This window comes from Lactuca virosa, chromosome 2 (genome assembly GCF_052849685.1).
Source record: "Lactuca virosa cultivar CGN04683 chromosome 2, Lactuca_virosa_CGN04683_v6, whole genome shotgun sequence".
NCBI classification, from domain to species: Eukaryota; Viridiplantae; Streptophyta; class Magnoliopsida; order Asterales; family Asteraceae; genus Lactuca; species Lactuca virosa.
In genome coordinates this window covers 45606314-45678402 of record NC_136427.1, presented here as the reverse complement: position 1 = coordinate 45678402, position 72089 = coordinate 45606314, and the positions used below count along the sequence as shown (strand labels likewise).

At 40.6% G+C, this 72089-nt stretch overlaps 1 protein-coding gene across 1 annotated transcript; it reads right to left on the bottom strand.

Annotated features, from left to right (window-relative positions):
- Positions 1 to 47351: 47351 nt before the first annotated feature.
- On the bottom strand, positions 47352 to 49615 carry LOC145159086 (putative F-box protein PP2-B12). Its single transcript, XM_079077984.1, has 3 exons — positions 48953 to 49615; positions 48127 to 48245; positions 47352 to 48039 (listed from the first exon to the last, which is right to left on the bottom strand). The coding sequence occupies exons 1-3, from the start codon at positions 49286 to 49288 to the stop codon at positions 47547 to 47549; spliced, it is 948 nt and encodes a 315-aa protein (XP_078934110.1). The 5' UTR covers positions 49289 to 49615; the 3' UTR covers positions 47352 to 47546.
- Positions 49616 to 72089: the final 22474 nt, after the last annotated feature.

Sequence of the window (72089 nt, the reverse complement as noted above, 5' to 3'; positions counted from 1 at the left end):
CATCTTGTAAACTCCTTTTATTGAAGTCCATGGGCTATGGGCCTATTTGCAAGTCCATCTAGTAAATAGTACTTAATGTGTTAATTGAGTCATTTGGAACACACACAAGAAAAACACTCTAAACCCTCCATCTCTCTCTCAAATCGTCCTCTCTCTCTTTGGGATCAGGAGCAGCCAAGGGGCTGTTGTTTGGAGCTTAATTCTTGTTCATTTCCAGCCTTGATTCGTATTGGTATGAACCTCCTTATCGTTTCTTACAACTTGATTCATAACCTTGTTCTAGTTTTATGATTTCATCTTCACTTCTTCTCCTTCCTATTTGATTTGTAATTGTATGTTATACATCATCTCAAGATCCTATCTTCACCCCATATATGGTGGATGATGGATCTAGGGGATTACATGTGGCAAAAGATCATGGAAACCCTAAAAGGGAGAATGGTGATTTTATGTGCTTTATGTTCATTTTCATGTTGATTATTATTACAATCTTGTGGCAAAATGAAATCCTAATGATACCTAACCCTTTTTAGTACCACCATGATCATGGGGACTAAATTGGGATGATGAACACATCTTAAAATGTGTTTCAAAGGGAGAAGGATGGATAAGCCAAAAAGGAATCACGGGTGGCTACGATTCTGTTTTCCATCAAATCTGTAGTCATTTTGTAAAATTCATATCTTGAGCTCTAGAACTCAAACGGACCCCAAACTAGTTCCAAAAGTTCATAAATTGAGTTGGCTAACTTTCTTAAGCAGGCCAACCTCACTGATAAGGAATTTATCTATGGGAAAGAATGGCATATTTGCTGTTAGGTCGGATCCGGGTCTGTTCTGATATGTTATTTTGTTTTCATCATTTCTGAGGCTTGGAAAAGGATCCAGAGTGATTCCAAGTTTCTATATGTTCCTTATATTATGAATTTAAGATCTGGAGTATATGGGGTGTTATTTCCAATTATAAATTGGTTAGAATGGATCCACACTCCAGATCAGTGGGCAGTCACCAGCTTTTGCTAGTGCTGTGATTATCCACAATGTGAATTTTATATCTGGAGTTTGGGAGATGCTTTTCATTAAATTCCAACTCTGAGACTTTCATTTGTATGTCCTTTACTTCTCTGAATTTTGGTTTGGACGAATTCTACTCACAAGTTGGGTAGAATTGGCCAACATCACTTGACTGTATTGTTGGAGACAGAAGTGATACACCATTTTGTAAAATTCATATTTAATTCATCTTTTGGAGTTAGAAGGAGTTCTTTATAGTTCTGGAATCCTGAACAATCATAGTTTCCTATAAAATTTTGTTAAAGCTATGTTTCTATTTTATATTTTGGAGTAAATCCGTTTTGAACAGCAGGTCTGTTTTAGAGACCTTGCTGAGATTACTCTTTTCTCAACTCATAGCTTCATTACTTCTCCTTTCTAACCTTTAGTCCTTCTTAGGTGAGGTTTTGAAGTTTGCTCAAGCTTGGTAGCATTATTTGATTGTTAGCTATCCTTACTACTCACTCAAGGTGAGTTCTCTCACACCGTTGTATTGATGTTTGCGTTTGCTAGTTAGCTCGTGTGTGATTATTTGAGTTTATTATAAAGGCATGCTATATAACCATTGTTTTAATTCGTACATGTGCACTGTATGTAACTAATTATGGATATGGGGACACCACCAAAGGATACGGATTTACCGGTGCGGTGGGTAGGTTATCACCAACGTAATACTCATCATGAGGTGCGGTGATTAGGGTCAAATGATACGGGATCTTTCCGGTGCGGTTCAAACCTACAAGTCCTTCTTGTATTATAGGCATTGATTCGTTCTTTGCCCTTATCATATAATTATAAATGGAAAATGGATTAGGGTTAGTAAATATGAATGTTAGTACAATGTCTGTGTTTGAATTCACTAACCTTTGTGCTTACGGTTTCCCTTATAACTTTTCAGGTGTTAAGATTAAAGAGGCTAAGGCTTGACATGGAGCACCGGGACATCGCTACTAGTTATTTTTGTTGGGACCTTAGTATTATTATTATTACTTCCGCACTTATTTTATATGATTGTTAAGTTGATGGATTATGTTATGACTATTTCAGTTGTTTTAATTTAATTTAAGATGCGTTTTAAAAGTTTAAAATTTTTGCAAAAATTTGGGTGTCACAATGTATAAACTTCGACTCATATGGCTTGTTCTACTACTTGTTGAATCATACACAAAAGTAGGTTTTATAACATCGAGTTACCAATGCGTTTTCGCGCAATCAATGTACAACCAACTCATAGTAACAACTCATATCTATAGGTTTGAAGAATATAAGATATTATCGTCTCATGATCACTCGTGATAAAATCCATGAAGTGATTCAAATGAGCGCAGGTTGAATCCAATACTCAGAACGTATGAGCACTCATGAGTGTTGTAGCACCACTTTGTCCAACATCTTAGACCTCTACAAGCCAACCCATGACAGTCTTGATTCATATCTACTTCCAACATATGAACTACTGTGGATGGTTTGAATAACTTAGTCATTCAGGAGGAACGACCTAGTTATTCAGGAAGTCAAAACATGCAAAGTGAAACACAAGAATAATCGAATCCAATATGGTCTCAGAACTTATGAATATAAATAAAACACCTTTTATTTATCACTATATTGATTACCCATTATTCATTGTATACTGTTTAAACTATCAACGTTATACTTGAATTAAAACAATAGTTGTCCCATGCTCCAAGCATGTACACTATGTTTTCTAAACACTAGTCATGCCATACACCAAGTATGCACACTATGTTTGTCTAAACATTAGTTATGCCATACATCAAGTATGCACACTAAGTTTTTCTATGATCTTTACTCTGTGAAATAGATCGATTGAACATAATTCCAATGATTCTCATTTCACAATCTCAATTCCTTACCGCAAATGCAAGAATTCCAAATCCTGCCATTTACCAAAATCTGTTAGATTATAAACTTATATGCATTGATCCTCTTGTAATGATTATGCACAGAGTCACAAAGACTTGTCAACGGACATTACAGAGTATTCCAATGGAGATCAACTCCATGGAAATATCCTTCTTGCATTAAGTTTTTCTAATCTTACACAGATTGAATAATTTCCACCTATGGAAACATTTCCATATTCCCATTTTGACTATCACTTCTGAACAAGAGTTGCCTCTTTTCAGAATATGTCAATATGGTCCTTCCAAAATTAACACTATACTTCCAACTGTCCCTGAGCAACCAATCTTTGGTAAACCTTAGATTGTCCTCGACAATTGCTTAATCAAATTAGTCACATCCAATTCTAGACTTTTCCCCTCTTAATGCCCTGAGCATTTGAAAATTTAGAAAGGATGAATATTATAGCACATGTAATCGATCCTATATCTGAAGCATATGGGACACGATTCATGATGTCTCACATAATTCAAGACATGATACTAGACTAGTCCTTTTGCTACAATATTTCTATTTGCCAAGTTCTCATAATTCAAATTATGAAACGGGATGCCGTAATCATAATCGATTTTTAGAACGCAAATAATGGACCCATATATAGAATTTCCTTATGTTGAGCCATTCCAACACAACATTCATATATATCCTTGACTAAATATGATTAAAATCTCAATCTAAGCTTTTAGAATTGAAATGAAGTATAATTTCCTCTCCCTTAATTATAGCAAAACAACTTTTCAACCCCTGCAACTTCACGAATTGAAACTTTTGTTTTCTATAATTAACATTGCTATCTTGAAATACTAGTCATAATTATCATGCTCCCACTAACATGATGATTATTAGCATAACACTTATGCTCCCACTGGCTTTGACATGTACTCAGAAATCAGTTGGACTTCTAGAGATCAATACTTTATTGACTTTCTTACCAAAGTTCAGATTTCTGATACGAGATTGCTTTGATAAGACTTTATCAAAATCATACACCTTATCTTAGATAGCTCACAGGTGTGTCTAAACAATTTCAGAACTATGAAAAGGGATGTCGTAATCATAGTCTCGATTGTTTAGACTTTTTCCATTTCTCATAAGTCCATGTTAGTGTGCCGGTTAACCACGCATGCTCCACTAACGACTTTGAGATTGCAAAGATCACAATTGCTATCTTACTTAAAAACTACTTGGTGGAAGTGTTTCCTCACCATCATTTTCATGAATCGGAGAGAAACCTTATGACCCTTAGATTTTATGGTGTATGTGTTCTTATCCACGTGAATTTGTCAAAACCATAATCACAAGACTGGTTTAGTGACAAATCCAAACTCATATGGATTGAACTTGTGTAATCTTAACTTCTCGCCACCTGGCAGTACAGGGCCTGCCATTGCTTCCAAGTAGTTATGCAAACAATTGAGAACATGTAGAACTCAAATGTATAGCCAACTTTAATGGATTGGGCACAGAAATGTCAACACAATAGGTTATAAACCTCTAGTCGTGTGCTAGTGATGAAATACAGGTTTTTATTCTTGATTAGTTCTTGAAATACCTTCAGAATCTTTTAGACTCCCACTGTCCTCTTGACATATAAAACTATCTTGCTAAATATTCAAGAGATAGTGCGGATTCTTTATCAAGACAAACACTTCACACATTTGGCCTTAGTTGGTCTTTGTTTTATCCAAAACATCACAACTTACCAATATCAAATGTACAAGAGTAGGACACTTTTACTCTTACATTTGACAAGTGTTATAAACCTTTCTTTAAGATATGTCACCCAACTTACAGTCTTGGAGTATGACTCTAAGACTTGTTTTGGAACGAAGTATGACTCATCTTCTTGATTTAACCATTTCAGCGATTCTTGATTCCTCTTCTTAACCGTAGGAATGCACTAAGATTTCCTTAGAGGACTAATTGTGATATGATTTCTAAATCATTAATATGATCACAAAACCTGATACTAAAGTACTCTCCCATCTTTTCAGATTTGAGACACTTTTATCTTTCTGCCTAATTTGATTCTTCTCATTCGTTCTGCCATACATCGAAACTTTTCCAATGCTACAGAATTATACTTAAACTTGTAAGTATAACCATATTTACTAAACTTTAGTAAATCATGACGAATAGTCTTATCGATCTTTTGTGGTGGACTTGACCGGTGCACCAGAATGTGTACTCGATCCCTTAGTCCTTCACTTGACTCACATATACATGTGAACAAGGAATTAATCTTAACTTTGCAAAGATGAAAATTCTCATTCATCATACTATACAACTTGCATGATTTCTAAGTTTCTATCCAACTGAAACCTTGGGTGATGAGAATCTTTCCTTATTTGGTAATTTTAGATACTACCACAAATGGAAGAAACAAATCCATTTTTCAATATTGCTATCAATGGAATCATATAAGCAACAATTTTTTCACAAATGCCATTGTAAGGATACTTAGAATAAATAAAATCAAAAAATACTTTAATTATAAAACTTTGCGGAAAACTTATCCTTACAGTGCAAAAGCATATGAAAAACTTGTTGTTATATATTCCTAAGCAATATATCATAACTCCTGAGCAACGGCACAAAATTCTGATCACTAAACCATGCAATCGAGATTCATCTTCGCGATCAGAATCAACATATGCTTCCTTTAAGTTTCTTCACTTTTCTTTGATTCTTAAAACGTCAACATGTGACCCAGTCACATCATGTAACAAGAATCTCATAATAGAAACTTAACAGAGTTAGATAGTGGACTTTACCTGAAGTAGAGTCAAACTTCTTGACTTGATCAACCTTATGATCTTTCAGGTAAATAGGCAGCTTCGCAATCAATGCCCCTTCCTTTGGCAATAGACACATATGGACCCTTTGGTAGGACTATCTCAGACTTAGTCATTCTCTTTACCATTTGGTCAACCGATTTGACTATGGCCGATCCCTTTCCATTGGGAAGAGAAAGCTTTTACTGGATATCTAATGTTACCATTTTCCAAAATCCATGGAAGTTTGGGAAGTTGATCTTCTAATCAAATTTTCTCTATCATTCCTCAAATCATTTCTGATTCAGCAGCACAAAGCAAATAGATAAGATCATTAAGGGTCATGTCATAGTCTGTTTCATAGTAGTCCCAAAGGAACTAACTATATGACTTAGAAAGTGATTGAACATCCGACTTTCTTAAGACTTTGACACCCAACTCTCCCGGCTTGTCAATATGTGACTTCATCTCCAAGATGTGAGCACACATAGACCTTGCTTGCCAATAGGGCTTGAGTGACCTTGAACTTGTGGGTTAGGGAGAATAATTGGAGGAGGTGGTGGAAGTAAAGTTCCAAGAGATTTGGGAAGACATCTTTTGGGAGATATTCAAGATAGTTGATTTAAAGTCCTTAATATAACACCCAATATGAAATATTAAGGCTAGGACCCAACACAATATTTTTATAACTTGGAAGAGGGATGCCGTAATCCAAGCAATAAAATATTTGAAGGTAGGCGAATGACGATTCACCAATTTCCACCATGAAAACGAAATAATTTAATTAGGTTTTACTTGGATTTGAAACTCCTAGATCTTTTGAGATTCATTGAACTTTTCAATGGCATGTTTCAATCTCGAGTGTGCCCTTCAGGTTTTGTGACTGGGATGCCGAGGATCACAAAACAAGGTGTGAAGTAACCATGCAAATTACTTGGTACTCTTAAATGTTTATCACTCAACCGATGTGTCGGTTAACCACACATGCTCCACCGGCCTATGATAAACTTTAAGAAACCCTTTTCCTACCTTGTTAAATCAAGCTAGTGTGCTGGTTAACCACACGCGCTGCACTAACCGACTTAAGCAAAGTGCAAAGTGTAATTTCATGGGTTAGCACCTTATTCACATTTTCCTAAGTAACTAAGATTGGGTATTAATAAGAATTTTGTTACTTAGTATTTATCATTAATACTTTTAATGAAGGGAGAATTATAGTCCTTGTCCTACCTGTTCGGCTAACGACCCTCCACCAGTCAAGGAAGCGGTGGGTGAGAGTGGACACCCATTAAACTGCCATTTTATAGGTAGTAACTTTATACCCCCCCCCCCCTTATAGACCGACTTCGTGAATGAGGCCTACTAATGGTAAAACGATTTTACTCATATATATATATATATATATATATATATATATATATATATATATATATATATATATATATATATATATTATTAACTTATAATATTATGAAGTATAAGGGTTGAATTTTAACTTTTAAAATTCTAAGGGCTTAACTTGGAAATAAAGTATTCATAAGGGAAAACTTTTCAAATTCCAAAACTTGAGGGCAAGTTTTTGAAACTATTCAATTCCATAACTTATGTGTTTAAAGTAGTTTTAATTAAAAAACTCTTCAAGTTCCATAACTTGAGGACAAGTTATGGAAGACTTTAAACTCTTAAAAGAATATGACTTTTCTTTTGTTCATAACTTATGAAATATTTATGACTTTTATGATTCTTAAATGTGACTTTTCATGTAACTTGAGGACAAGTTACAAAAAACACATTCTAGAATCAACTCTTAGATTAAAATGGATTGAAAACACATAATCAATTAACTTTTCTATTAATCTAAGCAACTCATTTGAACAAAGATAATTCACATCAAACTTTTTCATGTAATTAGCATAACTTTTTAAACTAATACAAAACATGAATCTATTGACAATTATCTTTGAAATAGGATTAGCATGAACATTACCACATCAAAAACAAGTTTATAAGTTCAAAAACAGCTTAGGGTAATGTTCCTAGTCCAATTCCAGCCAAAACAGTCGAAGATATGCTGTCTGGGGGTCCAACTCATCGAGTGCATGAACAAACTCGACGAGTTGGATGCTTTTTGCCTTGGACTCGTCAAGTCCCTTCATGGACTCGGCGAGTCTGCTGTGCAGACAGCACCCAACTTCGATTTTTCAGCAAATTTTGCAAGTATAACAAGAAAACAAGCCTAGGCTCTGATACCACTGTTGGGTTTTAAGCATTCTAACACTCCTAAGTGTACATGCAACCCTAAATACCTTGGATCTATGTTTTCTCTATTATACATGCAAATATGAATATTCCAAGGTATTACCCTATCTAGCATACAATCTTTAATACTTGGGTAATAAAACAAGTTAGAAGACATACCTTTTTATGTAGCATGATTCCTTGATGCTTAAGAGCCTAGTGCCCCAAGTGTGACACCTCAAATGGTTCACACAACATCATCAACACTTGAAATAACCATGAAAAGAAGACACTCATGCTCAAATCGGCTAGCCCTCCTTTATATATCACTAGTGCCAATTTCTTGAGCTAAAGGGGTCCTTATATAGTGTGCACATTAGGGTTACACCATGTAACTCATAACTTTACCCATTCCTTATGCTCCATGGGGTTTAACCTCCATGGAGTATCCATGGATCACCACATGGGTTAAACCCAACATAAGGAATCATGGATCATAAGCCCACATATATAAGAATGAATGGTTTACACAATCAATCCCCATATATTTAATTAGTCTCTTTTTGATCACTAAATTAAGTCCAAATTAATTCTTGATCAATACTAATTAAATAACATGATTTCATATTAATATATTAGAACTTATAATATATTAATATGTCACAAATGTCCTCTTCTCATAAAATGGTCTATCCAAATGTTCCGATGCCATGGAACCCAAATGGACCATGTCGGGTCGGGTCAAGTACATACCAAATATAGTTATGGACTTAGACACTAATCCAACAGTATGTGTATCCTAGATTCTTGGGCATAGTGCTTAGGTATTGCATGTAAGGACCTACCAGATTTTATGGTGTCTTAGTGCTAGTCAGTTTTGCTGCTTGAATGTTGCTTGCTTTGTGCTTTGTAGGACTTATATTGATGTGAGTTAACTATTAAATGATTATGTTAAGTTACATGCAGAAAAGGTTAAATAATTTTAGAATTATTGATTCGGCCCTATCACGCAGGTCTCGTTTGAGTCTAACCGTTGTAGGGTGGCTCTTTTAGTCGAAAGATTATTTAAGTTTTGTTGCACGTAATTGTATTCATGAAGTGGTTATCTGACATTAATAGGGGGTTTTTAGCAGCTGATGGCAGGGTGAGGTGGGGATCCTAGGAGAGCCTAAGAAGTGCTTTAGTGTGGGTGCTACACTTTTTAGTGGGTATTGGGAGTATTATTATGAGTAGGTAACTTAGAGGACTCAGGGTGATTCTTGAGGAAAGTATGGATAGGTGTGGAAGGTAGTATTGGGCCCATACTACAGGAAGAACAGGATCCATACTCGAATCAAGGGAAGTCACGAGGATTCTAAAGAGATGGTTGAGGGTAGATATCATGGTTTGATACCATGATTCGTGGCAGTTTTTCTATATATGTCGATCTTTTGGTTATGGTTGTTCAGGCTGAGGATAGTGTTGGGCATAAAACCCTAATTGTGATTTGATGAACAAGATGCGGAAAATAAGAACAAACACAAATAAAGAAGATATGTCAAATGATCACTCGATTTATTCAAAACATGAGGAATAGATTACACTTTCAGAATAGACTAAAGAATCTAACTCTACATAGGAAACCTCACAATCTGGTGCCTACATTTTGCCTCACTCTTAACCCTAATTATGAATAATACATGACTATTTATAGGGAAAAGACAAGTCTTGGTCTTTTAACCTGCACTTCATCAAGGGGGCCCATTGCCATAATCCATGGAGTACTTTGAAACCCTACAATCTCCCCCTCAAAGTATGGAATGGATGACAAGGCTTCAACTTCTAAAACAAGCATCTAGAAAATAAGAAATGATCTTGCAACGAGGAATATTTGAAGCAATCCATGAATCTTGATTCTTCAATAGTCTTCAAAAACGGGTTCTAGGATATATATATAAACCAAACACTGAAGTAATGTTTTTAAACTTCATTTTCTAATGTAATCCCAAAGATCTTCAATAAAGCCAAACACTCCATAAAAACCCATTTCAGAATTAAGAAACCAAATCACTTCTTGTCTTTGAAGAACTCCCCCTCCAAGTCACAATGATCTTCAAATAAGCTAATGATATAAGCCACCATAAAATATCATGTAACAACCCAAATTTTAAGATTCGTAACGCCACTTGATCGAGAAAACACTAGAAGTCGGAGATATAACAAGTCCTTAGAAGAGCTCGATGAAAAACTACTACTGTAAAGGATACTTCTCTGTAAAAGCTTTAGAAGAGCTTGATGAAGAACTGCTACTGTAAAAGCTACCTTCATAATTTTACCACAAGCTTCATCAAAAATCTTCAAATATGAAAAGTCACAAATCCAATTTCGAATGGACATACCAAATTCTCCCCCGATTTATAATCAAAACGTGATTATAAAGCCTTCAAATGGTCATGAGAATGATCTTGAATGGATAAAAAATTACTATGCTCCCACGCGACAAAATGATTTCAACAATGAAGTTTAAAATCCGAAAGAGTCGAAAAAAATTTAAATTTTTGTGAAAATTGACTTTCCGAACCGCCAAGACTTGATGGAATCCTTAATTTTTCTGTTAACGAAAAAAATATGTGCATTAAAAATCCAAAACTGTTCGCCAGCCCTTAAATTTGCAAGCTTTTCGAAAAACGGGCTGAAACCGTCACATTGCTGAAAGTTAGGGGATTAAAATAATAAATTTGCATCATATTCCCCTTCATTTGTAACAGTTTCTGGAAATGGACCAAAACAGCCAAGACACGCAAAGTACAGGGACCAGAATTGTCAAAACGCTGAAGTTGCAGGAAACAAAAATGAAACTTTACTGTCTTCTTCCCCAATATATCTGTGATAAACGAATGTGACTAGAACGGTGACCCAAAAAATATTTGCAAACCAAAATGATAAATAACGATTCCAATCAACCAACAACCCCGATCAAAGCTTTCGTTCCGAGCGTAGGTCGCGAATCCGAGCACATTCGCAGTTTAATTGCACGTCGATTCACTGCGAATCAAATGAATTAGTCTCGCTACGAATCCTAGTCAACATGTTCTCTACGACTCAACGACATCAACGAGTCCAAACAGAGGTTCGCTGCGAACGTTTGTGAGACGGAGTGCGAGCCCAGGTTCGCAGGAATGATATTCGCCCAATGTTCACCCGGAATGAGTTTCCATTCGCACTTCATTCGATAACAGGTAAGGATATTCACAGCAATTTTGACTTTTCGTTTGACCGGTGTTCATCCCGAGAACATCTGCTCAATCATTACGATTGAGTTTTAATTTTGATTTCATTTGTTCCAAATAACACAGTTCTGATTGCTAATTCGAATTTCATTCATTCTGATTGTATTAAGCTTTGATGATGCGAGATCCATATGGCGATTGCGAACAGGAATGACCAACAATCGATTTGACTGTAATGCGAGACCCATATGGCGATTTGACTGTAACTCCAAAACATCGAATACTTATTCATTAATTACAACATCCCGATTTCAACTGATTTTGAATTTGACTTTTCTAGATTGACCAACCAAATGGAGATACAAGTTGTTCATCCATTCATCATCAGACTACGAGATTATCATACCATGTTCGTATGTTCTTCAACGGTTCATCTCAGGTGTCGAAATTTCCATTTAACAAACACCCAATTGCCACATCCAAAAAAAATCGATTTCCAGATTTTACAATCAATAATCACCATTGATATCTTATTCTTGATGTTTGACACAGCCCACAAAATCAAAGATTCACATAAATTTGTTCTTAAGCAACTCGATTTAAACTGATCACATATCGGTTATTCAACCACAAACTCTATTATCGAGAAGATTAAATCAATTGAAAAGATTGTAATCAAAACTATGAAAAATCCAAACGTAATTTTGAATCGATTAAAATACAGGAATACTCAATCGATATAAGATTGAACGAACAAGGGATTTTAACTTGCGACTAGAATGAACAATTGTTTGTTGGGTCAAACGGTGAACAGAAACTTGTTGGGCTCATTAACAGTAGACCGACTTAAAAAATTTGGGCTTAATCAAGTGAACAAAATCTGGGAAGAAATCGAATAACCTTGAGTTGAACAATTGATCAGATCGGAACAGAACATACCCAGATAAACAGTGATGAACAATAACATAATTCTCCATGAACAGTTGCTTGAACATAATTCTGATTCCAAGACGCCAAAACACCAATAATCTTCAATAACTTATGCAGAAAATCATCAAACCAAGAACCGATACTTCAAAAATCAATAGATCTTCAAAGACCCGCTCTGATACCACTTGTTGGGAATAAAACCCTAATTGTGATTTGATGAACAAGATGCGGAAAATAAGAATAAACACAAATAAAGAAGATATGTCGAATGATCACTCGATTTATTCAAAACATGAGGAATAGATTACACTTTCTGAATAGACTAAAGAATCTAACTCTACATAAGAAACCTCACAATCTGGCGCCTACATTTTGCCTCACTCTTAACCCTAATTATGAATAATACATGACTATTTATAGGGAAAAGACAAGTCTTGGGCTTTTAACCTACACTTCATCAAGGGGGCCCATTGCCATAATCCATAGAGTACTTTGAAACCCTACAATCTCCCCCTCAAAGTATGGAATGGATGACAAGGCTTCAACTTCCAAAATAAGCATCTAGCAAATAAGAAATGATCTTGCAAAGAGGAATATTTGAAGCAATCCACGAATCTTGATTCTTCAATAGTCTTCAAAAACGAGTTCTAGGATATATATATAAACCAAGCACTGAAGTAATGCTTTTAAACTTCATTTTCTAATGTAATCCCAAAGATCTTCAATAAAGCCAAACCCGTCATAAAAATCCATTTCAGAATTAAGAAACCAAATCACTTCTTGTCTTTGAAGAACTCCCCCTCCAAGTCACAATGATCTTCAAATAAGCTAATGATATAAGCCACCAAAAAATATCATGTAACAACCCAAATTTTAAGATTCGTAACGCCACTTGATCGAGCAAACACTAGAAGTCGGAGATATAACAAGTCCTTAGAAGAGCTCGATGAAAAACTACTACTGTAAAGGATACTTCTCTGTAAAAGCTTTAGAAGAGCTTGATGAAGAACTGCTACTGTAAAAGCTACCTTCATAATTCTACCACAAGCTTTATAAAAAATCTTCAAATTTGAAAAGTCACAAATCCAATTTCGAATGGACATACCAAATTTTCCCCCGATTTATAATCAAAACGTGATTATAAAGCCTTCAAATGGTCATGAGAATGATCTTGAATGGATAAAAAATTACTATGCTCCCACGCGACAAAATGATATAAACAATGAAGTTTAAAATCCGAAAGAGTCGAAAAAATTTGACATTTTTGTGAAAATCGACTTTCCGAACCGCTAAGACTTGATGGAGTCCTTAATTTTTCTATTCACGAAAAAAATATGCGCATTAAAAAATCCAAAACTGTTCGCCAGCCCTTAAATTTGCAAGCTTTTCGAAAAATGGGCTGAAACCGTCACATTGCTGAATGTTAGGGGATTAAAATAATAAATCTGCATCATATTCCCCTTCATTTGTAACAGTTTCTGGAAATGGACCAAAACAACCAAGTCATGCAAAGTACAGGGACCAGAATTGTCAAAACGCTGAAGTTGCAGGGTCCAAAAATGAAACTTTACTGTCTTCTTCCCCAATATATCCGTGATAAACGAATGTGACTGGAACGGTGACCCAAAAAATATTCACAAACAAAAATGATAAATACTGATTCCAATCACCCAATAACGCTGATCTAAGCTTTCGTTCCGAGCGTAGGTTGCAAATCCGAGCACATTCGCAGTTCAATTGCACGTCGATTCACTGCGAATCAAATGAATTAGTCTCGCTGCGAATCCCACTCAACATGTTCTCTACGAATCAGCGACATCCACGAGTCCAAACAGAGGTTCGCTGCGAACGTTCGTGAGACGGAGTACGAGCCCAGGTTCGAAGGAATGATATTCGCCTAATGTTCACCCCGAATGAGTTCCCATTCGCACTTCATTCGATAGCAGGTAAGGATATTCACAGCAATTTTGACTTTTCGTTTGACCGGTGTTCATCCCGAGAACATCTGCTCAATCATTACGATTGAGTTTTAATTTTGATTTCATTTGTTCCAAATAACACAGTTCTGATTGCTAATTCGAATTTCATTCATTCTGATTGTATTAAGCTTTGATGATGCGAGACCCATATGGCGATTGCGAACAGGAATGACCAACAATCGATTTGACTGTAATGCGAGACCCATATGGCGATTTGACTGTAACTCCAAAACATCGAATACTTATTCATTAATTACAACATCCCGATTTCAACTGATTTTGAATTTGACTTTTCTAGATTGACCAACCAAATTGAGATACAAGTTGTTCATCCACTCATCATCAGACTACGAGATTATCATACCATGTTCATATGTTCTTCAACGGTTCATCTCAAGTGTCGAAATTTCCATTTAACAAACACCCAATTGCCACATCCAAAAAAAAATCGATTTCCAGATTTTACAATCAATAATCACCATTGATATCTTATTCTTGATGTTTGACACAGCCCACAAAATCAAAGATTCACATAAATTTGTTCTTAAGCAACTCGATTTAAACTGATCACATATCGGTTATTCAACCACAAACTCTATTATCGAGAAGATTAAATCAATTGAAAAGATTGTAATCAAAACTATGAAAAATCCAAACGTAATTTTGAATCGATTAAAATACAGGAATACTCAATCGATATAAGATTGAACGAACAAGGGATTTTGACTTGCGACTAGAATGAACAATTGTTTGTTGGGTCAAACGATGAACAGACACTTGTTGGGCTCATTAACAGTAGATCGACTTAAAAAAATTGGGCTTAATCAAGTGAACAAAATCTGGGAAGAAATCGAATAACCTTGAATTGAACAATTGATCAGATCGGAACAGAACATACCCAGATAAACAATGATGAACAATAACATAATTCTCCATGAACAGTTGCTTGAACATAATTCTGATTCCCGACGCCAAAACACCAATAATCTTCAATAACTTGTGCAGAAAATCATCAAACCAAGAACCGATACTTCAAAAATCAATAGATCTTCAAAGACCCGCTCTGATACCACTTGTTGGGAATAAAACCCTAATTGTGATTTGATGAACAAGATGCGGAAAATAAGAACAAACACAAATAAAGAAGATATGTCGAATGATCACTCGATTTATTCAAAACATGAGGAATAGATTACACTTTTAGAATAGATTAAAGAATCTAACTCTACATAAGAAACCTCAAAATTTGGCGCCTACATTTTGCCTCACTCTTAACCCTAATTATGAATAATACATGACTATTTATAGGGAAAAGACAAGTCTTGGGCTTTTAATCTACACTTCATCAAGGGGGCTCATTGCCATAATCCATGGAGTACATTGAAACCCTACAGATAGGTCTGGTGATTGGTTAGGCCTTAGTGGCCATGTCAGTTTAGGTTTGAATAGTGCAAACCTAGGTGAGTTAGTTGATTTTGAGGTCTCGATGGCCTTGCTTGAGGTAGTGTCAATTAAGTCGCAGGACTAAAGAAAGAAGCGATTGTTATGATTGGCTCGAGGATTGCAGCCGGCGGCTGAGTGATTGGCAGATGGATTGGAATATAACTATCTACAGTGAGGATTATGTTCTTTCAGCTTTCTGTGTTCGGAGGAAAGAGAGAGCAGACATGTGATTTTCAGAGTTGGGATGTGGACCCAGCTTGGGGCTAGATAGTTTCCGTTTTTGGAAGAAAGTGTGGTAGTATGGGAATGCACAAGAGGTTCCTTGTGGTATGGTTTCCTTGAGATGAGATCAAGGGTATGCTTTCTTTGAATATAGTTAGGTTAGGTGATAGTTGATGGTTTCAGGTGATTATGGAAGTGAATCTGGAGCAACAACTTTTGTTGTCGCTGATGTAACGCGACTATGAGAGTGATGCCTCTTGTATATATATATGAATGATCCTCGCAACGAATTGACGGTTGGGGATTTGTGGACGAGGTAAGTGGTAATCCATTTGTTTCTAGATATAGAATCAGTTCTATGAATGGAATGTCATAATTATTGCTTGTGCAAAGGCATGGGATTCTTGATGTTAGAGGTGGTTATTATTGGAAGTTGACGAGGTGTCCATCTTAGATTCAGAATCTCTTTGAGTTGCATGGTATTTATCTAGAAGATCATCTTGTATTCTGCTATACATCCCAAGAGTCAAGGATGGTATGTACCTGGTTGAGCCGGTTTGAGATATGGTTTGTTTGCAACGCCAGTTAGTGGTAGTTCGAACCCTAAGTGGGGGAGAACTAGGTATTCTGCTTGAAGGATCATCGATATGTTCGAGTTTATGGTGTCGGAAGAATGGTTCTTAGGGATATGCAGTTCGGGTCTGCGAGGCTTTGGTTCAATGATATGGTCCAGTCTGCGGTGTAGAGCAAGTTGCAATCAGATGTATGTTATCAGGAAATGCAGAAGTCGTTTCGTGGCAGGAAGTTGTTGGTCAAGGAGCTCATTGTAGCCAGTGGTTCCTTGTGGGATGTCGATGAATAGATCAAGTGGTGCTAGGTTTGCTCAGGTTGAGTATCGTTGTTGAGGGATTTGTCATCTCGTTGTATAGATTGTTATTTATAGTCTAGGTTGGGCAGTTATTGATCGGTAAATCAGCTTCAGAGTTGGGTATGTTTAGCTCCAAGTGAGTTTTGGTTCAGTGGTGTATTGGATCATTGGATTAGTTATCAATGCATCCTCGATCGTTGGTTATTTCGTTCATCACCAATAGCAAAGATTCTTCGGAAGTTTTGAGCTGTATCAGTTGAAGTTTAATGGATGCATCAAGCTATCGTCAAGTTCTGTACGTCGTGTTTTTTTTGGTTTCTGGGTATGGGTAATCTTAATTGTTGGTTATGGGAGTATTTTTCATATCGGGCTCGGGTTTGGCAGCTGTCCCTGGTTATTGGGAGTTCAGGCGTCATAGTGGTTTTGTTTAGTTCTTCAAGTGTGGCTTTGGATCTTTGCAAAATCGAATTTTAGCATGTCGGGTGGACAGGGTTTTAGCAACATTTTGGATAACTTTGGATTTTTTAACGAGCTGGTTATGTATCAGTGGAATCTATTTACTTTCAATCAAGGTGTGAGATCTTGTCTCAGTCATTCATGGGGATGTTTCTGTTAACGATTGAGGTTTGTTATTTTGTTAGTTCTACTGGTACTTCACCGTTTGATTAAGGTTATGAGAAAAAAAATAATGCAGTAGATCCAAGGTTGGTATGGTTCATTCTATGGTTGTATGTAACCATGTTTTCGTCTAATTTTTTGTTGGTAGTAGCATAATTCGTGATAGAAATTGTGTGTTATAGAAGGGTACTTGTGTTGTGTTGATTAATATCGAGAGGGAGGTTGATCGGTTTTCTGCAATTCCGTGGGTTGATGGTTAAATATCCTTGGCACTGATCATAAGTGATGTAATGACGGAAAGAACGGCCTAGTACCGTAATCTTATCGTTTTAAGTGGTTAGAAGGTGTCATGATGTATCGTGAACCAATGGATATGTGATTAATATAGGTGGGACTTGGTAGTCATTTGATTGGGAGTCTTAATTGTGAATCAGAGTCTCTTGGTGAATATTTGCAGTATGAACCTCGTTTGCTTGCCGATTGATTATTAGGGTTTTGTTACGAGTGTGGTGTATTGGTTCTGAAATCTTGAGTCATGAAGTTCTTTGTAAATTCATCGAGAGATTTGTTATGTGGACGTGCACCTAAGCTGATAAGGGATTTGGATGCAACATGGGAATCTTGGATGAACCATCATTATGCTCGTGGGAGCTATGAGTTGGTGATGACCTGTCAGTAATTCAAGTGTATATTTAAGGTTTTGGGCGCAACTTCCGGATTTGGGATTTTTTGAAATTCACGATCGGTATGTTTTTAGTATCCTTTCTGCATTTTGGTGGAGTTCCTAGTCATGGACTAGGGATAGGTACGACGAATGGATGATTATTAGACTTAGGGTATGGTTTCTGAAGTTTAGACTGATCGGTTCCCAGTTCCGGGAAGTATATTGATGGAATTGGTTTGTGGTTGTAGTTTTGAGAGTTCCGGTTTGAGTGGTTCTCATTGGAGGTTGGGTCTTACAAATAGGGAGAGAAAGATAGTTGTTGCGGTTAAGCATTTTTAAGTTTTGGGTTGTTTATTGGCAGGTGTGGGTTTCCGCGTGGTGCCTCGAGTTTTATTTATAAATTCATTGATTTCGAAGTTGTTAGAGGAAGCTTACGGAATGTGTTGACGTTGTTTTAGAGATCCTAACCAAGACGGATTTCGAGGACGAAATCCAATTGAAGTGAGAGAGAGTTGTAACATCCTATTTTGAGAAGTTTCATATTTCGAGATTGTGGACAATAAATGGATCAAGTAAAGGTCTTGGGCTTCAAGGGAATGGGGTTTAGATCTTATTGGATGATGACAATGTTGGATAAGTGATTAAAGCCTTAATTTGTGTCTTGGAGTGAAAGGGTAAAATGGGAAAAGTGATGTTTTAGACTTCTTTCTTGAATTATAGTTTTTAATTTGACATGTGTTAAGCCAAATTTTTAGGGTTTTCAAGGTATTTAAAGGTAAGGATCCTTGTTTTAGGGTATTTTCTTAGCCTCCATCCTACCTAGAACCTCTTGGGAGAAATCCTAGCCTCCATTTTAAAGATTTGAGCCTTCCCTCTCATCTCTCATCCATTTTTGGATTTTTTGGTGGTTTTGGAGCAAGTTTTTCATGCAAGATTGATCCTTGAAGCTTGGAAATTGGAGATCTCAACTTTCATCTACCTTCTAGACCTTTGTAAGTTATAAAGTTCCAAGCTTTATTGCATATTCATCTTGGATCTAAGTGTATTTGGTGTTTTGGTCCATTTTAATGGGTTTTGAGTGAGAGTTGGGAATAAAGTTTGCAACTTTATTACTCTCCAAGGCCCCAACAGCATTGTATGTTTCAGATCTAGACTCCAACACCCTTTTGATCAGTTTAGAATGTTTTCTTGGACCTCCTGGACTAGGAAAGTTTTGATCTTTTTCCTTCCGTTTCAGCCATGCAAGATATCTTGGTCATTTAGGTTATTTTTGGGTATTAAAGTTTAGATCTTGAAAGCTTGAGACATTATTATGTATAAAGTTGGACACTTTATCCATCTATACATCATGTTGATTCAAATCTGAAGGTTGGAGACTTAGACTTAATGGATTGAGTTGAGAAAGATGCATTTTTTGGTCCCTTTGAGACTTAAAGTCTAGATCTTTGTAACACCCGGATTTCCAGGTATATTATTTTAATTATTTACTTTGTGAATCATTGACCTACTTGACGAGTTGGTGTTATAACTCGTCGAGTAGAAGCGGGGTGGCCACGTGAGTTTAATGAACTACTCGACGAGTCCAAGAGTAGACTCGCCGAGTAGGCGCTGTGGGTGGAAACCCTAAATCCTCGGGCCTGTGCCCTATTTAAGGAACCTTATGGCCCTCATTTGCGGCTGCCAGTGCAGAGAGAGAAACCCTAGTGAGCTTGAGTGTGTGGTCTGAAGAGAATGGCTATTTTAATCCTTGTTGGTGTGGTTTTTGCAAAGAAGAAGGAGATTCCAGCAAAAGAAGGTCAAGGGGGTTGCTATTCTGTGATTTCAAGCAAGGAAACTCCATTTTTTAGGTATTAAATCGAACCCTTTTCTATTTTGGTGAAGAACCCTTGAATCTAGGGTTTTCTCTATCCTTTATTGGCTTGGATATGATGCTTGATGTCCCTTTGAGTGTTAAACTCTAGATCTGGACCTTGAGAGGTCCAGAGAGCCCCAACCTCCCTGCTTCATGCTACTTCCTTAGAGATATGAGCCTAGGTTGCCATTTTAGAGGCTATTTCACCAAAAGAAGCATATTGAACGTTGCATGAGTGTAAAGGTCGGACCTTTACATGATTATTGAGTATGGTAAGGTCAGATCTATAGGTTAGAGAAGCAGATCTGACCTCAGAAGGTCATTTGAGTGTTGCCATGGAAGGAACTCGCCGAGTCCATAAGGCGACTCGACGAGTCGAGTCGGGTTGCCCCGCGATTCATGACCGGTAGTAACCCGTCGAGTGAAAGGTTAACTCGACGAGTCGAGTGAGGACCTATGAGGATTCGGAAGACGCCTGGACTCGCCGAGTCACACGAGTGCACTCGACGAGTCTGGTCAAAGTTTGACTGTTGACTTAAGTTGACTTCAGTTGACCATAGGGTTCTGGTCAAGCTGGTTCTAGAGAGAGACCTGGGAGGGGTAGAATGGTCTTCTACCCACTCCTTAGAAATGAGGACAAGAGAAAGTATTAATTAGAAATGTTATTGTGTTGATAGGAAGAGGCTAGGTCGGGTTATCGAGCACGTGAGGTTATCCGACATCGTACGAGGTGAGTCTTCTCACTATACTTTACCTAGAGTGGTAATATGTGTGACCGGAAGGTCTTATGTGTTATGAGGAGTATGTGATGTATGCTCTTATTTAATGTGTATGTGTTATGTTATGTTATGAGTAGTATGTTATGGACCGGAAGGTCATTATTATATGGACCGGAAGGTCATTATGGGTAGGACAGGAAGGTCTACCAGGATTGTGAGACGGAAGTCCCCTGAGACACATGGACCGGAAGGTCTTGTAGAGCTATAGCCTTGAGTGGCGTATGTGGTATTTTGGGGAACTCACTAAGCATTTTTGCTTACAGTGTTTGTGTGATGTGTTTCAGGTACCAGTGAGGATCGCGGGAAGGCGCCGGCATGATCTGTACACACTGATGGGATTTATGTATTAGAGATCTTGGGATTTGTTTTATTGTGATGACATGTGATACAATGGATTCTTAGGATATCTTATGAATGAAATTATGTTTTAAAAATGAAAAATTGTTTTGAAAAATTACGTTGTTACAAGTTGGTATCAGAGCCTTGGTTTGAGGGATTCGGATGCACCTCCGGGTGTATCTGAACTCAAACTGAGGATTTGAGAAAGTTTTTCACAAAAGAAACAATTTTTTTCTAAAAAGTAAAAGAATTTAAGAAAAACGGAAAGAAACAGTGTGTACGATCAGTCAGCGCCCGAATGGTGATTTCCCAAAATACCCTTACATTATGTGTTCTGATATATGATATGATATGTTATGTATGCTAGAGAAGGCTAGGTATTCATGTTAGGACTAGAGTGGCCTGATTTGTGATGCCTTAGCCTAGGAGATTACTTCTGCTATGAGATGCTTGAGAGTGAGTAGGTAGCAGTGAGGAGATTACGAGGGGCCTACCGAAGGGTAGCCTGTGCTTAGTGAAAAGTAAAGTACTTGTGATCTGGGATCCTAGGAGGAAGACTTGGGATGAATACTGATGCGGTGTGGACGGTAGTTGTGACAATCCGAAATTTCTAGCTTGTATAAACATTCAAATTTATCAGAGTTAGTCTTGTTTGTTAACTTTTAGCCCTATTTGGAGTCTATTCGAGTATTCTAAACTTAGTACATCAAAGGAATCAGTGTTAGGATGAATTGGTTGAAGTTCTAATTATGAAACAAACCGAAAACCTCCTCAAAAAGGAGTTTTCGGTCAAGATCTTTGGGTTTTCGGTCAAGGTGACCGAAAACTCCCTTATACATATATATTTCATGATCATTTTGATCATTCTTTCCTTTACAAGTCAAGAAAACTTCCATTCTCTCTCAAGTATCATCGAGTTCTTAATTCCAATCTTCAAAATTGTAAGAATTCCTTTCATCTAATTTGTTGATACAAAGCTTTATCTAGTACAACCCTTTGATTTCATCCATGAAATCATCTCTTTCGGGTTAGATCTTCAAGAACACCAAGAACACACACTAGTGTTTTGGGCCGAAAACACCCTTCTTTGCTTCCATATTGTAAGTATCTATCTCATATACTTGTTATCTAGTAAGGATACTTGATTTAGGGCCTTGAAAACATCCATTTCTCAAGAACAATAGGTGTTTTCGGTCAAGTGCATCTCCCTTGACCGAAAACCCTAAAGAAAGGTGCCTTTAAAACCCTAAACTCACATAAAGGCTTTGGATGAAACTTAGAACCCCTATACATACTTGAAAGCCCTTGAAAATCACCTTATGCACCAAATATCATGAGTTTTCGGTCTTAACCTCATGGACCGAAAACCCTAAAAACCGAGAACCATTTGGACCGAGAACCATTTGGACCGAAAATACCATTAGGACCGAAAGCTCCTAGGAACATACGACTTAGACCAAGAGCTCCATTTGGTAACCATACACTCATTTTATGTAATCATTTATGATAGTAACACTTCTATAAGAGTGTTTTCTAGTCTATGAGAGTGTTACCCTTCATAACTAGTTGTATAAGCACTAATTGCATGCATATATGTGTCTTTATATGCTAAATAGGATCCGTGTGTGCTCAAGTCTTCACTTGACACTTAGCATCCTTTTTCCGATCTTACATTCGCATCACTCATTTCAGGTGAGTTCATACCTCCTTAATCAACCTTTTAAATGATTTTAAATGCTTTTACGGGGGGAATACAAGTTGAATTATTATAGTTATTATATCAATCACATGTGATTAATAACTACCAACAAGTGGATTTTCTTACTTTTCAATCTGTGTTATCAAACAAACTACTTCAAATCGTTTTACAAACTCTTTTACATGTTAAATACTTTCTATTCAAACTCTATTAAACTTATACTTTGTCAAATGCATATCTATATAAATATAGTTATATAAGTAGGATTGAAAGGACTTAGGACTGATAGCTCGCCTTGCTTCCTGTTCCTTGTTTGGTTGTGGACTTAGGGTATCGGTTATTTGTTCGAAGGTCGTTTGAATCCTAGTTATATATTATGTATATGTATATAGATATAAAAGTTACTTCTTTCATTTCAATACCTTTGGGTAGCAAAGGTATATAAACATGTTCATACATACAAACAACATTACTAGTAACTATAATAGGTATAGTTTAGGAAGTTACTAATACTATTACTAGAACAATGAAACATACAATGAGTCAGTTCATACATGAGTCAACACATATTATAACGAGAAACAAACGATAACATACAAAGAGAACATACATACATACTAGACAGAGAGGGAGAACATACAATACAGCTAGTACATACTATATGCAAGAGAACATACTATTATGAGAAACAGAGAGAACATACATACATACTAGACAGAGAGAGAACATACAATACATATACAAGAACATTACAACAGTTATCTGAGCCACGTAACGGGGCATGGCATCACCTGTCATGGCTCGTTTTGTATCCAGAGTCTCCTATAAGGAGAGCGTTGAATTTGTGTATAGATCTATACTGGATTGACTATCCTACACCTTGTTGTTCGCTACAGTGGGACTTGCAAGTCTACGGGTGCCAAATGTCATTTCTTCTGACGTCTTTCATCGTCGTGTTTTTAGTCGGTAGTATGGTACAGGCATATCACATGTTACTTTAAATAACAATTGGTTTAAGGTAATTAGTACAGCAGTAGTTACTTAATACAACACTATAGTACTTTATTATTTCCCCATTGCATTCACTTTGTGACCTTCACACAATGAACAATAATGTAAAAGCTATATTTTTGGTTAATGATAGTCATATTTGGGAAAATACACACTTTTACAAGAAACAAACATACATTTCATTTGATGCCTTGGTAGAAGGTTACGTTTAGTAGAAAATATAGGATTTTCTAGGAGATACAAACATTTACAAACGTTTACAAACATTTACATACAAACATTTACAAACTTATACATCAAGTACATACAAACACTTTCATACAAACAATGACACTAAAATACTTATGAACTCGCCAGCTTTAAAGCTGATCAACTCTTTCAAGATAACTTGTATTCTCAGGTCATCAGTAGACAGGTACCGATGCCAGGTTTTGAGAAGATGGAGCTTGTTCAAGACTCATCTCTTATTTTTGATTTACATTTTTGGTGTCTTATAAACTTCACAGAACACTCTTGTATGAAATTATATTATTAATGCAATGGATGATGTTGTTGCTTGTTTACTACTATGCATTGTTGTGATACTGTACATGACGTCCTCCACCCCCAAACGATTCCGCCGTTCCGGTTTTGGGGTGTGACAGATTGGTATCAGAGCATTGTTTATAGTGAATCGAGTATATCAACCCATAAAAGATATACAAACTATAAACCCAACGGGATTAAAATACTCTGACCAAGAGTTTATACTTTCAAATAATAAAATGTTTAACTAAGTATACATACCTGCATTCATACTAAAATCAGTGTCACTAGGACAGAACAAAAGTATTACGATTGTTGGGCAACACAATTAGACTGAGAGACATATAGTCAACCCTGGGAATGATATAGCCTGATCAACTATATTTTTCCGAGGAGTGACTAGCATGTGCCTAAGAGTGGTTGTGAGGTTGCAACAAGTCTAAAAACTTACCAACACTACTACAATGAAAACATTAGAACAGAACATAAACTTAAAATGCTATAGGAGTATTTTGTATTACTATAATTTACTTATGTGCAAACTAAAAAGGTCTTTATCAGTAGGTCAATGGTTGCTAAGTGGATACGCTAAGGTTATATGTAACTGGGATGTCATAGACTTAGAATCTGTAATCTTTGCTTTACTCCATGTTCCTTGTTTGGTTGTGGGTTTCGAGTTAGGGTCACTTATTCGAAGGTCTATCCTGTTTTGATTACATATAACTAGTATGCACTAAACAAGTATTTAAGTAACTGATAAAGATTATCTTATAATTATCTAATTAGTACGTCTATTTAATTATTTCTTATACCCCCTTTTCTCGCGTAGATATCATGGCTGGATTCCATCTTCCCGGAGATCCATACTTCCCAAACGAAGGCAATGCAGGATGGCTTGAAGAAGAGCCAGAAGATGATTATCCAATCCCTTTGGATGATCACCTCGCTGAAGGCTTTTCTGATGGGTCTGACTCCGAACCTGAAGTCAACAACCTACCCCCAGTAGCTCTGAACCCGAACCCTCGTCCAGCATTTCAAGGACTCACACCTCTGTGGGCAACAAACTTGAACAGATGGAGTCAGGAGCAGAGTCAACCCATACCCTACAATGGGGACCGAAGCTTCTACAATCTAAATGAGGGAGGTTCAGCTGACCGAGTCCTACCCATCATGGTCCGTAGGATTGCTCGGAACACCGAGCAAGGTCGAGCAGCCATCGACCGAGTTGTGGAAATTGACGCCAACTCTAGAGTTAACACAGTCCGCATACGTCAGCTGGAGTCTGCTCAAGAAAGAACTCAGAACCAGAATGTAGCCCTGCAGAGAGAACTTACTGAAACCCAAGCTGAAGTCAGGGAACTTCGAGCTCGTCAGGCAATGTCTGAAAGGCGCATGAGAGACATGGAGCGCCGTCTGTCAGAGTCAAGGACTTATTCGAGTGGTTCTCATCGTAGATAGAGCCTACTCAACCTTCTCTTTTGGATATAACTTAGTTATGTAAAACTCTAGTCTAGTTTCCTATCTTTGTTAAAACTTGGACCTGTTAGGTCTTGATTAGGTCGTAGTTCTGTCAAAATTTTCCCACCTTGGTTGATGTAAGGCCTACTTCTAGGTCATTTTTCCCGAACTTGTTACATCTGTAATTCCAGTATTATTGACAGATACCTAATCTCATGGAAATTATTATCCAAATGCTATCATCTATTAGTACTAGATCTACACTCAATCATACTATTCAATTGTGTTGTTGGGCTACGAAGAGTTAGTCCGTGAGTCACTCTCATCAATTTCTCTATTCTTACCAGTATCTTCATCTTTGTAAACTTTTAGTTAAAAGATGCCTCCGCGCCGATCAACGAGACGCAATCCTCCGATAACTTCAACACCACCTACTCCTCAAATTGATACGGCAGCTCTAAATGCTGCAGTAGCTGCGGCTGTGGCAACAACCATGGCTCAATATCATTTTTCAAGTGCCACCGGAGGGGGGACTCATGTTCATTCTACTCACGGTGAAGCCCCTGTGCGCTTGAGAGAGTGCTCCTACAAGGACTTCACCAACTGCAAGCCACTGTCCTTTAAAGGGACTAGCGGAGTCATTGCCCTCTCGCAATGGTTCGAAAAGACAGAGTCGATCTTCGAGATCTGCTAATGCCCGGAAGGAAGCAAAGTCAAATTTGCTGCATGCACCTTCGAGGAAAAAGCCCTGACATGGTGGAATAGCCATGTCAAGTCACTATCTCTAATAGTGGCAAATGTCATGGGCTGGGAAGCTCTGAGGGAGCTAATGATTGAAGAATACTGCCCGGGGGGCGAAATCCAGAAACTAGAGCAAGAACTGTGGAGCCTAACCATGAAGGGCTCCGACATAGTCTCCTACACCGCCATATTCTACGAGCTGGTGGCCCTCTGTCCCAACATGGTTCACACAGAGGGAAAGAAAATAGAGAGGTAAATCTGGGGGCTGGTGCCTCCATTTCAGGGGAATGTTTTAGCTTCAAACCCCACTTCATTCGATAGTGCCAAGAGGTTGGCACAGAGGCTCATTGACCATGGGGTCCGTACCCCATCAGCAACAACAACCCTAGCCATCTCAGAACCCTCCAAAACCGCTGATTCCAAGCAGAAGTTCTGGGATGACAAGAAGAAGAAGAAGGCTGCCAAAAAGCAGCAGGTCGTGGCAGTACATGCTGCGATAGCACCTGCCGCTGCTGCTCCGGTCAAGCAGTACGCTAGAAGTTTGCCCAAGTGCAACAGATGCAACTTCCACCACACAGGAGCCTGCCGGGAAATGCAGTGCTCTAACTGTAACAGGAAGGGGCACACTGCCCGTTTCTGCAAAGCCCCGGCGAGGCCAATCAACCAAGTCCCCGGCGCTGGCGTGAGCCAAGCTTGCTACAGTTGTGGCGAGGTGGGCCATTACAAGAGGAACTGCCTGAAGGCAGGGAACGTCGGCGGAGTGGGAAGAGTTTTGGCTATAGGCCACGAGGAAGCGGTTGCCGACCCCACAGTGGTCACTGGTACGTTTCTCCTCGATAACTCATATGCATGCATTCTGTTTGATAGTGGAGCGGAGAGGAGTTTCGTGAACCGGAAATTTGCTCATTTACTTAAACAAAAATCACGAGCACTTAAAGAACCGTTCACTGTAGAAATGGCTAACGGAAAGACAGAGAGTACTAACTGTATATACATAGGTTGTACTCTAACCCTAGATAGCCACTCATTTTCAATCTACCTCATGCCGGTCTCAATTAAAAGTTTCGACGTCCTTATCGGAATGGATTGGTTGAGTCTTCATCGTGCCGGTCTCAATTAAAACCTTCGCCTCATCTTGTGAAAGGAAGGCCGCGCATTCCTTGCTCATGTTGTCGATGTGAGTCAAGAAGCGAAATCTATTAAGGACATTCCAGTAGTACGTGATTTTCCCGACATCTTTCCAGACGAACTCCCAGGATTACCTCCACAACGTCAAGTCGAGTTCAGAATCGACTTAGTTCCAGGGGCTACCCCAGTAGCCAAATCGCCCTATCGTCTAGCACCTGCAGAGATGCAAGAACTGTCCTGTCAACTTAACGAATTGCTCAGCAAGGGCTTTATAAGACCAAGCTTCTCACCCTGGGGAGCTCCAGTCTTGTTCGTCAAGAAGCAAGACGGATCGTTTCGTATGTGCATCGACTACAGGGAGCTCAACAAACTAACCATCAAAAATCATTATCCTCTGCCTCGCATAGACGATTTATTTGACCAACTTCAAGGGGCGAACTTCTTTTCAAAAATCGACTTAAGATCCGGGTATCACCAACTACGAGTGCTAGGGGAGGATGTTCCAAAGACAGCCTTCCGAACTCGTTATGGGCACTACGAATTCGTAGTGATGCCGTTCGGATTGACCAATGCGCCCGCAGTATTCATGGATTTAATGAATAGGGTGTGTCGTCCTTACTTGGATCAGTTCGTCATCGTCTTCATCGATGACATACTTATCTACTCTCGTAGTAAGGAGGAGCATAGTCAACATCTGCGACAGGTCTTAGAAATGCTGCGTTCGGAGAAGCTCTATGCGAAGTTCTCGAAATGCGAATTTTGGATCCGAAGAGTCGAATTCTAAGGGCACGTGGTTAGCAAAGAGGGAATACACATGGACCCTTCCAAAATCAAAGCCATTGAGAATTGGTCAGCACCGAAGACGCCTACAGAAATTCGTCAATTTCTAGGCCTCGCTGGCTACTATCGCAGGTTCATACAGAACTTCTCCCGAATTGCGAAACCCCTTACCACTCTGACCCAGAATGGCATAGCCTTTGACTGGGAAGAGAAGCGGGAGAGAGCGTTTCAAACGCTCAAGCGAGCCTTGTGCACCGCACCAATACTATCCCTCCCCGAAGGGATAGAAGACTTCGTTGTCTATTGCGATGCGTCAAAACAAGGGCTCGGCTGTGTTCTGATGCAGCGAGGTAAGCTCATCGCCTATGCCTCGATACAGCTGAAGACACACGAGGTCAACTACACCACTCACGATCTGGAGCTAGGAGCAGTTGTGTTTGCTCTGAAGATCTGGAGACACTACCTATACGGTACGAAGAGCACGATCTTTAAAGACCACAAAAGCCTACAACATATATTCGACCAGAAGGAGCTCAACATGAGACAACGATGGTGGGTCGAGTTACTCAGTGATTACGAATGTGAAATTCGTTATCATCCCGGCAAGGCCAACGTAGTAGCTGACGCCCTAAGTCGGAAAGAATACTCTGGTCGTAGAGTCAAATCATTGAATATGACTATCCATTCACACTTGTCCACGCAAATTAAGGAGGCTCAGCTCGACGCTTTGAAACCTGAAAATGTGGCGAGTGAATCCCTGAGAAGGATGGATAGGAACTTGGAAGTCAAGGGTGGCGGAGCTTTTTATCTCATGGATCGGATCTGGACACCGAAACACGGTGGTTTCAGAGACTTGGTCATGACCGAAGCGCACAACACGAAATATTCCATCCACCCAGGTTCAGATAAGATGTATTTGGATCTTAAAAAGCTATACTGGTGGCCTAACATGAAAGCAGAGATTGCTACCTTCGTGAGTAAATGCCTTACTTGCGCCAAGGTTAAGGTCGAATACCAGAAACCCTCAGGATTACTACAACAACCGGAGGTACCTGAATGGAAGTGGGAGCGGATCACAATGGACTTCATAACCAAGTTACCCAAGACAACGGGTGGCCTCGATACCATTTGGGTAATCGTAGACAGGTTAACCAAGTCCACATACTTCCTGCCGATCAAAGAAACAGACAAGATGGAGAAGCTAACAAGAACTTACATCCGGGAGATTGTACGATTGCACGGTGTTCCCATATCCATTATCTCTGATAGAGATAGTAGATTCACTTCGAGGTTCTGGAAGTCGCTACAAAGTTCCCTAGGAACTAGGCTAGACATGAGTACAGCCTACCATCCACAGACCGACGAACAAAGTGAGAGGACTATCCAAACCTTGGAGGATATGTTTCGAGCCTGTGTGATCGACTTTGGAAAGGCATGGGATACTCATTTGCCCCTTGTCAAGTTTTCCTACAATAATAGTTATCACACAAGCATAAAGGCGGCTCCATTTGAAGCCCTCTATGGCCGAAAGTGCAGATCCCCTCTGTGCTGGGCTGAAGTGGGTGACACACAGTTAGCTAAAGGACGAGTTCCTGAAAGTGCTCTCACGGGTCCGGAAATCATTCGAGAAACGACAGAGAAGATCGTTCAGATTCGTGAGCAATTAAAAGCCTCTAGAGACCGACAGAAAAGCTACACTGACAAAAGAAGGAAACCGTTGGAATTCCAGGTGGGAGACCGTGTTCTATTGAAAGTCTCACCCTGAAAGGGCTTGATACGCTTCAGAAAGCGTGGAAAGCTAAATCCAAGATACATAGGGCCTTTCGAGATTCTCGCTAGAATCGGCCCTGTAGCTTACAAACTCAATCTACCTCGCGAACTCAATAACGTACATTCTACTTTCCACGTCTCGAACTTGAAAAAGTGTCTGTCCGACGAGACTCTTGTAATTCCACTCGACGAGATCGAGATCAACGAGAGCCTCAACTTCGTGGAAGAACCAGTAGATATCATGGACCGAGAAGTCAAGCAAATGAAACAAAGCCGTGTCCCGATAGTGAAGGTTCGCTGGAACGCCAAGCGAGGACCTGAATTCACTTGGGAGCGAGAGGATCAGATGAAACTGAAATATCCTCATCTTTTTTCTTAGTTATTTGTAACTACTTATTTTCTTAAACTCTAATTTCGGGACGAAATTCCTTCTAACGGGGGGATGATGTGACAATCCAAAATTTCTAGCTTGTATAAACATTCAAATTTATCAGAGTTAGTCTTGTTTGTTAACTTTTAGCCCTATTTGGAGTCTATTCAAGTATTCTAAACTTAGTACATCAAAGGAATCAGTGTTAGGATGAATTGGTTGAAGTTCTAATCATGAAACAAACCGAAAACCTCCTCAAAAAGGAGTTTTCGGTCAAGATCTTTGGGTTTTCGGTCAAGGTGACCGAAAACTCCCTTATACATATATATTTCATGATCATGTTGATCATTCTTTCCTTTACAAGTCAAGAAAACTTCCATTCTCTCTCAAGTATCATCGAGTTCTTCATTCCAATCTTCAAAATTGTAAGAATTCCTTTCATCTAATTTGTTGATACAAAGCTTTATCTAGTACAACCCTTTGATTTCATCCATGAAATCATCTCTTTCGGGTTAGATCTTCAAGAACACCAAGAACACACACTAGTGTTTTGGGCCGAAAACACCCTTCTTTGCTTCCATATTGTAAGTATCTAACTCCTATACTTGTTATCTAGTAAGGATACTTGATTTAGGGCCTTGAAAACATCCATTTCTCAAGAACAATAGGTGTTTTCGGTCAAGTGCATCTCCCTTGACCGAAAACCCTAAAGAAAGGTGCCTTTAAAACCCTAAACTCACATAAAGGCTTTGGATGAAACTTAGAACCCCTATACATACTTGAAAGCCCTTGAAAATCACCTTATGCACCAAATATCATGAGTTTTCGGTCTTAACCTCATGGACCGAAAACCCTAAAAACCGAGAACCATTTGGACCGAGAACCATTTGGACCGAAAATACCATTATGACCGAAAGCTCCTAGGAACATACGACTTAGACCAAGAGCTCCATTTGGTAACCATACACTCATTTTATGTAATCATTTATGATAGTAACACTTCTATAAGAGTGTTTTCTAGTCTATGAGAGTGTTACCCTTCATAACTAGTTGTATAAGCACTAATTGCATGCATATATGTGTCTTTAAATAACAATTGGTTTAAGGTAATTAGTACAGTAGTAGTTACTTAATACAACACTACAGTACTTTATTATTTCCCCATTGCATTCACTTTGTGACCTTCACACAATGAACAGTAATGTAAAAGCTATGTTTTTGGTTAATGATAGTCATATTTGGGAAAATACACACTTTTACAAGAAACAAACATACATTTCATTTGATGCCTTGGTAGAAGGCTACGTTTAGTATAAAATATAGGATTTTCTAGGAGATACAAACATTTACAAACGTTTACAAACATTTACAAACATTTAGAAACATATACAAACATTTACAAACTTATACATCAAGTACACACAAACACTTTCATACAAACAATGACACTAAAATACTTATGAACTCGTCAGCTTTAAAGCTGATCAACTCTTTCAAAATAACTTGTATTCTCAGGTCATCAGTAGACAGGTACCGATGCCAGGTTTTGAGAAGATGGAGCTCGTTCAAGACTCATCTCTTATTTTTTATTTACATTTTTGGTGTCTTATAAACTTCGCAGAACACTCTTGTATGAAATTCTATTATCAATGCAATGGATGATGTTGTTGCTTGTTTACTACTATGCATTGTTGTGATACTGTACATGACGACCTCCACCCCCGAACGATTCCGCCGTTCCGGTTTTGGGGTGTGACAGTAGTATAGGGCCCGTACTACTGAAAAAACACCGGATCAGTGCGCAGTCCAAGTAAGAATCCTTAGGGTACTAAGGAACAAGTAGGGATGGGTTATCGAGTGCGTGCATACTCGAGCGAGTCTCTGATATTTTTATGTTGTATTTCAGAGACATCATGGTTGGGACACGCCACAGAGTAGAGGCCAACGACGTGAGTGACGAGGAGCTTCGTCAGATGATCCACGATGAGGTGGATGCGGCTACCCGCGCAGAGATACCATAGATGTTTGGGTCTATCAAGACCACCCTGATTGAGACGTTTGACGAGAGATACACAGCGGTTACTGAGGCTGCAGCTACTGCAGTTGTTGCTGCTGCTAGACCTCAGGGGGGTGACTCGTTGCTGTTTCGGGAGTTCAGCAACACGAAGCCACCACAGTTTGATGGGATGCAGGATCCGATTGCTGCGATGAGATGGATTTCTGACATTGAGGGATGCTTCTACACCTGCTCGTGTCCGGAGCATCTGAGAGTACGGTTCGCGCTGAACCAGCTTCGCTTGGGGGCGAAGGACTGGTGGAAGTTTGTGTCGGCGGATTTCACCCCTGCTGAGCTTACTACGGTGACCTGGGAGAGGTTCACCACTATGTTTCGTGATGAGTACGTTCCCCTGGTGGAAAGGGAACGACTGGCCTAGGAGTTCTTGTCCCTCAAGCAGGGTACTGATTCTGTTACTGTGATCACCAGGAAGTTTCACGAGAGGGCGATGTTTTGCCCTGAGCATGTGTCTACCGAGCAGGCACGCATGAGCCGGTATCTGAGCATACAGAGGAGAGACATTCACGAGTTCGTGGCGAACTCGACGTACCAGACATTTGCCGAGCTTCAGGAAAATGCCCGGAAGAGGGAGATTGAGCTAGAGACTCAGGCCAGGGAGGAGGCCGAGTCTCAGAGGAGTGACAGGCGACCGGTACAGGTACAGCCGGCAGCCAAGCGGGCTAAGCCCGCTGATACGAGATCTGGAGGCCAAAAGGGCCGCACTTGTGGGAAGTGCGGCAAGGAACATGATGGAGTGTGTCGGGCGGGTGCTTGCTACAAATGTGGCAAGGAGGGGCATATAGCCAAGGACTGCCCCAAGGGATTTATGGTTTGCTTTCATTGCAACCAGACGGGTCACCGGAGGGCCGAGTGCCCACAACTGTCACAGGGATCAGCGCAGGGATCTGCCCCTGCTACTGCACGAGCTACTGAGGGTCGGCCAGTGAAGGCCGAGGCACCGAAGGCTCACAGGAGAGCCTTCCAGTTGACAGCGGAAGAGGTCCGCGCAGCGCCCGATGTCGTGGCTGGTATGTATTCATTCATTTATTTATGCTGAGTTGAGATATTGTGCTTATATTGTGATATGCGTAGGTACTTTTCTTTTGAGTTATGTACCTGCTTTGGTGTTATTTGACTCGGGTGCGAGTCGATCATTTGTGTCATTAGCATTTAGTCAGCACATCAGTATTCGACGAGAGGCATTGAATCGACCTCTACGAGTTTCCATAGCTGACGAGCGAGCGGTGTATGCTACTGACGTGATTCGAGGATGTGTACTCGAGATCTTCGGTGTTGAGTTCCCGATAGATCTAGTCCCGATTGCGATGGGGGACATTTGCGTTATAGTGTGTATGGATTGGTTGAGCCGATTTGGGGCGGTTATAGACTGCGACCGGCAGACGGTGACGATACGAGACCCTAGTGGGGGAGTGCTAACTATATATGGCAAGGGTACCCGATGTGGGTCAGCATTTTGTTCGGCTGCCAGAGCAAGACAGAGTCTACAGCAGGGCTGTAGCGGGTTTGTAGCTTATGTGATGGATATACGGGTGGCAGTGGAGAGATCGAGTTCGATTGATGATGTTCCGATAGTGCGTGAGTTCCCGGATGTTTTTCCCGAGGAGTTGCCGGGTGTGCCTCCCGAGAGGCAGGTGGAGTTCCGTATCGATTTGGTTCCGGGGGCAGCGCCTATCGCCAAGGCGCCTTATCCCCTTGCGCCGCCAGAGATGCAGGAGTTATCCTCGCAGCTTCAGGAGCTGTTGGGGAAGGGGTTTATTCGACCGAGTAGCTCGCCGTGGGGAGCGCCGATCCTTTTTGTCAAGAAAAAGGATGGTTCACACCGGATGTGCATTGATTACTGGGGAAGGGGTTTATTCGACCGAGTTGACAGTCAAGAACCGTTACCCCTTACCAAGGATCGATGATCTGTTCGATCAGTTACAGGGAGCGTCTTGGTTCTCCAAGATAGATTTGAGGTCTGGGTATCACCAGATGAGAGTGCGAGATGAGGATATCCAGAAGACGGCGTTCAGGACTCGTTATGGGCATTACGAGTTCGTGGTGATGCCTTTTAGGCTCACCAATGCACCGGCAACGTTTATGGATCTCATGAACAGGGTGTGCAGGCCGATGTTAGATCGATCGGTGATCGTGTTCATCGACGATATTCTGGTGTATTCGAGATCCCGAGAACAGCATGAGGAGTATTTAAGGGAGATCCTCGGGGTTTCGAGATCGGAGAGGCTTTACGCCAAATTCTCCAAATGTGATTTCTGGTTACGAGAGGTCCAGTTCTTGGGGCATCTCGTTAATCAGAATGGGATATTGGTCGATCCGGCCAAGATTAAGGCAGTGATGAGTTGGGAGGTGCCGAGATCCCCCACCGAGATCAAGAGTTTTCTGGGGTTGGCTGGCTACTATCGAAGATTTATCAAGGATTTCTCCAAGATTGTCATGTCACTCACTAGGTTGACCCGGAAGGGCGTTGCTTTTACGTAGGGGCCAAAGCAGCAGACCTCGTTTGAGACTCTTCGCCAGAAGCTGTGCGAAGCCCCGGTGTTAGCCCTTCCAGAGGGAATGGAGGATTTCGTGGTGTATTGTGACGCAGCGATATCGGGGTTGGGTGCGGTGCTTATGCAGAGAGGGCACGTGATAGCATACGCATCGAGGCAGCTGAAGCCTCACGAGGTGAGGTATCCCACCCACGATTTGGAGTTGGGGGCTGTGGTGTTTGCCCTCAATATATGGCGTCACTATTTGTATGGGGTTCGGTGTATCATACACACGGACCATAAGAGTTTGAAGTACTTGATGGATCAGCCCAACCTCAACATGCGCCAGAGGAGATGGTTGGATGTGGTAAAGGATTATGACTGCGAGATCCTGTACCACCCGGGCAAGGCTAACGTTGTAGCCGATGCCCTGAGCCGTAGGGCGAAGAGTACTCCGATACGAGATATTTGTATGAGGATGACGGTGATGACTCCGGTGTTGGATGCCATCCGAGAGGCCCAGGAAGAGGCTGTGAGACTGGAGAACCGCAAGAGAGAGCGGGTGATTGGGTAGGTATCTAAGTTTGTTACCGATAGTCGAGGGCTTATGACCTTTCAGGGTAGGATATGGGTGCCGTTAACGGGCGGGGTACGTACCATCCTGATGGAGGAGGCGCACAGATCGAGGTTCTCGATCCATCCCGGGGCCACTAAGATGTATTTGGACCTGAAGAGAGAGTATTGGTGGCACTGTATGAAGAGGGATGTGGCGTAGTTTGTTGAGAGGTGCTTGACCTGTCGCATGGTTAAGGCCGAGCACCAACGTCCGCATGGCAAGTTGCAGCCACTCGAGGTTCCCCAGTGGAAGTGGGAGCAGATTTCCATGGATTTTATCACCAAATTGCCGAGGACCGTGAGGGGTGTCGATGCAATTTGGGTGATCGTTGACCGGCTGACGAAGAGCACCCACTTCCTTGCTATTAGTGACAGCTCTTCCGCAGAGAGGCTGGCAGAGATGTATGTGAGAGAGGTGGTATCGCGGTATGGAGTACCGATCTCGATTGTGTCAGATCGAGATGTACGTTTCACTTCTAAATTCTGGAAGAAATTCCATGAGGAGTTGGGCACGAGGTTGCATTTCAGCACCGCTTACCACCCACAGACGGACGGACAGAGTGAGCGGACGATTCAGACGCTCGAGGACATGCTTCGAGCATGTGTGTTGGACTTCGGAGGGAGTTGGGACACGTACTTACCATTGGCTGAGTTTTCCTATAACAACAGCCACCATTCGAGTATTGTTATGCCTCCCTTCGAGTTGTTGTATGGGAGGAGGTGTCGGACTCCCATCTGCTGGGGAGAGGTAGGGCAGCGAGTGATGGGTAGCACTGACATAGTGCTTCAGACGACTGAGCAGATACAGCAGGTCAGACAAAGGTTGCTGACAGCTTAGAGTCACCAGAAAAGTTATGCGGATAAGCGACGATCCGAGCTCGAGTTTCAGGTTGGTGACTTTGTACTCCTGAAGGTGTCTCCATGGAAAGGAGTGATCCGATTCAGGAAGAGGGGCAAGCTGGGGCCCCGGTACATTGGCCCTTTTTGGGTGACCGCGAGGGTCGGACCTTTACGTGATTATTGAGTATGGTAAGGTCAGATCTATACGTTAGAGAAGCAGATCTGACCTCAGAAGGTCATTTGAGTGTTGCCATGGAAGGAACTCGCCGAGTCCATAAGGGGACTCGAAGATTCGAGTCGGGTTGCCCCGCGATTCATGACCGGTAGTAACCCGTCGAGTGAAAGGTTAACTTGACGAGTCGAGTGAGGACCTATGAGGATTCGGAAGATGCCTGGACTCGCCGAGTCACACGAGTGCACTCGACGAGTCTGGTCAAAGTTTGACCGTTGACTTAAGTTGACTTCAGTTGACCATAGGGTTCTGGTCAAGCTGGTTCTAGAGAGAGACCTGGGAGGGGTAGAATGGTCTTCTACCCACTCCTTAGAAATGAGGACAAGAAAAAGTATTAATTAGAAATGTTATTGTGCTGATAGGAAGAGGCTAGGTCGGGTTATCGAGCACGAGAGGTTATCCGACATCGTACGAGGTGAGTCTTCTCACTATACTTTACCTAGAGTGGTAATATGTGTGACCTGAAGGTCTTATGTGCTATAAGGAATATGTGATGTATGCTGTTATTTAATGTGTATGTGCTATGTTATGTTATGAGTAGTATTTTATGGACCGGAAGGTCATTATGATATGGACCGGAAGGTCATTATGGGTAGGACCGGAAGGTCTACCAGGATTGTGAGACGGAAGTCCCCTGAGACACATGGACCGGAAGGTCTTGTAGAGCTATAGCCTTGAGTGGCGTATGTGGTATTTTGGGGAACTCACTAAGCATTTATGCTTATAGTGTTTGCGTGATGTGTTTCAGGTACCAGTGAGGATCGTGGGAAGGCGTCGGCATGATCTGTACACACTGATGGGATTTATGTATTAAAGATCTTGGGATTTGTTTTATTGTGATGACATGTGATACAATGGATTCTTAGGATATCTTATGAATGAAATTATGTTTTAAAAATGAAAAATTGTTTTGAAAAATTACGTTGTTACAAGTTGGTATCAGAACCTTGGTTTGAGGGATTCGGATGCACCTCCGGGTGTATCTGAACTCAAACTGAGGATTTGAGAAAGTTTTTCACAAAAGAAACAATTTTTTCTAAAAAGTAAAAGAATTTGATAAAAACGGAAAGAAGCAGTGTGTACGATCAGTCAGCGCCCGAACGGTGATTTCCCAAAATACCCTTACATTATGTGTTATGATATATGATATGATATGTTATGTATGCTAGAGAAGGCTAGGTATTCATGTTAGGACTAGAGTGGCCTGATTTGTGATGCCTTAGCCTAGGAGATTACTGCTGCTATGAGATGCTTGAGAGTGAGTAAGTAGCAGTGAGGAGCTTACAAGGGGCCTACCGAAGGGTAGCCTGTGCTTAGCGAAAATAAGAGTACTTGTGATCTGGGATCCTAGGAGGAGGACTTGGGGTGAATACTGATGCGGTGTGGACGGTAGTATAGGGCCCGTACTATTGAAAACACCGGATCAGTGCGCAGTCCAAGTAAGAATCCTTAGGGTACTAAGGAACAAGTAGGGATGGGTTATCGAGTGCGTGCATACTCGAGCGAATCTCTGATATTTTTATGTTGTATTTCAGAGACATCATGGTTGGGACACGCCACAGAGCAGAGGCCAGCGGCGTGAGTGACGAGGAGCTTCGTCAGATGATCCACGATGAGGTGGTTGCGGCTATCCGCGTAGAGATACCAGAGATGTTTGGGTCTATCAAGACCACCCTGATTGAGACGTTTGATGAGAGATACGCAGCGGTTACTGAGGCTGCAGCCGCTGCAGCTACTGCAGCTGTTGCTGCTGCTAGACCTCAGGGGGGTGACTCGTTTCTGTTCCGGGAGTTCAGCAACACGAAGCCACCAGAGTTTGATGGGATGCAGGATCTGATTGCTGCGATGAGATGGATTTCTGACATTGAGGGATGCTTCTACACCTGCTCGTGTCCGGAGCATCTGAGAGTACGGTTCGCGCTGAACCAGCTTCGCTTGGGGGCGAAGGACTGGTGGAAGTTTGTGTCGGCGGATTTCACCCCTGCTGAGCTTACTGTGGTGACCTGGGAGAGGTTCACCACTATGTTTCGTGATGAGTACGTTCCCCCGGTGGAAAGGGAACGACTGGCCCAGTAGTTCTTGTCCCATAAGCAGGGTACTGATTCTGTTACTGTGATCACCAGGAAGTTTCATGAGAGGGCGATGTTTTGCCCTGAGCATGTGTCTACCGAGCAGGCACGCATGAGCCGGTATCTGAGCATACTGAGGAGAGACATTCGCGAGTTCGTGGCGAACTCGACGTACCGGACATTTGCCGAGCTACAGGCAAATGCCCGGAAGAGGGAGATTGAGCTAGAGACTCAGGCCAGGGAGGAGGCCGAGTCTCAGAGGAGTGACAGGCGACCGGTACAGGTACAGCCGGCAGCCAAGCGGGCTAAGCCCGCTGATACGAGATTTGGAGGCCAGAAGGGCGGCACTTGTGGGAAGTGCGGCAATGAACATGATGGAGTGTGTCGGGCGGGTGCTTGCTACAAATGTGGCAAGGAGGGGCATATAGCCAAGGACTGCCCCAAGGGATTTATGGTTTGCTTTCATTGCAACCAGACGGGTCACCGGAGGGCCGAGTGCCTACAACTGTCACAGGGATCAGCACAGGGATCTGCCCCTGATACTGCACGAGCTACTGAGGGTCGGCCAGTGAAGGCCGAGGCACCGAACGCTCGCGGGAGAGCCTTCCAGTTGACAGGGGAAGAGGTCCGTGCAGCGCCCGATGTCGTGACTGGTATGTATTCATTCATTTATTTATGCTGAGTTGAGATATTGTGCTTATATTGTGATATACGTAGGTACTTTTCTTGTGAGTTCTGTACCTGCTTTGGTGTTATTTGACTCGGGTGCGAGTCGATCATTTGTGTCATTAGCATTTAGTCAGCACATCAGTATTCGACGAGAGGCGTTGAGTCGACCTCTACGAGTTTCCATAGCTGACGAGCGAGCAGTGTATGCTACTGACGTGATTCGAGGATGTGTACTCGAGATCTTCGGTGTTGAGTTCCCGATAGATCTGGTCCCGATTGCGATGGGGGACGTTTGCGTTATAGTGGGTATGGATTGGTTGAGCCGATTTTGGGCGGTTATAGACTGCGAGCGGTAGACGGTGACAATACGAGACCCTAGTGGGGGAGTGCTGACTGTATATAGCGAGGGTACCCGATGTGGGTCAGCATTTTGTTCGGCTGCCAGAGCAAGACAGAGTCCACAGCAGGGCTGCAGCGAGTTTGTAGCTTATGTGATAGATACACGGGTGGCAGTGGAGAGATCGAGTTCGATTGATGATGTTCCGATAGTGCGTGAGTTCCCGGATGTTTTTCCCGAGGAGTTTCCGGGTGTGCCTCTCGAGAGGCAGGTGGAGTTCCATATCGATTTGGTTCCGGGGGCAGCGCCTATCGCCAAGGCGCCTTATCGCCTTGCGCCGCCAGAGATGCAGGAGTTATCCTCGCAGCTTCAGGAGCTGCTGGGGAAGGGGTTTATTCGACCGAGTAGCTCGCCGTGGGGAGCGCCGATCCTTTTTGTCAATAAAAAGGATGGTTCACATCGGATGTGCATTGATTACCAGGAGCTGAACAAGTTGACGGTCAAGAACCGTTACCCCTTACCAAGGATCGATGATCTGTTCGATCAGTTACAGGGAGCGTCTTGGTTCTCCAAGATAGATTTGAGGTCTGGGTATCACCAGATGAGAGTGCGAGATGAGGATATCCAGAAGACGGCGTTCAGGACTCGTTATGGGCATTACGAGTTCGTGGTGATGCCTTTTGGGCTCACCAATGCACCGGCAACGTTCATGGATCTCATGAACAGGGTGTGTAGGCCGATGTTAGATCGATCGGTGATCGTGTTCGTCGACGATATTCTGGTGTATTCGAGATCCCAAGAACAACATGAGGAGCATTTGAGGGAGATCCTCGGGGTTTCGAGAGCGGAGAGTCTTTACGCCAAATTCTCCAAATGTGATTTATGGTTACGAGAGGTCCAGTTCTTGGGGCATCTCGTTAATTAGAATGGGATATTGGTCGATCCGGCCAAGATTGAGGCAGTGATGAGTTGGGAGGTGCCGAGATCCCCCACTGAGATCAGGAGTTTTCAGGGGTTGGTCGGCTACTATCAGAGATTTATCAAGGATTTCTCCAAGATTGTCGTGCCACTCACTAGGTTGACCCGGAAGGGCGTTGCTTTTACGTGGGGGCCAGAGCAGCAGACCTCGTTTGAGACTCTTCGCCAGAAGCTGTGCGAAGCCCCGGTGTTAGCCCTTCCAGAGGGAATGGAGGATTTCGTGGTGTATTGTGACGCAGCGATATCGGGGTTGGGTGCGGTGCTTATGCAGAGAGGGCACGTGATAGCATACGCATCGAGGTAGCTGAAGCCTCACGAGGTGAGGTATCCCACCCATGATTTGGAGTTGGGGGCCGTGGTGTTCGCCCTCAAGATATGGCGTCACTATTTGTATAGGGTTCGGTGTATTATATACACGGACCACAAGAGTTTGAAGTACTTGATGGATCAGACCAACCTGAACATGCGCCAGAGGAGATGGTTGGATGTGGTAAAGGATTATGACTGCGAGATCCTGTACCACCCGGTCAAGGCTAACGTTGTAGCCGATACCCTGAGCCGTAGGGCGGAGAGTGATCCGATACGATATATTTGTATGTGGATGACGGTGATGACTCCGGTGTTGGATGCCATCCGAGAGGCCCAGGCAGAGGCTGTGAGACTGGAGAACCGCAAGAGAGAGCGGGTGATTGGGCAGGTATCTGAGTTTGTTACCGATAGCCGAGGGCTTATGACCTTTCAGGGTCGGATATGGGTGCCGTTTACGGGCGGGGCACGTACCATCCTGATGGAGGAGGCGTACAGATCGAGGTTCTCGATCCATCCCGGGGCCACTAAGATGTATTTGGAACTGAAGAGAGAGTATTGGTAGCCCTGTATGAAGAGGGATGTGGTGTGGTTTGTTGAGAGGTGCTTGACCTGTCGCATGGTTAAGGCCGAGCACCAACGTCCGCATGGCAAGTTGCAGCCACTCGAGGTTCTCCAGTGGAAGTGGGATCAGATTTCCATGGATTTTATCACCAAATTACCGAGGACCGCGAGGGGTGTCGATGCAATTTGGGTGATCGTTGACCGGCTGCCGAAGAGCGCCCACTTCCTTGCTATTAGTGAGAGCTCTTCCGCAGAGAGGCTGGCAGAGATGTATGTGAGAGAGATGGTATCGCGGCATGGAGTACCGAACTCGATTGTGTCAGATCGAGATGTACGTTTCACTTCCAGATTCTGGAAGAAATTCGATGAGGAGTTGGGCACGAGGTTGCATTTTAGCACCGCTTACCACCCACAGACGGACGGACAGAGTGAGCGGACGATTCAGACGCTCGAGGACATGCTTTGAGCATGTGTGTTGGTCTTCGGAGGGAATTGGGACACGTACTTACCATTGGCTGAGTTTTCCTATAACAACAGCCACCATTCGAGTATTGTTATGCCTCCCTTCGAGTTGTTGTATGGGAGGAGGTGTCGGACTCCCATCTGCTGGGGAGAGGTAGGGCAGCGAGTGCTGGGGAGGTGTCGGACTCCCATCTGCTGGGGAGAGGAGGTGTCGGACTCCCATCTGCTGGGGCCCCGGTACATTGGCCCTTTTAGGGTGACCGCGAGGGTGGGCAGGGTAGCGTATCGTTTAGAGCTACCTGCGGAGTTGAGCCAGATACATGATACCTTCTACGTGTCTCAGTTGAGGAAGTGTATAGCCGACGAGTCGGCGGTAGTACCACTAGAAGATATTCAGGTGGATGCAAGCCTGAATTATGTTGAGAAGCCGATCGCGATCTTGGATCGGAGGATCAAGGTTCTGAGGAACAAGGAGGTGTCCCTGGTTCAGGTCCAGTGGCAACATCGGAAAGGGTCCGAGCTGACTTGGGAGCCGGAGTTGGAGATGCGGGAACAACATCCAGAGCTATTTGCAGAACGAGACTTCGAGGGCGAAGTCTGATTCTAGTGGGGGAGAATTGTAACACCCGGATTTCCAGGTATATTATTTTAATTATTTATTTTGTGAATCATTGACCTACTCGAAGAGTTGGTGCTATAACTCGTCGAGTAGAAGCGGGGTGGCCACGTGAGTTTAATGAACTACTCGACGAGTCCAAGAGTAGACTCGTCGAGTAGGCGCTGTGGGTGGAAACCCTAAATCCTCGGGCCTGTGCCCTATTTAAGGAACCTTATGGCCCTCATTTGCGGCTGCCAGTCCAGAGAGAGAAACCCTAGTGATCTTGAGTGTGTGGTGTGAAGAGAAGGGCTATTTTAATCCTTGTTGGTGTGGTTTTTGCAAAGAAGAAGGAGATTCCAGAAAAAGAAGGTCATGGGGGTTGCTATTCTGTGATTTCAAGCAAGGAAACTCCATCTTTGAGGTATTAAATCGAACCCTTTTCCGTTTTGGTGAAGAACCCTTGAATCTAGGGTTTTCTCTATCCTTTATTGGCTTGGATATGATGCTTGATGTCCCTTTGAGTGTTAAACTCTAGATCTGGACCTTGAGAGGTCCAGAGAGCCCCAACCTCCCTGCTTTATGCTACTTCCTTAGAGATATGAGCCTAGGTTGCCATTTTAGAGGCTATTTCACCAAAAGAAGCATATTGAACGTTGCATGAGTGTAAAGGTCGGACCTTTACGTGATTATTGAGTAGGGTAAGGTCAGATCTATAGGTTAGAGAAGCAGATCTGACCTCAGAAGGTCATTTGAGTGTTGCCATGGAAGGAACTCGCCGCGTCCATAAGGGGACTCGACGAGTCGAGTCGGGTTACCCCGCGATTCATGACCGGTAGTAACCCGTCGAGTGAAAGGTTAACTCGACGAGTCGAGTGAGGACCTATGAGGATTCGGAAGATGCCTGGAGTCGCCGAGTCACACGAGTGCACTCGACGAGTCTGGTCAAAGTTTGACCGTTGACTTAAGTTGACTTCAGTTGACCATAGGGTTCTGGCAAGCTGGTTCTAGAGAGAGACCTGGGAGGGGTAGAATGGTCTTCTACCCACTCCTTAGAAATGAGGACAAGAGAAAGAATTAATTAGAAATGTTATTGTGTTGATGGGAAGAGGCTAGGTCGGGTTATCGAGCACGAGAGGTTATCCGACATCGTACGAGGTGAGTCTTCTCACTATACTTTACCTAGAGTGGTAATATGTGTGACCGGAAGGTCTTATGTGCTATGAGGAGTATGTGATGTATGCTGTTATTTAATGTGTATGTGCTATGTTATGTTATGAGTAGTATGTTATGGACCGGAAGGTCATTATGATATGGACCGGAAGGTCATTATGATATGGACCGGAAGGTCATTATGGGTAGGACCGGAAGGTCTACCAGGATTATGGGACGGAAGTCCCCTGAGACACATGGACCGGAAGGTCTTGTAGAGCTATAGCCTTGAGTGGCGTATGTGGTATTTTGGGGAACTCACTAAGCATTTATGCTTACCGTGTTTGTGTGATGTGTTTCAGGTACCAGTGAGGATTGCGGGAAGGCGCCGGCATGATCTGTACACATTGATGGGATTTATGTATTAGAGATCTTGGGATTTGTTTTATTGTGATGACATGTGATACAATGGATTCTTAGGATATCTTATGAATGAAATTATGTTTTAAAAATGAAAAATTGTTTTGAAAAATTACGTTGTTACAATCTTGGTGCTTTGGACCTTCCTAATGGATAAAGTTAGAAACTTTATCCATTAAGACCATGGAAAGGATCATATTCTGAGCTTTGGAACTCTTGAAATCGAAAGAAAATGGATTAAGCTAGTTTAAGTTATTCAGACTAGTCCTCAAGGCGTGGCCTTAGGCTGCCACGACTTGTCGACTGGGAATCAGCGACTATTTTGGCATTTACTGCCCAAGAAGGCCAAGGAAGGCCACAACATGGAAAGTTGTTGTTGGCAATTATGACCATAGCTTTGACCGTTGACTTCTTGAACAGTTTGACTTTTCGTCAAACTTGGGTAGAAATGAATATTTTGCTAAGGGATGGTCTTGGCTTGGTTTTAGGAAGCTTGGGTTGACTGTGTTGTTGTTGAGGTAGCTGTGGAGCTTCTGTTGAGTTGTTCCGATGAGTTTTCCTCACTATAATTGTGGGTGGGTCGAAGGCACCAATGTTGGTCTAGTTGATTGTATATTCTGGTTTAGAATGTTGCTATGTTGTAGTGACCTATTAAGATCTGCATGATTATTTGCTTGTTGTTATGTGTTTTATCTGTTATACATGTCGATATAGTGTGGTTGGGTTGAGACTGTACTTCTTTGTGCTTCCATTCAACAAACTCGGGCAATCCAACCGAAAGGTTATGGGCCAGTGGCAACCCAACCGGGAGGTTGTGGGCCAGAAGGGGGAAATCCAACCAGGAGGTTGTGGACTAGGGGCAATTCAACCGAGAGGTTGTGGACCCAGCATGCAATATGTATAGCAATCCAACTGGAAGGTTGTTGGCCAGGGGTAATTTAATAATTTAACCAGGAGGTTATGGACCTAGCATGTATTATTTGTATATGTTTCTACTATGTGGTATTTGGGGGAACTCACTAAGAGTTGTTTTATAGTTTATGTTTTATGTTTCAGGTATTTCAGATGATCGAGGAAAAGCAAAGGCGTGAGCGTACACATCATTCGGTGACATGTTTTGGAGATATTATGATTCATTGATTTTGGAACATTTGTATTTGGTCTTGGGTTTTATGATACGGGTTGATTGAAAACAATGATTTATCTTTAATTAAAATGAAAAAATGTTATTGGGATTTTGAGATGTTACATGGAGGTTGATGTGAAATCCATTCTATAACTCTGTAACATACAACTCTCTTTGTAGTCCACACCTACTCTTTAAGTACTTGGAAGGCTACTTGAAACCATGCACAACTTAAACTTATTTGTTGATACCACCTTTGTAACATATCTAATGTATTCTTCCTATCGATTGTTTTCTTTAAATTAAAATTACCCTCACTTATTATTTCTCGATTATTATGCTCCTGCGATACCTTATTGGATGTGTTTAGTCCTACTGTGAAACATTGGATTATTATACAAGTGAACTGTTTGGTTATCACTATACAATACATAATCTTCTTGTTGAATCCCAAGTTTTGATAGGAAGTTTTTCAACCGTATAAGTTCATTGCTTGCTTCTACAATATGCTTATGTGGTTAAAATGGAAACAATATTTCATAACATGGACATCCAATTGATTTTTGTAACTCCGATTGTGAACACATAACCGATTATGCTCTTTCCCAAATCCATACACCCCACCCACAAAAAAAAGTCAACATTAGCAAAACTTTTCAAGACTAGCCATTTTCTTTTGAATCATAAGATAGCCTCGAAAGTACCTTTCAAGTAGTGTAATAACAAGTTGACATATTCCTAATGCTCTCTCCCAGGATTAGACACAAGCCGACTCACAACTCCTACTGCATGAGTAATATCTGGTCTAGTGCACACCATAACATACATCAAGCTACCAACCGCAAGGGACAGCTCCCCCTTGACCCACGTCCGCTCTTTCGGTGAGTTGGACAACAGTTTTGGTCTGCCTAGCGGCTATAGGATCGAATGGTGAATTAGTCTCCACGACCTTCAATTTCTTTTGTGGATAGCATTTTTTTTTTCACATAGTCTTCCCAAGATCTACTAGTTACATTCTAAATTTTGTACTCCATACATCAAAAGCCAAAGGCATACATTATTATTGTTCATTCTAAACTTTTTTGAAAGTGAATTTTGTGTTTTGACTTTCGACCACCATCGACATCTTTAGTTGATTATGTTAACGCATTAAATTAATAAGATTATAATTCTAAACTCAACCCATAAATATCTGAATTGGATGTGCTTGACGGATTTAGTCAAATTGGGACAAAAAATTTATTAGCTCTTGACGTTAAAAAAGCATAAACAGAACATTAAACTAGAATTCTACAAAGTTTTTACCTTGTTTTTGATAATGAAGACGTAAAAGATTTTTACACCTTTTCCTACCTCATTATCTTTTCCATGATAAGTCCATAATAAGAGTGCATTGTATTGACAAATCAATAATCATAAGACAATAAATCAACATGATCCTTCACCATGCAAGTCCTTATCTTGATCATCACTTTATTTATATGAAATTGTATTAAATTTAACATGGTTATTCACCATGTAAGTCCTTAATCATCACTCTATTTTTATATTAAATTGTATTAAATTCGTTTGGATTATCAAAAATAGCATCACTTCTAAACACTCCATCCCATTCGCCGTTTCCATAAGTTTCAACACCAATGATGCAAAATCTATAAAAAGTAGTTTTAATGAATATAAGAAAACACACCATAGTCAAAACCATAGATGCAACCGAGAGAAGAGTTAATATTTTCACAAATCAATTTCGGCATCATTGGTTAACGGTTAATTGGAATGAATATTTAGGATTTTAATGTATAGACGGATGTTAATGCATACACATGAAATGGCTAAAGAGACAAATCAAAATAATTATTTTATATGGACTTGGCTATTTCAGAGACATATAAAACAAGAGAGTTGTTTCAAAAACAAAAAGACAATATATTAAAGATATATAACCCAAATCTATTAAAACAAATATAGCACACGGATGATTTGGTAATTTGCTCAAAATTCTAAATATGATTTGGCTACAAATGAAACCGATGGAAAAGAAAACTGATTGAAAAGCAACGGTAAATCGTAAAATCAAAGGTTTTATTCTGACATGTCCTATCAAATCCAGTGTTACATCCAATCTGGTCCAATCGAAGTAACACTAATTTTTCTCAAGATTTAGACTTTCATGCACTAATATATGTTACAACTTGTTTACAAGTACAAAACCATAAACACCACACATACAATCCATATAAGAAAACCTAAAAATCAACCTAACACACCTTTGGCCTAATCTCAATCCCTTGAATCACAAGCCCACCTTTCCAATTCCCTCCTTTCACTTCCATCATACTCATATCCAACTCCCCTTCTTCCCCTATCTCATTAAAATACTCCCCCAACTCAATCTCCAACCACCCATCTCGCCTCATTTTCGGCCCGTTCAAACGGGCCGACCCGGAAATCAGAGTCTGACTTCCTAGCCGTATCAAACGGCCAAAAATCCCCAATCGGCTTCCGGGGCCCACGTTATTCTCGCATCTGTGCGAGGCCTCGGGGTCGAGATATACTGTCTTCTTTTCGGTCTCGACCCCGTGGATTCCAGTGGAAACTTCCGCAGGTTGGGAGTCGAAACCGTAAGCTTTCGAGGTCGATTTGTAAACAAGGTAAGATGCATATTTAGTGTTGGTTGATAAAACGGAAGTGTCGACTTTTCCGTTGACTTCGAGCCAACATACGCTTACTAATTCGGCAACTTCCGTGAACCTGTGGTTTTGGGGTAGAATTGTAATTAGGTTGCTTTTGGGGGACTGAAAATGAAAATGTGAAAGGAAAAATAAATGAGAATATAACCTTGAATCGGGTATGGAGATCCATCTCCAATACCGTGGAGTGTTCCCCCATATGATTGAGAGGTCTCGTGCCGCTAACATGTAGCATTTTTTCCCGGTTTGTTTATCCAATGAGAAGCTCTGTTCATGGCAAAAATTAAAACGTATTTTATTGATATGTTAATTGTAGCATCCGATTATTATTATTATTTTTTTTAATTTCAATAACATGGTACTTTGAATGTGTTACCAATTATAGAAATATCATCCGCATACAAAATAATTTTCATGGTGTAATTGGACTAGAGTTTTCTGAGTATAATGTGTCCCTAATACAAAAAAAAAAAAAAAAAAAAAAAAAAAAAAAAAAAAAAAAAAAAAAAAAAAATCTTGTTCAAAAAAATAATAAAAATATCCATCATTTAATAATATTTTGAAGATGCTTGATGAGAGGCTATATAAAGAACACCATAAACCCATCCAAATGTAAACCCCACCATAAGTGAGACAAACACACACAGGAAACAAGCACATGCAAACACATAGGGCAAAAAGTTGTGGCTAAAAATGATTGAATCTATCACTGTCTCTTTGTATTTGACTTTTAGAAGTCAAACAAATTTAGATTCTATCAAAAAGTTAGTAAAATTAGTAAATGTTTTCCTTTATCATGGAACAGAAAGGGATAATCGAATCAAACAGTTCATTAAGAAAGAATTAAAACCAAAAATATGAATTTTTATGACATAAAATAATCAAAAGTCGGTGGATCATTACGAATTCCCAAGTTCTAGTAAAGATTTAATATAAAAATAAGTAAAATTATAAAGAAAGGGTAAAGATTTAACCTTGTTGCCACCATCGATGATGACTGGATGATCGCAGAGACGAAGATACATCTCCTTCTTCGAACCACGCCTAACCGAACCGCCGCCGTCTTCCGCCTCCGCCAATATCTTCCGGTAATCCGGCGGCAGAAACTTCTCCCACACGGCGTCCCATTCCGCCGCCGATCGGAAAATAGAACACACCAAAGACAATCTACAAACATCTCTAGGGGTCGTGAGTGCCAACGCGTTTGCGACGAACCCCTCAGGCAACGATTCAAAGAAATTGCCGACAAAACCGCCATGGATTTCGCTTCGGTGCTTATCTTTTTCCATCTTTAAAAACCCACCTCTCATTTTCGCCCCCAAATCAAGAAATTGACGGGTTTTCGTCGACAAAGATTGTGTGTGTACTAAATAGAAAGGTAGAAAGATTGTAAGATAGCTTAGCGATTAAGTTCTTTTTTTTTCGCTATTAACCAAAAGCGTGTGTGTGGAAAAGAGAAAGAAGCAAAGGGGCTTTATGTTTTTGATGTTGGAGATCCGCAAGTGAAAGGTGTCGATAGATGAGAAGGAGAGAGAGAAAAGCGGCTGAGAGGGAATGAAGATGAGGTGGATGGTTTTCTTTCACTATTTGTAGTGACGTGGAGAACATGTGGACATGCCAAAAATGCTTTAAGAAACCGAAGAGGTGTTTGGAATGCGTTTTTTTATATAATTGTTGTTGTTAGGTGTGTGAAGGACTGAAGGTAAGAAAAATATAGATGTTTTTTCTTTAAAAAAAAAAGAACATAGAACTTTATATAGCCTAAAAGAGATAGAAAGTGAAGTTTAAAGTATTTCTTCAAGACTAAGTTTTTATTTTACTAAGGACCTCAAGTTCCAAGTGCCAACATGACAACATAAGACTTCTAAGATTATTTATTTTAATTTTTTTTAATATTTGAAACTCATACGTGTTCACCTGATAAAGTAATAAAATCAACAAAAAAAAATTGTTTTTTTATCGAGTCGCATTGTTAATAATACTATCCAAAACAAATATACTATTAACTATAATACCAAAAATCAAACATAGTTAAAAAGGTAATAGTAAACGTCCTACAATTATTGACTGTACCTTAGACATATTTTTAAAATAATCTATAACTACATAGTTGATAATATTGTCTAAAACATCTTTATTAATATATGACACTAGACAATCATTTATAAGGTAATCAATCATCTTATTGCACAAATCATTCTTTATCAATTTCATCGTTGAAAATATTCGTTGCATGGTTGATGTTGCGACAGGTAAAGCTAATGCTAATTTTAGTAGAAGATATATCAATGGATATATGGTATGCTTGTTTGTTTCATCGAACATCTTTTTCAAGTTTCCAAATTGCCTTCAAGTTATAAACATCTTGTTTCCACATACATACACAATATAATTTTGCAGATTTGTTGTGTTCTAAGGTCATGTTTTGAGAACTTGTTAGGATAAATTTAGCCATTATGGGTAGTTCCTGCACATTAAGTGCTTGAAAAAGACGTACTTGAACACAAAGAAGCTATCGAAACAAGTAATGTCATGTTTACTTCATTAAAGTGATGGTTGAGCTCTTGAGATTGCATATCTATGACCGTAACAAATACATTAACATTGTAGTGGAGCAAACAGTTAATCTGTGAGTTAAACATAAATACTTGTTAATAGTTAATTGGGAAAGTTGTGAAACTAAATAGACTTTTTAGTTGCTAACCTTTGAATCTTTGCGACGACTTATTCCATCGTAATTGGAGCTTTCATACTCTAAATCTCAATATCACATTTTTCATAGAATAAAGTAACCTCGTTTAGAAGTTCCCCCAACTTTCATTCCTAATTTATCTTTAAATGACTTCACTTGATGCATGACATTAACAATATTTTTGTCTCTCTTTTCTAACGTGGTGTTCAAATCATTTGTAATCCCTAAGATATCAAACATCAAGCGTATGTAAAATATAAAATGAAATCTTTTAACGAATTTAAAAGTCGATGTGCTTCAGCTCTTCGAGTACTTCACAAATTGAAGAATATATTATATGGATATTTACGAGTAAACCATAATGCAAACCCCAACGAGTATCACCAGGTTGTTTGATACCAACTTATTGATTTAAACATGTACTACTTTGGATGTTACCTAAAATTAAAGTGAATAACATACAAAAATTAGTGAAAAAAACATGTAAATTAGCTTAAAACAAATATATAGAATAAAAGAAACCTGCAACTAATGCTTCCACCCCTTATGTTGATTTTTTCTCTCTTAACTTTTTTTTGGTGCTTATAAGGAGATCCAATCATGTTTAACAAACGAGAAATCAACTCAAAAAAATCATTAATGTCAAAGTGGTTCATTGCAACAAACACAAGTGCTAACTGTAACTAATGAGCAAAACAATGAATAAAATATGTAGATTCCACTTCTTTCATAATCAAGGTCTTCAAGCCATTAAATGCACCTCTCATGTTATTAGCTTCATCATAACCTTGCCCTCGAATCTTATGTGGAATGAATCCACATTTTGACAAAAATGAATAAATTTTCTTTGTAAATAACAATGTTGAAGTGCGACTAACATGTTTTATGTTAATGAATCTCTCCATAACAACCCCTTGAGCATTCACGAACCGCAAAACCAATGCCAATTTCTCTTTACAAGACACGTCATGAGACTCGTCTACTAAAATAGCAAAAAGATAATCTCCAATATCTTTCATGATAAATTTAATAGTGTCCTTTGCCACCGTATGTGCTATGTCTTTTTGAATAGAGATATTTTTGGTTTTGCAAAATTTTTGGAGCATTCTACAAAACAACGCGACCAACTTTATTATTTCGTTCATCATTGAATTGAAAGAAGTTCAACAAAGTTACATTTATTAATTGAGTCTTCGCTTACATCATGACCCCGGAAAGGTAATCCTTTTCGCAATAAGAATCTAACACAATCAATAGAAGCATTTAATCTGATACGATGATCATTTTTCATCAAATCGCATTGCTTATCAAAAGCGGTGGCTATGGACTTTTCTAGTTCATCAAATATGATATTTTTGGACTGCCATATTATATGGAGTTCCATCATTACGAGGATTAAAACTCAATAATTTATTCCAAATATTAAATCCATTTTTTACAAAATAATCAGAACCACCTTGGTTTTTAATCTCCAATTAAGAGCTTAATGGCTTAAGCTTTTATGTCCATACTTCAGATCCATGGCTAAAATACTCTTAGGAGTCATAAGGTCTCTAACTTTATGAGTTAGCATGACTAATAAGTATTTAACTCAAGGTCTTATTCCATTAAGACCTTCTTAATGATGCATGAAACAAAACTAACTATTTGGAACCCATTTTATGACTTAAGACCCCTCTTAGGTTATGAAAGGACAAGTTAAAGGTCAAGAACATGCCATGTTCAAGATTATAACCTTTTGGGACCAAACAACTCCATAAAGACATCCAAAACGTGATCTATATGCTAGAGGGATAAAGTTGAAAACTTTATACCTTAGGAAGGTTGCAAATGATGTAGAAATCCCAGATCCAAGTGTTTCTCTCCTTCAAGATGAGTTTGGCTTCCTTCCTTGTTCTTCTAAGGCACTAAAATACACACTCTAAGCTTGAAAAGGCTCCTCAAGGTGACACTAGGGTTGCAAGGATGTATGAGAGGGATGGAGGCAGATAAGGTGGATGAAATGAGGCCATAAGAGTGCTTAAATACGAGTCATGCCCTAAAAATTAGGGTTTCCATATCTGGCAAGTAAGCCCCGCGTACACTGATGTATGCACCACGTACTAGGGCGCGCCCTAGTACGCTCAACGTACACCATGTATGCATGGCGTACTCCCGAGTCCAAATTTACAAAAATGCCAGTAGGGCTCCTTTTTCACACTTTTTCAACTTAGGGACCAAAATGCAACATAATTAAATTATAGGGTTGAAATTAGAAGTACCTTATCATCGGGATGTTACAAATACATCCACCAAGATGGTGGCAGATTGTGGCAGGAGGTGGCAGCCACCACCTCACGGTGGTGGTGGTGGGTTTTCTTCGGTTTTCCGGCCAAGCAATATTCATACGACATCAAACCATTAAAACACACACATACACATGCGAAATTACACACAAAAACAACCACCCACGTGGTGGAAGGCGGTGGTCGGAGAGCGATAGGGCGACAGCCGCATGGCGGCGACGGTAGCGGTCGAATGACTGTGGCGTTTCAGAAGTAATGGAGAAGATAGGGGTTGCAACAGAAACCACACACACACACATGAAACATGAATACCACACAGCTACCCACTCACGGTGGCATGCGACAGTTGGAAAATGATGGCAATTGGGACATCCGTTCGGAGCGGCGGTGGCGGGACCCGATGAAACAACAGATAAAGCAAAGAGGTGGAAGAGGAACGTGTTGCACCATTACTGGGAAGATGCAACAGCAGCGACAAGTCTCGATCTTCCGACTTCCCATTGATACGATGTCTAAGCGTCGAGCTTCGTCGTTATCGGCAGCGGGAGCAGCGACGGTGCTGCTCGGTGGTTCACGACAACGACATAGGTGATCGTGGCGGCTGGAGATGTTGAGTGATAAGGGTGGTGGTTAGAGAACAATTATGAGGTTAGGGTTTATGTGTGTAACTGAGTAGCAAGAGGGTGGAGGGGAACAGGTTTAAGTCTTGTCTCCAACTTCAAACTAAGCCCCTTTCTTAAACTTTCAGTCCCTCCTTCACAATTAATTTTCAAATCAAATCCACTAATTACCAAACAACCCCTGCTCCACGAAATTTTTTACATTTCAAGTCCAATTGTTACAAAATGGACCCTAAATTCTACAAACTATAACATATAACTCCTTATGGCTAACACTCTGATAAATTATTACCGATTTAGGGCTAAAATAAAATAAAATAAAAATATAAAATACATCTCGGGGTTTTAGGGTTTATTTATTTATTTATGTAATTTAATTTTATTCATTTTAAACGGGATGTTACATTATCTTCCCCAATTTTTCTCTCGACCGTCTCCGGTCACCTTCAAAGGCAATTTATTTTTCCTCTTTTCCATCCATTTTCTCTTTTTCTTATTATGGGCAACAAGGAAACTCGCTTCCGTGCCAGCATTACTGTCCTTTCCGAGAATGACTTCATTGATCAGGGGATCCTGACCTATGATGAGGTCTATTCCTTTGACGACCAAGACATGTAGTCTCTCAAATCCGATGGAGCTTTTCCTTCTAATGTAATGTTCAGGTCTTTTGAGGCTTCTATTCAGCCCGATTTCGTTTCTTCTCCCTAGGTATGCTTCCATGAGTATCCCTTTTCTTTGGGTCTCAAATATCTTTTTCTTAGGCATTGATTCTGATTTCTTCCAAGCCACTAACATTTCTTATATTCAAGCTATGCCCGTTATCTGGAGGATTTTATCATGGATTGATTGAGTGAATCGTTCTTATAACCTAGACGTAGGTCTTGCCGAGTTGGCTTATGTTTATGATCTTTCTACCTTTGCGAATTCTCGCTTTTTGCTGAAAGTTAAAACCAATAAATCTGCTCTTATCTTGAAATCAAAACACAATGATGGAGCCTGGAAAGAAAAATACATTTTTGTGAGGCGTGAGTCCATTGCTGGTAGGGATCGCTTTCCCAAAGCTTGGGTAAAAAAGGATAGGATTTATTTGTTGATCTTGAGGATCCAAGGATTTACTTTTCTTAATTTGTTTACTTTGATGCAAGTTTCAAGCTTGGAGAAGCTTTTTCCGTTGCTAAGGACACCAAGGATAAGATCACAAGTTTCCTTGCTTTAACTGCAGACATCAAATAATTCAAGTTTGAGTACCCTAACATTCAAGAAGGTTCATATACAATGTCACACCCCCAAACCGGAACGGCGGAAAATGTTCGGGGGCGGAGGACGTCATGCTCAGTATCATAACCATAGTGAAGAAAGTAAACACAACCATCATAAATATAATTTAAAAGGATACATTGTTGCAAAAATACATGTTTCCAAATAAATTACATATGATGCCAAAATAGTTCAAAAGAAATTTGTGCCTTAGCGTCTTGCCTTCAAAAATCTTGTGGTTACCTGTATTACTGAATACCTGAGAATACAAGTTGTTTTTGAAAGAGTATCAGCATTAAAGCTGGTGAGTTCATAAGCAATTTATGAATGGAAAATGGATGTTGTTCCTTAAAGTTTGTTACAAGTTTGTTTCTAGAAAATCCAATATTTTCTAAAAGGTTTGTTGTAGTCTTAACTGAACCAAAACTTAGTATATGTAAGTAAATCGTCATACTTATGTGTGGTTTTATATTTAAATAAAACTCCTTTTTTGTGAAATTCTTAAATCCCCGTGAACTGTGTGATTTGTTAATACCCCATGTGAGTTGTTATAACCATGCTAAAACTCGAAGGCCTCGTACTCGACGTTCTTCATGTGTCGAAATGTTATGACATTTGTCACCCTAGACCTGCCGGTCTAGCTGTTGCAAGCAGCTTAGGTGCGGGTTTGTCAGACCCAATATAGATCTATACACAACTATCACGCTCTCCCTCCAAGAGATTCTGATTATAACTACATGACTTTTCTGTGGTACTTAAGAGTACCCCGAAGGTGAATGTCTCACAAATTTATTCATTAACAAGTTCATGTAGTTTGTAATGAAATACCCGTTTTGTAAGTCGGTTGTATTATTGTTTCTTTGTTAAACGAGGTGTTCAAACTATACCTATTATAGTTTATTAGGAGTATGTAATGATTTAGTGAAACCTTGATATGTATGAGTTTGTATTTCAACAAAAATGACATTGAAAATACTAAGTGTAAATCTTACACACCTTGCTCAACATGTTACAAGGTGTGAATAACTCTTAAACATGTTTTTGACAGTTTTACCCTTAACTGTCCCTGTTTTAGAATATATATATATATATATATATATATATATATATATATATATATATATATATATATAGAAAAATCATCGTAAGTCAACAACTGAATAAGTAAACTCGGAGAGTTTGGAAAAAGAGTCTACCGTATTCATAAATTTTCCTATAATTTTTGGTGGTCTCAATACAGTGTGAAAATGTTCATCTTCACAACCTGGTCCGATTTTTGTTGCTGCAGTGATAGGCAGTTTTGTAAAAATCACCATAAATTGTAGAAACGTCGTATGGAGATGTGCAAGTAGTCATTTTAAATGTATAAACCTGAACTATTTGCATGTTAAACTGTTTTGAAAAATATTAAGTTTAAGTTGGGTAAAACAGTTCGTGAACAGGTCACAAGTTTTCTGTTGTAAGCTGTCAAGTTAAGTTTCAAATATGTTTTGGTGTTTTAACTTGTATTCCCCCCCCCCCTGAAAACTAAAGAAAACTGGAAAATGTAGGGGTATGAACTCACCTTGAGTGATTTCTTGAAGAGTGGAAGGTTGAAGACGAGGAGTATCAAGTCAAGAACACTTGATGAACACGTGAATTGTCGGATGATCCTAAGAACGATTTTCGGTGTTAAAATGTGTGTAGATGATTCAAGGATGTTATGAAAACATGGAATAACACTTGAGTTTAGATGAAATACTTACCAAAAAGTGAAGTAATAGCTCAAGAACTTCTTCAAAAAGTGGCTGGAAATAGAGAGAAAAAGAAGCTTTCTTGAGGGGTAAGAGAAGTGTATGTGTTTGATGGTGAAGGAAATGATCAAGGCAAACCAAGAAATCCTCCAGGGATTTCTTTATATAGGATGTTGCTAGAGCAATTTGCAAGATTGATAGGATGTTTTCCTTGGTTTGTGTGATGTGGATTGGGTTGGCAATTGAGGAGGTGACACATGGAAGGCAAGTGGGCACACTTGACCCACTTGATATTCTAAGCTATTTTCTTTATTGTAAAATAATGATTTATAATTAATAAATCCTTGAGAAATAAATAAAATATGAGTTTAGGGAGTTTAAAATGATAAAAATATGAATTTGGTGAAAAATCCCCGTAAAAAACGGGCTTAAAAGACGAAAGTAGTCAAAAATCGGACATAAGGAGCGATCCTGCGAGGGGTTCGGTTCTTTGGTGTTGAGGACCGAAAGTGGGGAGAAGGAACCGAAGGGGGGTTCGGGCCCGAAGGTGACAGGGAAGCGAAATGGACCGAGGGCTCGTTCATTTCAGGTGTTCTTGAGGTTCGTTTCGAGAGTGCTGACTTCAGTCCTGAAGGCTAAGTTCGATTCTCAAACCGACCTTCGGTCCTAAAAGGGGTGAGTTCGGTTCCCTAGGGTTCGGTCCCTAAGGGTTCGGTTCCTAGGGGTTTCGGCCTATTTAGCTGTTTTTTAATATAACTTCCCGTTTTGAGTGATTTTTGGCCAAGTTAAGGGTCGGGATGACCCGGATGACTATAAAAAGTTGAGAGAAATTTGGGAGAGATTTAATTTTTGCCATTATTGTTGTATAATCTCATAATGCAAGGTTCGTGAACCCCGTTATGCTTCGTTTATGATTGTTTTAAGTCACCAAAAGGTTCCATAGACGTGTTTTGATGCATTTAACTGATGGGTTTTAGGTAAAACAAATAAACTAGAAACAATTCCTAAGTTCACATGCAACCTACTTTGGATCTATGTTTTAACTATTGAACATACAACTTTGAATTGCAAAACAAGAACCCTAGAGGAGAGAGGCTAATTTCGAAATTAACAAACTAGGGTTTAGGGTTTACATACCTTTCAATTGTTATAGCAAACAATTGATATTCCCTTGATCTTGATCTTGATCTTCTTGGAAGCTTTAGCACCACAAGTGTAATGCCTCTAATGGAATCACACCCAATGACTAGCAAGAAGGAAAGTAGAAGAAGAGAGAGGGGAGGGAGTATGCAAAATCTCGGCCTTAGGGTTTCTTCAAAAGAAAGAGTGACCAAAAACATGAACCAGGAGGCTCCTTATATAGCTGAGGGATCTAGGGTTTAAGGGAAACCCTAGTTATCCTTTGCTTAGGGCCTAAGCAAACCCAAGGGCCTTATCCAAGCCCCTATGGAAGAAATTATTAGGGTTTCCCCTAAAGATTTCGTCCACCCTCTTCCAAGGGGGTTCTAGAGCCTTCCACTCAACTATTAGATAATTGCAAACTAGTCCCTGCACCTTATAATTAATTCTTTTAACCCCAAAATCAATTCTGATTAATTTCTGGCTAACAATTAATTAAACATAATGATTTATTATTAATATATTAATCTTTTAACATATTAATAAATCATTTATATTAATTCATTAATCTTATAAATTAATATCTCTCCTTTCATAATTTCCTTGTCCAGTTGCTAGGTTGAGGGCAACCCAAAAGGACTGTGCTGCTATCAATTCAAGTACATACCAATTATAGTTATGGGCTTAGACACCTAATCCAACAGTCTCCCACTTGGATAAGTCTGTAACTATAATTGCTAGTATGCCTTCTAAATTTGACCAGCAAATTGTAGCTTCCAAAAAGCTGCTGCCGAACTCTGACCCAGTCAGTTACGTGTCCTAAGATAAGTGATGATATAACCCTTCGTTCTGCTTGATATCCCCAGACAAAAGACATGGAATGTAATCAATCTGTTTGTCCAGAATCTATGTTTCCCGATTCCTGATTTGTGATGATGTAGGACTTCTAATCGAACACATCAATTTAGTCCTGGCTGGGCCCAGCACATAAGTCAACACCAAATCATCGAGGGGCCCACAGATATCGCTTTTCCTGTTAGGGAAAAAGGAACGAATAAACGTTGACTCATATGCTTGTATCTTTTACTCATCAAATTATGCATGACAATACGTTTTATAACACCAAGTTACTGATGCGTTTTCGTATCACCAATGCACAACCGACTTGTAAATTACAACTCATATATCTTCGTTTCAAGATTATAAGATATTATCGTCTCAGTATTACTCGTGATGAATTCCATGAAGTAATACTCTGAGCGAGGGTTTATCCAATACTCAAATCTCAATTTCTGAGTACTCATGAACGTTGCAGCAATTCTATTGCCATGTCTATCCTTAGACAATCTGCAATCCAATTCATGACAGTCTTAATTCACTACTTACTTCCAAGAGTACGAGCGACTGTGGAGTTTGAATAATCTCATTATTCAGGAAGTAAAACATACAAAATATGAAACACAATAATAAACAATTGACAAAAGGTAGTAGCCAAACTTATAAATAATACTTTATTATTTAATCACCAAAAGTCAATTACATTTACTTTGTTACAAGTTTCAAAAACTAATCTAACTACTAAAACTAATATCATCTTTCAGTCCTATGCTCCGAGCATGCTGAATATGCTTAGCCCTACTCAGACCCTTTGTGAGGGGATCTGCTGGGTTATCTTCAGATGACACCCTCTTTACTATAAAATGGCCTTCTTCAACTCTATGTCTAATGAAATGGTACTTTCTGTCGATATGTCTGGTCTTACCATGATCTCTCGGTTCCTTTGTCAAGGCAACCGCTCCTTCATTATCGCAGAACAGTTCCATAGGCTCCTGGATGGTTGGAACAACTCCGAGATCCCGGATGAAGTTCCTCAACCAAGCTGCTTCTTTCGACGCTTCACTTGCTGCTATGTACTCTGATTCACAAGTAGAATCAGCCACCGTATTTTGCTTGGAACTCTTCCAAGTAACTGCTCCTCCATTCAGTAAAAACACCCAGCCCGAATGAGAACGGAAGTTATCTCTATCCGTCTGAAAGCTGGCATCACTGTAACCATCTACTCTCAAAGTGTCACTGCCACCAAGCACAAGGACCCAGTCCTTTGTCCTTCGCAAATACTTGAGTATATTCTTAACTGCTATCCAATGAGCTCTTCCTGGGTTTCCCTGATAGCGACTGATCATGCTCAAAGCAAATGCCACATCAGGGCGAGTACATGTCATAGCGTACATGATCGATCCGACAGCGGAAGCATAAGGTACACGACTCATGTCATCTATTTCAACATCTGTACTCGGGCATTGAGTCTTACTCAATTTGGTATTGCTCTGGATAGGTAGCTCTCCCTTCTTGGAATTTTCCATACTAAACCTCTTTAGTACCTTATCCAAGTATGTGCTCTGACTAAGTCCAATTAGTCTCTTCTTTCTATCTCTCAATATTCTAATCCCAAGAATATAGGCAGCTTCTCCAAGGTCTTTCATGGCAAAACACTTTCCAAGCCAAGACTTAACTTCTTTCAAGGTTGGAACGTCGTTACCAATGAGTAATATGTCATCGACATACAACACCAGAAAAGTTACTATACTCCCACTAGCCTTGATATACACACAGAACTCATCTTCACTTCTAGAGAAACCAAATTCTTTGACTTTCTCATGGAAGCAAAGATTCCAACTGCGAGATGCTTGTTTCAATCCATAAATGGATTTCTCAAGCTTGCACACTCTATTGGGGAACTTTGCATCAACAAAACCCTCTGGCTGACTTATGTAAACATCTTCAGCCAACTTCCCATTAAGGAAAGCAGTTTTGACATCCATCTGCCAGATTTCATAATCATGAAAGGCAGCTATGGCGAGCAATATCCTAATAGATTTAATCTTAGCCACTGGCGAGAAGGTCTCATCATAGTCAACCCCTGGGGTTTGAGTGAAACCTTTTGCAACCAGTCGAGCCTTGAATGTGTGCACATTTCCATCCATGTCTGTCTTCTTCTTGAAGATCCATTTGCACCCAACTGTCTTACGACCTGGTGCACTATCAACCAAATTCCAAACTTGGTTGTCATACATGGACTTAATCTCGCTGTCCATTGCCTCTTTCCACTTGGAAGCCTCTGGGCCTGCCATTGCTTCCTTATAAGTGACTGGTTCATCTAAGTTTACCAGTGTTCTGTCACTTATGAATGTGTCACCATCTGAAGTAATATGAAAACCATATAACTCAGGTGGCACACTCACCCTAGTGGATCTTCTAAGAGGTAATGAGTTATCGATTGGTTCAACAGGAACTGTTTCCTCTGGTTGAGTGCTAGTGTCATCTAAGGTTCCTTCATTGGCTGACTCTTGAATTTCTTCAAGGTCAATAGTGCTCCCACTGTCCTCTTTGAATATGAGCTCTCTTTCAAGAAAGACTCCTCTTCGTGCTACAAAGACCACGTTCTCACTAGGCCTATAGAACAAATATCCAAAAGACTGCTTTGGGTAACCAATGAAAACACATTTCTCACTTCTAGCTGCTAGCTTGTCGTGAGTCTCTCGTCTTACGAAAGCTTCACAACCCCAGACTTTAATGTGTGCTAACGAGGGAACTTTCCCTGTCCACATTTCGTGAGGTGTTTTGGCAACCTTCTTTGTAGGGACAAGATTGAGGATGTGGGCGGCCGTCTCTAAGGCATACCCCCAGAAGTGAATGGGAAGCGAAGCCCGACTCATCATAGAACGAACCATGTCTAACAAGGTTCGATTACGCCTCTCAGCTACACCATTTAACTATGGTGTCCTAGGAGGAGTCAATTGTGAGACTATCCCACATTCTTTCAGATAGTCGTTAAACTCGATACTAAGATACTCCCCGCCTCTATCGGATCTAAGTATCTTTATCTTTCTGCCTAATTGATTTTCGACTTCATGCTTAAACTCTTTGAACTTTTCAAAAGTTTATGACTTATGCTTGATCAAGTAGATATATCCATATCTGCTATAATCGTCAGTGAAAGTCACATAGAATCGATTAGCATCTCTTGTAGTTGATCTGAAGGGCCCACACACATCCGTGTGTATGAGATCCAATAGACCTTCACCTCTTTCACAAGACCCTGTGAATGGTGATTTTGTCATCTTTCCCAAAAGACAAGATTCACACATATCATCTGACTTTAGGTCAAATGATTCCAACACTCCATCCTTTTGGAGTTGGGCTATGCGTTTCTTGTTAATGTGTCCAAGACGACAATGCCACAAGCATGCCTTGTCTACACTATTAGACAAGTCAATATTAAGTACACTATTTCCTAGGCTATCAACACAAGTCACTGTTTCATACACACCATTACAAGGCAAAGCTTCAAACATAAAAACACCATTCTTATAAACAGAAATTGAACCATTCAAATCATTAAAAGAATATGTAAAACCTTGTCTGAACAATGCATGAAATGAAATAATGTTTCTCGTCATCTCAGACGAATAGCAACAATTTATTAAATCTAATCTAACATCATTACTAAGCAGAAGCTGATAAACTCCGATCTTGGTTACTGGTGAAGACTTTCTGTTTCCCATGATCAGATTTATCCTTCCTCGCTCTATCTCCTCACTTTCCTTTAGACCCTGCAAATCAGAACAGATATGAAAACCACATCCTGTATCAAGGACCCATGAACGAGAAGATAATGAGTTATTAGCAGAAATAGTGTAAATACCCGCCGAAGATGGCTTCACTTTGCCATCCTTGATATCTTGCAGATATTGTGGGCAAGATCTCTTCCAATGCCCCTTTTGGTTGCAGTAAAAGCAAACTGCCTCTTTTGGATCAGAAACATGGGGAGTGGAACCATTGGGCTTAGCCTTTGGGCCATTACTAGATGACCCAGCTTGAGCCTTGCTCTTCCAGTTTTGCTTGGGAGGACCTTTCCTCTTTTTCCCCTTTCCCTGTCCAATAGCCAAAACAGGGGCACTCGTAGGTGTGGAGGGTATACTTTTACCCTTCATCCCTGCCTCAGCTGTCTGCAACAAGTTGTGCAATTGGGCCAAGGTCTGCTCAGTATTGTTCAAATGGTAAGTTAGAATAAACTGACCATAACATTCAGGAAGTGAGTTCAAGACCATGTCAATGGCCAATTCCTCATCAAAGTGAATATTGAGCTTGAACAAACGCTCTATGTAGCGTTGCATTCTTTGCACATGTGACACAACCGACTCCCCATCTTTCATCTTGCAAGCCATGAGTGACTTGACTACTTTGAACTTTTCTTGACGAGCTCGCTTATGGTACTTTTCCATAAGGTCCTTGTTCATCTCGAAAGGCCAGTAGTCCTCATAGTACCTCTGCAATTCTGGGGACATAGTTGCCACCATGATGCATGCCACTTTGGTAGCATCATCGTAATGTTTCTTGTAGGCAGCAATATCTTCAGGAGTAGCTTCATTCTCATCAAGCTCTTTGAGCTCCTTTTCAAGAACATATTCTTTGTTCTCGAAACGAAGAGCCATCTTGATGTTGTACATCCAATCGTTATAGTTTGAGCCATCCATAACGACTTTGGAGCAGATATTGAGCAAATAGAAGTTTTGGTTGGAGGAGGACGAAGCAGAAGTGTTTCCAGGAGTAGACATCTGAAAAAAAAGTTTTAGTTAGATTTCAAGATACCTTAATAAAATAACCCAAAGATATAATATCAAGGTTAGGATCCAACTATGAAGATTCACAACTCAGAAATGGGATGCCGAGATCCAAGTGCAAATTTCATAAAGGTAGGTGAATGACGATTCACCAATTCCACCATTAGACGAAACAAACGAAGTGAAATTCCTAATTCTTTTGAGATACATTGAAACTATTCAATGGCATGTTTTAATCTCAGATTATGCTCTTCTATTTGTGACTGGGATGCCGAGGATCACAAACAAGATGTGAATAACCATGCAAATGTGCTTGGTAACCTCATTGTCTTTATCATTAACTATTGATGTGCTGGTAAACCACACACGCTCCATCAAAATGACAATTATGAGATACCCATTACTACTCTTTATTAGTGCCTTTTAGTGTGCTGGTTAACCACACACGCTCCACTAACGACCAATAAAACATAATGTGCAATTTCATGGATTAGCATACTTTTCACATTTTTCCTAAAGTAACTAGAGTTGGGATTTTTGAAAATAATGTTCTAGTACTTTTAATATCATTATACTTTTAATGAGAAGTAGTTGTCCTATCAAATCCGTCCTGCTAACGACCCTCCACTAATTAAGGAAGCGGTGGGTGAGAGTGGACACCCATTCAACTACCATTTTATAGGCAGTTTCCTTATACCCCCCTTATAGATTAGCTTCGTGAATGAGGCATACTAGCGATTTGACTGACCATATTCTTATACATATAATATTAAACCTTTAATTATAATATATATATAAGGTGTGTTTTAAAACTTTTTAAAACTTCAAGGGTTTATATAAATTTCGAAATTTAAGCTGTTAAATTCAAATTTAAATAAACCAATTAACTAGATTTAATATTTATCTATTAATTAACTATTAATCAAATTATTAAATCTTGTAAGGATTATCTAATTAAATTAATCAATTAATTTAATCCTAATCCTTATCCCTCTAATTTCGAAAAATAGGGTAAGGATAATTATCCAATTAATCTAATTAAGTAACAATTATCCAAAAACAAGAAACCCTAGTTATCCTCTTAGCATATTTCGAAATTCATAAGGGAGGAGGCTAGGGTTTTCAAAACCCTAACCCTAATTTCGATTAGGGTTCTTTGGAGGCTAGGGTTTTCAAAAAAACCCTTTGATCCAAAACCCTAGAAATCGAAAAATTGGCCTTTAGGGTTTAATAGCTATAAACCCTAATTTGCAATTCAACAATTGTAGCAATTCAATTTAAAACAACAATGTCTCTGATACCACTGATGGGTTTTAGGTAAAACAAATAAACTAGAAACAATTCCTAAGTTCACATGCAACCTACTTTGGATCTATGTTTTAACTATTGAACATACAACTTTGAATTGTAAAACAAGAACCCTAGAGGAGAGAGGCTAATTTCGAAATTAACAAACTAGGGTTTAGGGTTTACATACCTTTCAATTGTTATAGCAAACAATTGATATTCCCTTGATCTTGATCTTGATCTTCTTGGAAGCTTTAGCACCACAAGTGTAATGCCTCTAATGGAATCACACCCAATGACTAGCAAGAAGGAAAGTAGAAGAAGAGAGAGGGGAGGGAGTATGCAAAATCTCGGCCTTAGGGTTTCTTCAAAAGAAAGAGTGACCAAAAACATGAACCAGGAGGCTCCTTATATAGCTGAGGGATCTAGGGTTTAAGGGAAACCCTAGTTATCCTTTGCTTAGGGCCTAAGCAAACCCAAGGGCCTTATCCAAGCCCCTATGGACGAAATTATTAGGGTTTCCCCTAAAGATTTCATCCACCCTCTTCCAAGGGGGTTCTAGAGCCTTCCACTCAACTATTAGATAATTGCAAACTAGTCCCTGCACCTTATAATTAATTCTTTTAACCCCAAAATCAATTCTGATTAATTTCTGGCTAACAATTAATTAAACATAATGATTTCTTATTAATATATTAATCTTTTAACATATTAATAAATCATTTATATTAATTCATTAATCTTATAAATTAATATCTCTCCTTTCATAATTTCCTTGTCCAGTTGCTAGGTTGAGGGCAACCCAAAAGGACTGTGCTGCTATCAATTCAAGTACATACCAATTATAGTTATGGGCTTAGACACCTAATCCAGCATTAACTCCCTTCTTAGGGTTTTACATTGTTAAACACATAAAATTCTCGAGACACTTGAATTCTTGACATACAAATGCACATTTTTATAGAATAACTTTTAACATACAAGTACTAGTTAAGTTTGACCGGTTTGACTTTGACTTTGACTTGTTGACTTTGACTTTGACTTGAATTTGACGGTTGTCACATTATCCCTCCGTTAGAAGGAATTTCGTCCTGAAATTTGCATTTTGAGTGGGACCTCAAGGGTTGGGGAATAGCTGTGGGTACTTTTGCTTCTTTTGGTCCTCACGTTCCCAAGTAAATTCGGGTCCTCGCTTGGCGTTCCAGCGGACCTTTATGATGGGAATGCGGCTTTGTTTCGTCGATTTGACCTCTCGATCCATGATTTCAACAGGTTCCTCTACGAAGTGGAGGTTCTCATTGATCTCAATTTCTTCGAAAGGAATGACAAGGGTCTCATCAGACAAACATTTCTTTAAGTTTGACACATGAAAGGTAGGATGAACGTGGTTGAGTTCCTGTGGTAATCGTAGCTTGTATGCCACCGGGCCAATCCTGGCGAGGATTTCGAATGGTCCGATGTACCTTGGATTTAGTTTCCCACGTTTTCCAAAACGTATTAATCCCTTCCAAGGTGATACTTTCAGTAGTACTCGATCTCCAACTTGGAACTCCAAAAGCTTCCGTCTCTTATCTGCGTAGCTCTTTTGTCGGTCTTGCAAAGCCTTCATTCGTTCTCAAATTTGGACGATCTTTTCGGTTGTTTCCCTTATGATCTCTGGGCCAGTGAGTGAACTATTAGAAACTTGCCCTCTTGCTAGTTGCGTATCACCCACCTCAGCCCAGCACAGGGGTGATCTGCACTTACGACCATAGAGGGCTTCGAACAGAGCAACTTTGATGCTAGTGTGATAACTATTGTTGTATGAGAATTCGATATGGGGTAATGAGCATCCCAAGCTTTACCAAAGTCTATCACACAAGCTCTTAGCATGTCCTCTAACGTTTGAATGGTCCTTTCACTCTGCCTGTCGGTCTGTGGGTGGTAGGCTGTACTCATGTCCAACCTAGTTCCCATAGCTTTCTGTAGTGACTGCCAGAACCGTGACGTGAACCGGATATCTCTATCGGAGATAATGGATACCAGTACTCCGTGAAGGCGCACAATTTCTTTAATGTAGATCCTTGTCAGTTTCTCCATTTTGTCAGTTTCCTTTATTGGTAGGAAGTGTGCGGATTTGGTTAATCTGTCGACGATTACCCAAATGGTGTCAAGTCCACCCGTTGTCTTAGGTAACTTGGTAATGAAATCCATCGTAATCCGCTCCCACTTCCACTCGGGTATCTCTGGCTGTTGAAGTAGTCCCGAGGGCTTTTGATACTCTACCTTAACCTTGGCGCAAGGCAGGCACTTGCCCACAAAGGTAGCTATTTCGGCTTTCATGTTCGGCCACCAATACAACTTCTTGAGGTCTAAGTACATCTTTTCTGAACCGGGATGCACGGAGTAACGAGTTTTATGAGCTTCGTTCATGACAACGTCCCTGAATCCACCAAATTTTGGTGTCCAGATCCGGTTCATGAGACAACAAGCCCCGTCATCCCTGACCTCAAGATTTTTGTCCATTCCTCTCAACGCTTCACCTGCCACATTCTCTGGTTTTAAGGCTTCTTCCTGTGCCTCTTTGATTTGTGCGGACAAGTGTGAATGGATGGTCATGGTTAACGCCTTTACTCGGCGGCCCGAGTATTCCTTTCTGCTCAAAGCGTCTGCAACCACATTGGCCTTTCCGGGGTGATAACGAATTTCACATTCGTAATCATTTAGCAATTCCACCCATCGTCTTTGCCTCATGTTGAGTTCTTTTTGATTGAGAATATGCTGAAGGCTTTTGTGATCGGTAAAGATAGTGCACTTGGTGCCGTAGAGGTAATGTCTCCAGATTTTTAGGGCGAAAACTACTGCTCCCAATTCGAGATCGTGCGTCGTGTAGTTTACCTCGTGTGTCTTCAGATGTCTTGAGGCGTAGGCAATTACTTTTCCTCGTTGCATTAACACACATCCTAGACCTTGGTTTGATGCATCACAATAAACCATAAAGTCCTCGGTTCCATCCGGTAGGGACAAGATCGGAGCACTGCACAAGGTTCGTTTCAGTGTTTGGAACGTAGCCTCTTGCTTATCCCCCCAGACGAAAGTCACTCCTTTTTGAGTCAAGGTGGTGAGTGGTGAGCGGTTTCGCGATTTTGGAGAAGTTTTGAATGAATCTTCGATAGTAACCTGCGAGTCCTAAAAATTGTCGGATTTCTGTGGGTGTTCTTGGTGCTGCCCAGCTTTCGATTGCCTTGATCTTTGAAGGGTCCACATGAATTCCTTCCTTGCTGACTACATGTCCGAGGAAGTTCACTTCTCGAATCCAGAACTCCCACTTTGAGAATTTTGCGTACAATTTCTCCACCCTCGGTGTCTCCAGGACTTGACGTAAATGCTGGCTGTGTTCTTCCTTACTTCGGGAGTAGACTAGTATATCATCGATGAAAACAATCACGAACTTGTCTAATTAAGGTCGACACACCCAATTCATTAGGTCCATAAACGCCGCGGGTGCATTTGTTAAGCCGAAGGGCATCACCACAAACTCGTAGTGACCATAGCGCGTTCTGAAGGCTGTCTTGGGAATATCCTCTTCTTGAACTTGTACTTGATGTTACCCTAATCTAAGGTCAATCTTTGAGAAGAAACTTGCTCCTTGTAGCTGGTCGAAGAGGTCATCGATTCGAGGCAAAGGGTATCGGTTTTTAATGGTGAGTTTGTTTAATTCACGGTAGTCGATGCACATACGGAACGATCCATCCTTTTTCTTGACGAAAAAGACCGGTGCTCCACAAGGTGAGAAGCTTGGCCTAATGAAACCTTTGCTTAGTAGTTCGTTCAATTGACTAGACAATTCCTGCATTTCGGCTGGGGCTAGACGGTATGGCGATCTGGCTACGGGGGTAGCTCCAGGAATTAGGTCGATTCGGAATTCGACTTGTCGAGCAGTGGGCACTCCTAGAAGGTCTTCCGGGAATATGTCGGGGAAATTACAGACCTCTGGAATGTCTTTGATATTTTTCACTTCTTGTTTCTTGTCTACGACGTGGGCTAGGAAGGCATGGTACTCCTTGCGGAGGTACTTTTGAGCCTTGAAACAAGAAATGATCTGAAAGTTTGTGCTAGGTTTGTCACCATAGACGACGAGGGTTTCGCCATTTGGCAGATTAAGACGAACGACCTTTTCGTGACATAGGATTTCAGCATGGTGAGGGCATAACGAATCCATGCCAATGATAACATCAAAACTTTTTATGGTGACCGACATAAGGTCGATTCGGAAAGAGTGATTGTTTAAGGTGAGGGTACACCCGACGTAAATGTCGTTAGGGTTCTCTGTTTTTCCGTTAGCCATTTCTATGGTGAACGTGTATTTTAGTGTTTGTGGTTTTTGTTTAAGCAAGCGTTTTAATTGATGGCTCACGAACCTTTTCTCCGCGCCACTATCGAAAAGAATGCATGTGTATGTATTGTTGAGGAGAAACGTATCGGTGACCACAATTGGATCTGCAACTGCTTCCTCATGACCTATCGCCAGAACTCTACCCACTTCACCAGAGTTGGGGTTTCTTGCCTTCGGGCAGTTCCGCTTGAAGTGCCCTGCTTCTCCACAACCATAGCAGGTTCGACTTGCTCCGGCGTTGGCAGCTTGTGCATTTTGTTGGACTGGAGATTTACAAAATTGAGCGGTGTGCCCCTTTTTGTTACAGTTGGTGCAATGCATTTCACGGCATGCGCCGTTGTGGTGAAAACTGCACTTGTTGCACTTGGGTAGGTTCCCGGCGTATTGCCTTATCGGAGTTAGGGTGACAGTGGTTGTGGCAGCGTGTACAACAACCACTTGTTGCTTTTTGGCAGGGTCTTGAGCAGGTTGGCCCTTCTTCTTGTTCCAGAACTTCCTTTTGTTGCTTCCCCCTTTCGCTTGCTCGGGGGTGGTTGTCACAGTGCCATGGCTGGCTTCATGGCCGATGAGTTGCTATGCCAGTTCTTTGGCACTGTCAAAGGTAGTTGGCTTTGAGGCCAATACGTTTCCTTGAAGTTGGGGAGATAGTCCCCATATGTATCTTTCCACCTTTTTGCTTTTCGAAGGAACCATCCCGGGACACAACAAGGCTAGATCGCTAAACCTTGAGGTATAAGACAGGATGTCAGAGCCTGTCATTTTGAGACTCCAAAGTTCTTCTTCCAACTTCTGTATCTCGCCCCTTAGGCAATACCCCTTCATTAACATGGTTTTCAGGTCTTCCCATGTTATCGAGTTAGCCATAGGAAGTGTCAATGCCTTGACGTGGCCATTCCACCAGGTGAGGGCCCTATCTGAGAATGTGCATGCTGCAAGTTTGACCTTGGTTGCTTCAGGGCATGCGCATATTTCGAAGATGGATTCGGTTTTCTCGAACCATTGCAGTAATGCTATGACACCCCCGCTTCCGTTGAAGGTTTTGGGTTTGGCATTTGTAAAGTCTTTGTAGGTACACTCCCTGGAGCATCCCTGACTGTCCCTGTGGTTTGAATTTGTGGCACCATTACTCGCACCAACCGCATTATTAGTGCTGATTTGGGACATTGCGGCTGCTACTGCGGCTGTCACGGCAGCCTGGAACATTACTGGGTCGAACTGAGGGGGTGGTAGTGGTGGTGCTGTAGTTCCTGCGGCGCTGGCGCGTCTAGGATTTCTACAAGGTGGCATTTTCTGCCATATCAAGAATGAAAAGACGATAAGTCTTTGATGACACTCACAAGTCAAAAGTTAAAACTAATCATTATTAGATCTTTATATGCAATATGATTTCGACTTGTAAAGATATAGGAATCCATTCATACTAGAGGTCTATAGATAATGAATTATAGACTTTATGAATGTTGATAATTTTGATTCACATGAAATGTTTGTGATAGAATCCATACCGGGCCTATCCAACAATCGTTTGATGTATAATATTTATATATAATTAAGATTTAGTAAACTTTCGAATCTAATGGGTCTGCCCTGGGCCCACAACCAAACAAGGAACATGATCCAAGGCGGAACCATCATTTCTAGGTCGACCTGGTCTTAATTATATATAACTTTGATTTATCCATCAAGCAATCATAGATTGACCACCAGTAAATTTAATCTGAAAATAATCCATGTCATGAACTTGAAGTAATGCTCCCAATAAAACAAATAGCGTGTCAATTTCATTGATCTAACTTAGTATACAATATTGGGGAAAATTTGACCCTACAAGGGGTCTATGCTACATCAATGTATGGGAAAATTTTGACCGCCTAACAGATCCCGGAAGTGTAAACACTCAAATCGCGAGATCGGACAAAAAATACTAGAAAATAATAGTAATATTTATCCGCAAAACTAGATTAAACTGAAGCGAGCAGTGCAAACACTACTTGCGGCGGTTGAAGCTCTGAGGATCACGAAGTGAAGACACAAAGTTCCTTGTTTCCCTCATTTCAGCTCTGAATTCAGCCGCTTGGCGCTCTGCTTCTACCAGACGTCCTTCTAAAGTGGCTTGGTGTTCCCGGAGCTTTCGTACTTTAGCTCGGGTCGCGGCCATTTACTGTCGAAGAACCTCGGTGCGGTCTCGAGTCCGATCGTGGTCATCATCCAACTGGCGAAGGCGAACGTAGTTGACTTGGCTGGTAGCACCAATTTCCATGAGGTGGCGGTGTTTATCCTTGTTTACTCCTCGTGGCGTGGGACACGGTGAACCATGATAGGAAGGGCTCTGTCGGCTGACCCTTCTCTGCTGAGGTCGTAAAAACCTCGTTGCATGCCATAGGGAGGATGTTGACCTTGCTCTCGGCTCCATCTATGTATAGTTTCAGCCCATTGGGGCGTCAGGCCCTGGAAGTGTTGCGGAGGGATAGGGGCAGGGTGTGGATTGTAAACTTCGGGTTCGGAGTCGGTTCCATCTGAGTATTCTTCCTCTTCACCGTCTACTGATTCTTCCTCCTCCATGGGTTCTTCATCCTCCATGGGTTCCTCATCCTCCATGGGTTCTTCTTCAGAATCTTCCTTTGGGTCTTCCACAATCCAACCGGCATTCCCTTGGCTGGGGAAGTAGGGATCACCTGGTAAGTGAAATCCTGCCATTGCGCCTGTACGAGAATAGGGATAAGAAGGATGTCGCGAGAAATTTTGGTATAAGAAGTTAGTCATCGCAATTTATAATGTGATTATTACGGTTTTTGTGTTAAAATACTCCTATAGTATTTTTATGTTTGATTCTCGAGGTTTTTGGTAAGTTGAAGACTTGTTGCTCATCATGATTCTTTAGGGTTTATTTATTTATTTAATTTTATTTATTTATGTAATTTAATTTTATTCATTTTAAACGGGATGTTACATTATATTCCCCAATTTTTCTCTTGATCGTCTCCGGTCACCTTCAAAGTCAATTTATTTTTCCTCTTTTCCATCCATTTTCTCTTTTTCTTATTATGGGCAACAAGGAAACTCGCCTCCGTGCCAGCATTACTGTCCTTTCTGAGAATGACTTCATTGATCAGGGGATC

Excerpts from the sequence above, each read along its gene's own strand:
- LOC145159086 (XM_079077984.1), bottom strand. The coding sequence starts at position 49,288 with ATGAGAGGTGGGTTTTTAAAGATGGAAAAAGATAAGCACCGAAGCGAA. Across the intron at positions 48,246-48,952 it reads TCATCGATGGTGGCAACAAG|AGCTTCTCATTGGATAAACA; the intron begins GTTAAATCTTTA and ends TGCCATGAACAG. Across the intron at positions 48,040-48,126 it reads ATCTCCATACCCGATTCAAG|GTTCACGGAAGTTGCCGAAT; the intron begins GTTATATTCTCA and ends CCAAAACCACAG.